Raw genomic sequence first — 61905 nt, 5'->3', positions numbered from 1 at the left:
GTTGAAGTCACTAAAAAGCTGAACACTAAAAGGAAGAAGTGGATAAAATTTCTTCCGGCGAATGAGGTGGTTGAAGTCAATAAAAAGCTGAACACTAAAAGGAAGAAGTGGATGAAATTTCTTAAGAAGTGGATGAAATTTTTTCCGACGAATAATGAGGTGGTTGAAGTCACTAAACAGCTGAACACTAAAAGGAAGAAGTGGATGAAATTTATTCCGACGAATAATGAGGTGGTTGAAGTCACTGAAAAGATGAACACTAAAAGGAAGAAGGGGATGAAATTTATTCCGACGAATAATGAGGTGATTGAAGTCACCGAAAAGCTGAACACTAAAAGGAAGAAGTAGATGAAATTTCTTCCGACGAATAATGAGGTGGTTGAAGTCACTAGAAAGCTGAACACTAAAAGGGAGAAGTGGATAAAAAATTTTCCGACGAATAATGAGGTGGTTGAAGTCACTAAAAACTGTATACTAAAAGGAAGAAGTGAATGAAGTTTCTTCCGACGAATAATACGGTGTTTGAAGTCACTAAAAAGATGAACAGTAAAAAGGAAGAAGTGGATGAAATTTCTTCCGACGAATAATGAGGTGTTTGAAGTCACAAAAAAGCTGAACAGTAAAAGGAAGAAGTGGATGAAATTTCTTCCGACGGATAATGAGGAATACTTGAAAATTTAATATATTAGGAATTGGGTAATTTAATGTTTGTTCTGTTCGTATTTATGAGACAATGTCCTCGTGGATTCGTTTTTTGTTAATTTTTTATATGTTATGCTCAGTTCGAGCCTGGCGGTAATTGAAGGCCATGACATTCTCGTTATATTCTTTTTAATTTTGATGTAATGTGCAAACAAATTACTATATATATATATATATATATATTCATATCTAGCTGTTTCTGCCGTATAATGGGTATGTTGCGCCACAATGGGTGGTTACGGCGAGGCATGTTTTGCAAATAGATATCTTGTTTTTCAAGACGCGTGAAGCTGATTTTGTTATAAAATCAATTTTTCCAATCAACAAACCTTTGTTTATAATATGTTTGTGGCCCACCTCAAAATGCCTCTGAGGCTTATCAGTGGCCCATGGCCCATTGGTTGAGAACCAGTGGTCTAACAGGACTTCGATTTGACTAATACATCATTATTCAAAGTCTTCGTGCGTGAACTGCTTGCAAAATTTATAAAAACAGATATTAAGTTCAAGGAATGAAATACGGAATCAAAAATTAATTATATTCGGGCACAATACCACGACAATCTATGTACATAGATGTGTGGTTAACTGCGCGATTATTATTAATTTTTGATACCTATTTTCGTATTTACAAAATACAACGGCGATCCATGGCGGCGACGTTCTGGACCTGCTGCGTATAAAAAATATTCGGTATTGGACTATTCGGTATTTGGTAAGAATATTCGAACTATTTGATTCGAAAAAAATATTCGATTTTGCCCACCCTTTTCTTGGCCGCCATAAGAGTATAAAAAACACGAAAAATTGAGAGTCATCGAGAAAGAGCTGCGTGTTTGTCTCTCTCAATTAAATTCCAGCCAGAATAAAATATTGAAACTTATCGAAACAGGCCCAGATATTACATTAAAATACCATTTCTGTTCCTAGCTCTGAATCGGAATATGTGTAACGTCTCTTCCAGCTGAAGTTGACAAGCTATTATTAATTTCATTAATTTATTTTATTCCGAAATGATCGATGTCTGTTAATTGCATAATATAGTTTATTTACAAAAATCTCATTTGGTGTTCCGTCACAATTTTAGAATAAAAAAAGTGTTCCGCGATACAAAAAAAGGTTGAAAATCACGGTGTACGAGGTTATGGATCAGGTTGTGCGACATCTTGGTGCGCGTACTTCAGTAGTACCAATATTTCAATTTCAACGGAGTTTAAATTAAATTTCAATCAAAATTAAATGTTTTCTAGAAGTCGGTATCTGATCGTTTATCAATTCATGTCAAAGCGTACCATAACTTAGTCGCAGAGAAGGTGTACTGTTGCATATTTTTAACAAAATTGCAACGAACTTTCGGGTATACGATCCGTTTAAATTTGCGTGTGATAGAAACTTAGGTCATTCAGTGGAATACTCAACTGACAGATTGAAGGAAATTAATTACCCACACAGCACGTCAGCATCTCGAGTGATGATCAGGGTGTGTTGCGCTGAACATGAAAATGAATGAAGGCAGATCAATAAAAGTAAATAACGAAAAATTCATTTACATTCCCGTCTGGCAATTGGTGTTATTTGGAGTGTTTGTTTTTCTTCGCTAAACGGCTCTCTTTCTTTCGAATCGCGTAAATCAGATTCGAAAAAATTTGAATCGATTCAATTCATAAATCTAAAACTGGCATGCCTACTCATCAGTCCGCTGTCAGGGTCTTCATCCAATCTCACTTCCGTCGGGATATGTTTTGGCTATTTAACTCTCCTAATTTTCGGTATTTTAGTGACTTCAACCGCCTCAAAATCGATAGGACAAAATATCATCTAACCCTAACGTACTTCTTCCTTATAGTGTTTAGCTTTTTAGTGACCTCAGCCACCTCACCACCCGGCGGAAGGAACTCCATCCACTTCTTTCTGTTAGTGTTCAGCTTTTCAGTGACCTCCGCCACCTCATTATTCGTCGGAAGAAATTTCATCCATTTCTTCCTTTTAGTGTTCAGCTTTTTAGTGACTTCACCCACCTCATTATTCGTCGAAAGAAATTTCATCAATTTCTTCCTTTTAGTGTTCAGCTTTTTAGTGACTTCACCCACCTCATTATTCGTCGGAAGATATTTCATCCACTTCTTCCTTTTAGTGTTCAGCTTTTTAGTGACTTCAACCACCTCATTATTCGTCGGAAGAAATTTAAACAATTTCTTCCTTTTGTGTTCAGCTTTTTAGTGACTCCAACCACCTCATTATTCGTCGGAAGAAATTTCATCCACTTCTTCCTTTTAGTGTTCAGCTTTTTAGTGACTTCAACCACCTCATTATTCGTCGGAAGAAATTTCATCAACTTCTCCCTTTTAGTGTTCAGCTTTTTAGTGACTTCAACTACCTCATTTTTCGTCAGAAGAAATTTCATCCACTCCTTCCATTTACCTCATAACTCATAACTTTTACCTACCTCATTATTCGTCGGAAGAAATTTCATCCACTTCTTCCTTTTAGTGTTCAGCTTTTTAGTGACTTCAACCACCTCATTATTCGTCGGAAGAAATTTAAACAATTTCTTCCTTTTGTGTTCAGCTTTTTAGTGACTTCAACCACCTCATTATTCGTCAGAAGAAATTTCATCCACTTCTTCCTTTTAGTGTTCAGCTTTTTAGTGACTTCAACCACCTCATTATTCGTCGGAAGAAATTTAAACAATTTCTTCCTTTTGTGTTCAGCCCTTTAGTGACTTCAACCACCTCATTATTCGTCGGAAGAAATTTCATCAACTTCTTCCTTTTAGTGTTCAGCTTTTTAGTGACTTCAACCACCTTATTATTCGTGGGAATAAATTTCATCCACTTCTTCCTTTTAGTGTTCAGCCTTTTAGTCTTTTTTAATTTTTCACTCTTGGGAACACTTCAACTTCCGTTTTTCCTCCACTTCATCCGTTTCTTCCTTCAGCCTTTTAGTGTTGTCCTGAAATATTTGATACTGGTGTACTTCGTTTTAGCCATCGTGTGCATATATTTGAATTTGATCATTGTATTTTTGTTTCAGCGTGAGATTGTAGCTAAACAAATCATTTGAGTATGTTTCCTCAAAACTTTTTTGAATGAGTGAGTCTGTTCCTTATTTGTTATTGTAAATCAGGGGTTGCTAACCAGTAACCAGTCACCGACCAAGGTCCGAATTGCGTACTTTATTACCGCGAAGAGACACATTACGAGCAAGAACACATGAAAAGCATATAGGCTAGTCTATATAATTATGAACCGTTCGAACCGTGAAATATATATATACAACTGAGTTTCGTGGATTGCGAACAACTGTTTGGTAAGTGAGACTTCGTTTTGAAACGTCGGATCCTGCAGTATTCTTAATGTGCTCTATAATTGCCATTAATAACTTTTCTTTGCGAATGGCAAAATATATTGACATGCAAAATTAACACTAATTTTTTTTCAATTCGTCATACCTGACAAAAGGCAATCAATGTGTGAGGGGTATGGCATTGAAAAGATTAAAATAGTGCAACACTTCATATTTATCGAGAATTGCAGTCTCTGTGAATAAAGATATCGGAATTTTATAAAAGTCTACACTACAGTACACGACATAGAACTGCAGAAATTGTCTTACATCAAAATCGGGCTTCCGTTGATAGAGAGTTTGATATTAGAAAGTCTATCGGATAAACAATTTCAAATTATTCAATGTCTTTTTATGAACAAAATTTTCTCAAAGAGTAGCCCGCTACCCTAATTTGAGGCTTTCACTGAATGTCGGCCCACCTCTTTGCAGATATACATATTAAACTGTATATAATTTTATCAGCTTTTGTCAAAAAATGTGCTAGACTGGCGTTTTGTCCAGTCTAGCTATTTCATTAATCATTTATTATTGATAGATTTTAGACATGAAATTGAGTGTAATTCTCTTTGCATTGGCTTTACTATCCCTGTATTCTGGGTGTGACGCTGTATGCACTCATGATGATGGAACACAATACAAGACAGGTGAAAGATCTGATACCGGATCACTCATGTGTTTCTGTAAAGAAAGCGGAAAATTTGGGTGTATGTCATTCAGTAAGTATGCTTCAGTAAATCTTTTTACAGTCCAATCAGGGCCGGATTCAGACCATGAGAGGCCCTAGGCTATTATATACATTTGTGAGGCCTCTTCATATTTTTGAGCTCAGAACTTTTCTCTAAACAGCATCACATGTCCTTGCTTAATGTTAAAAATATGGGTGCATTGATTAAACTCTTCGTTAATTTCATTCTCCCCATTCATGGGTGCAAATTTTTGATTAAAAAATCAAAATTTACTTAAGGCAGTTTTGCTTTTAATTTCGATTTCTTTGATCAAACAACTGTTACAATAATTGTAATGTTTATTTACGAGGACATAAGGAATAGTTACAGCCATCAAATAGAGTAAGACTGGGCTACAAAAAAAATTTTCTAGCTCCCGTCAACCCAAAAACATGCAAAAATTCATCAAAATTTATCTGTTCAAGTTTGTCACTCTCAATGCTCAGTGCAGACAACCTTTCTTGCGACATTGTCTAGTTTATTTTTTGATGCTTTTGAGCCATGAGAAAGAGGATTTAAATTTTAAAGGGTTTGAACTTGTCAAGTTTTTAAAAGAATTACAAACTTCGAAACCGAATTTCGAAGCCCTAGGCTGCAGCCTGCCTAGCCTATTGGTAAATCCGGCCCTGAGTTCAATGTATATTCCTGACAATCATAACATCGACTGGTCGCTGCTTATGCGTCGTTGAATAGTATAGCTCAAGGGTGTGCAACTTTTATTACAGGAGGGCCAGATTCAAGTAATTGGGTGAAGCCGCGGGCCGTACTTTTATTTAAGGTATATATAATTTCTAGTAGTTGAAGTTTTTGCTAGCTAGTTTTGCCAATATTACAGTGGCACTCGGGTACTGGTATAGGCTTTGCGACGCAAGGGAATTGGAATTGCTCGAACGTACCAGAATAACTAAGCCATAAAACTCGTTTTGCGGGCACACCGGAAATTCTCCGTATGCCGCACAATATTTCCTTGCTGGGCGCAGTTTGCACACCCCTGGTCTAGTTCAATGCCCCACATGTGCCCAGGATAATGACCATGTACAGTCGTCTTTAGTCTGATAAGGAAAGTATTCTAGATAAATATATCAACATTTTGAATGAATGAATAAATTACAAGAGAGCTACGCCCAAATATATGGACACGTCCGTTCGCAGTACAGTACGGTGTACCGTACCGTCAGATCACAATCTACAAATATATTCACACCAAGCGAAGCAGTACAGTAGGACACAAAATGGCGTCCGATGTCCGCAGTACGTTTGATGACGTCATAGCAAACAAAAACAAATCTCACAGAGCTAACAGAAATATTTAAAATGAATAAAAATAATAGCCTTCTGGGGAAAAATTTTATCTTCAACCACTGAAAATTTCAAAGCAATTGGTCCAGTATTCGAAGAGAAAAGCGGATTTTTAATATTTCCACTAGGTGTGTTATTCTGTGTCAAATAACAACAAGAACAAGAACAACATAATATTGAAACGATCGTTATGTCCACTACCTGTCCAATAATTAATTTTGCTCCAAGTTGAATTCGAAATACTGCAGACACTCCGGGAGAATTCGTACCAAGATGACGCAAAACCTGAGCAACCCTAACCCGGTACACATACTATGTCGGGAAGTGCGCCATATTGGTACAAATATTTCGGGAGCTCCAAATGGCGTGGCAGACGGCATTGATAAATCATTATTTTTCTTTAAGAATGTATTATAGATTTACTTCGTTACGTAGGAAAGAAAACGTTATTGAAATCAGCTAACCAAAGAGAACTTAGCGCAAAATTTTGATCCTGAATGCATATGCAGATGTACGTCTTTTTTTAAATTTCTCACAACAATGCCTCTCCTTTAAGATATTGTCCGATAGTCAAACACGAAAATCGACAAGGCTGATTCAGAGGTAATACATCGTTGAGGAACAAGAAAGTATACGCCGATTTTCAGCTAATATGATAATGAAATTTAAAATGTCTGATTTTGTGTCATGATATACGTATTACAGTTACTGAATTCAACGCCAGACCCAGCATAGAATTTGTTTTATATTTAATGAGTTTGAAGAGAATTAAGATATTCGTGAAAGGTTACTATCTCAAAAGTCATAGAAATTGTGTCGAGTTTATATAAAATTTGATCAAAATGTTACAATTCAGGCAGTCTATTCCTATCGCGATTGAAACACAGAGAGGGAGATTTTAATTGATTGGCCAAACCGAAAATACACATTTATACACCAGTATGAAGTTGCGAAGTATTTTACCCACAACTCCGAAGAGTTATAATCCAAATCTTTTGACAGACACTTCAATGGTACAATTTAAGCTAGTTGTTGTCGCTATGTCACTTCTTTCATAAGTGCAGTTCGATGTCAATAGAATAATAGAGAACTAGATACAGCAATAATATGGCAGTTTGTAATTTTCGGAAAGCATAAAATGAACTCGTTTGACTCTTTTAACCTCTTATATTATTATTTCGAGAAACACTAATCATTATAATAGTCTATAACACTATGGCGTTTTCCGAGGAATGTCTTGTATTTTAATTTTCAAAAACAAAATTACAATGTAGAGAAAAACGAGATTCAACAAATATATAAAATAAGAAAACCGCTATCTATTTAAATATAAATAACACGTTCTTATTCAAAATATCTGCAAAACAAAAGTTATTAATCATTTAAAACATATATAGGAGAGAGACATTTTGCTATCGAATAGGTAAAACAAATTTTGCGCCATTGACTAGATCTTATTTTAGGGGAGGGCTTATATTAAAATCATTTTCAAAATTCAGACTAGGGCTTATTTTCAGGCTAGGTCTTATTTTCGGGGGAAACACGGTAGTAAACAAACATGAGAGATATTGATCAAATTGACACCAAACCTGTATTTTTATGCTAATTTTATTTAATTGTGTGGCAAGTAACTCTGATGACCCCTAAATGTCGTATGTTGCCTCTCATGTACCAAAATCATCTATTTATTCATTATTTATATGTGTATGCATACCTGGTATCTTGCTTTGACAAAACGAAGTGAACTCTCTCTCACTCTCTCTTTTTTTGACTTGGTTTAATCGTAAATATATACTACTGCGGTTTAATTAACACACATACAAGAGAGCTATGCTCAAATACATGGACACGTTTGGAATAAATGAAAGTGATAGCATAAAAAATTTATCTTTCACCACTGAAAATTTGAGAGCAATTGGTCCAGTAATCAAAAAGGAAAGCGACTTTTTAAAAACGTGTCAAGGAACAAGAACAACAACAAGAAGAAGAGTGCCAGCATAAAATGCAAAACGATCGTTATGTCCACTGACGTGTCCAAAAAAGGAAGAATGCTCGTGTTATACATTGAGTACCAGTAGGTGGGGTCCAAAACCTCCAGTCCAGCGCAAAGTCCTTATATATATATTGGTCCAGAGGAAAGAAAACTTCAGAAAATTCCTTGCCAAGGATCGGCGGTTGGCGATGCTGGTGTCAGTGGTGTGTAGGATTTTCATATTTATCATTGTTTAATTGAACGTTATTGTAGTCAAAATTATGAAACTGTTTAATTACAAAAAAATGAGTCAATTTATTCTGATTCGGCACTAAAATCTCTATACGAAAATTCCGTTCGGCATTGGAATTTATTGGGCAAAAAAAGAAGATACTTTGATACGAAAGTTACTATATACCGGTACGGTACCTCGACGACGGACAACTGTTGGGAAGGAGTTGTTTTTGTAGACAAGTTGTCGGCCTCCCCCAATACTGCAATGAGTATTTTGAAATTCTGAAAGAATTGGATTTTTGGTAGATGTAAGATATGATTTTTTGTCTTAATTTATTATTAATAGTCAGATAGTGTCAAATATTCATCTGCAATTTGTCATTTTTTTTTTATAAATATTGTACTGGTACCGGTACCGGTAGGTAACTTCAAAAATTTAATAACCTTAACCAACTGGATAATATGTATTTGAATGAATTGGATAATACTTATGCTAAATTCATGAAATATACGATGGTGATGGGAATTATATTGGAGGGTAACATTTAATGGACTATACTATGATGGGGGCTCCCGAAGTATGCGAACCAAGATGGCAGACATCGGAATGTAATATAAATATGTAATAAATAAATATAAATATGTAAATCCTATAATATGTGTACTAGGTTAGGGTTAGGCCATAATTTTAGGTTTAAATACTACGGGAGGCTCTTGGCTAGTCTTCGAACTGATAATATGACTAAAATTAGGAAAATTGGAAAAAAAATTATCGCCTAACCCTAACCTGTTATCCATGTTACATTCCGATGTCCGCCATCTTGGTTCGCATACTTCGGGAGCACCCTATGATGAATATTATTGTTTTCTTGCTTTAATAACAAATATTAAAAAAAAATTTGGAAATGTCAAAATAGCGTCATCCTATTAGATGTGAAAATATAAGCTTACTCTAGTGAAAAAGGATAAGCAAGCGCTCATCAAATAGTAAAATCACTGATTTCGGAGCATTCTAAATCATAAAAATCTACAAGTCGACGTCTTTCTATTCCCATTGTTTGGGACATAACTGAACCAGGATGGTGATCTTGGACTTGGTGACGATTTTCTTCATGCGAATATTTAAAAAAAAACGTTCAGCTTAGCACACATGTAGCACGTTCACAACATGCTTATGTTTTGTATTTGCTTTTTTGAAGCAATTCGAATGTAGCCTTCTCATTTTTTACAAGCCTTTATTCCGCCATCGTCATTGCCACATCAGTGTAAATGTTATTTGTTGACAAAGGCCAAAATGAAGTCAACGCATTTACTGCACTTGTTGTTAATTTGGCCAGTGCTCAAAAATTTTTTGTATTATGCAATATTGTGTTCACGAATCATATTTTATGTTAACACTTCCTGTCTTATATTAAAAGTATCAATATACCACTTCATTTAAAAGTCCTTTCATAATGCTGAATATCAAAAGCTTGAGCACGTCAATTTTCCTAGTCCTAGCACAATATCATCATAATGATTTAGTTTCCTGCTAACCGTAAGAAAATTATTCAAACTACCGGTACTTTTTGCTAATATTATACTTTTTACATTTTCTGCTTTTGTGGAAAAGTTTTTGGTTATGTTTTTTCTGAATCTGAGGAGATATATATGAAGAAGATAGGTAAAATCAGTGTTTCCATATTCCCTTGTTCTTATCAATTTTTTACCAATATTTCCTGTTGCATGAAGTTGTGCTGCAATTATATTGCCCAGAACTTATCACTTTTGATAACTCATGTATGTCACATTATCTAAATGATTATATTTTTTATCTTATGCAGCTTGTTATACTAAAAATATGCCTACAGAAAGTGATTATGACAAATGTGCAGATATCCTGGTTCGTCTTCAGGAAGGTGTATTGAAGAAAAAGTCATTGTCGAAACATGCACCAGTTATACGTCAACTATTGAATCTTGTTGAAAGTCCAGCATTTCGTGAAATATCCAAATTACAGGAATCATTAAAAACACTCAGTCAAGAAGCAAATAAAGAGGGATTTGATGTTGAAAAACTCGCTTTTTCACCAGAGCATGGAGGATTAACTCTTGATGGAAAAAAAATTGAGCCTATGAAACAACCTGAAATTCAGGAAACAAAAAATGTTGCAGAATTCTTGGATCAAGCAGCTCAAGGACGAGAAACTGAATTAATTGAATTGGTTAAATCTGAAAATGAAGGTTTAGGTTTCAGTGTTGTTGGATTAAGATCAGAACACAGAGGAGATTTGGGAATATTTGTACAAGATATAAAACCTGGAGGTGTGGCTGATCGAGATGGTCGATTGAAAGAAAGTGATCAAATACTAGTAATCAACAATCAACCTCTGGCGCCCAATATTTCTCACCAGCAAGCTATCGGTATACTTCAAAGAGTTACAGGTGTAGTGGAATTGCTCATTGCTCGAGGAGGAATCCCACAATCACAAGAAGCTGCACAGTCTGATGCAAGTCCGCAGCTATCTCGATCATCATCTGTGGTTAGTTCAATGTCACAAGCATCTGGCGCTCTTCCTGACACACAATGGGCTGAAATTGAAACAATAGAACTTCGTAATGATGGTAGAGGACTGGGATTTGGTATTGTTGGTGGAAAAGCCACTGGTGGGGTCGCTGTAAAAACTATTGTTGATGGAGGTGTTGCAGATCGAGATGGTAGACTTCATTCGGGAGATCATATACTAAGAATTGGGGATACTGACTTGCGTTCAATGGGTTCTGAGCAGGCGGCAGCTGTTTTGCGACAATGTGGCACCATTGTTAGACTCGTGGTTGCTAGGGGTGCTTTGGATGGTGAAGATATATCAAACGTTGAAGAACAAGGGCTTGAAAATATACAAAGATCTCGTCGTTCCTCTAGTTCTACATCAGTAACTGTAAGCATTTCAGATGATGAATCTGAGGTTGGACCTCCCATCACTCGAGATATGGAGTATTTTGATGTTGAATTAATAAAAGATTCTAAAGGGCTTGGGATCACCATTGCTGGATTTGTTCAAGAGGAAGGAAGTGACAATGAAGATGAGGATTCTACAGGAATTTATGTGAAGAGCGTTTCAGCAGGATCTGCTGCAGATATTGATGGAAGAGTACATGCTGGTGATCAAATTGTTGCCGTGGATGGGCAGCGTCTCGACGGACCAAATATGTCCAGTGATGAAGCTGTTGAAATTCTAAGGTCTACTGGTGTTGTTGTCAGACTGACCATTGGTAGGCCAAGAGGTGTTCATGACACATCCAGATCCTCAAGTAGTGATAGTTTGCCAGAATTAAATGCACCTTCCATAAATAACTGGGATGAAATAGAAAAAGACATCAGCAAAACCATAACCCCAGCAGAGCTAGATAACATTAAAGCTCGTTGGCAATTAATCATGGGACCACAATATGACATTGTGATTGTGCAAATCAAAAAGTTCAGCAAAACAAGCGGTCTCGGAATAAGTTTAGAAGGCACTATTGATGATAGTGAGCAACCTCATCATTACATCAGATCGCTATTACCTGAAGGTCCTGTCGGACGAAGCCAAATGTTACAGCCTGGTGACGAACTCTTAGAAGTGAATAAATCTCGCATTCTGGGACTTCATCATATAGAAGTAGTCACTGTAATTAAAGAGCTACCTTTGGATGTGTGTATTGTTTGTGCCAGACCTCGCAGTAGGTTGAATATTCCACAGATGCGGGATTCTGTAATACTTGAAGAAAGGGAGGGACAGCTTTTTGAAAGAAAACCATCATTTGACAATCATGTCGAAATGATGGAAGACCAAGGAGATGAAAGTGTTTCCGATCATGAAGAGGATGCAACATATGATGAAACTCCCATTCCACAGCCAGTCTCACCTGTTCACAACATACAAGAATCTTCAGAAAATGAAGAATCCAGCAGCAGTAGCAGTAGTAGTGAATCTGAAAATGAAGAAAATATGATGGTACTTGTTCCGCCTCCAAAAAAGGTACAAGTTGTCCAAGAACTTGACCATGATATGGATAGTGCTTGGGAAGATGATATCACTGTCATTGAGTTAGACAAGGGGAATGAAAGTCTGGGTTTCAGTATATTGGATTTTCAAGATCCGGTGAACACTCAGCGTACTGCAATTCTCGTCAGATCAGTTGTTAAAGACGGAATTGCTGATCGTGATGGCCGTCTTCAACCTGGTGATAAATTGATGTTCGTAAATGATGTGCCGTTGAGAAATCACACCTTAGACACAGTAGTTGGCGTGCTAAAAAGTGTTGCACCTGGGATTGTTAGAATTGGGGTATCAAAACCGAAGCCTCTATTCCGAGTTCTGCAAGAAAGACAAGAAGAGATGAAACAAGAACACAAGGAAGAGATTCATGAAGAAGAATCGATCTCATCTGAAAATTACGAACAAGCAGAAGTGCAGCAACGATCTCCTTTATTTGTTGAACCTTTACCTCCACCGCCAGTAATCCAGCATATTGATGAACCATCTTCACCCAGCTCGACTTCAAGTGAAGAGCAAAACGTCGTCTCACAGTTTAGCTATGAACAGAAATTTCAATACCCAGAACCACAGCATCAAGAACGATTAGTAGGATATCCAGAAGAATTTGAAAGAATAGAGGAGCAAAATTTCTCACACGAGTCTCAACCATTTATGCTTCCCTCTCCACAACCTGAACCACAGCACATTCCTCCTTCAGATAGACTGTCTTCACATAGTGGTTCAGAGGTCAGGTCACCTAGCATCATTACTCAGTCATCTGCCGAAGAAAGAACAATGGAGGTGAAACAAATGCAGGTTTCAGGTATGACTGCGATTGCAGTTACAAGCAGTCTGGCATCCAGTCCACCACAAGGAAGTGCCAAGATATTTGAACCACTTCAATACCCTGACTCATCCAGAACACATCCCCCTCCACCATCTCCACCCCCTCCTCCTCCATCTTTTAAAATCACGCCTCCCATCCTAGCACCGCAAAAGCCAGCATATTCAGCTCCATCTTGGCAAGAGGCGGAAGAGTCTAGGAACATGCCTCTATCTGCGGAATTATACGAGAAAACAGTTCATATAAAGAAAGGTGGTGACGGACTCGGTATTACAGTCAGTCCAGACCGAGATGGAGACGGACTTACTGTTGGCTCCATAAATGCCGGTGGAGCGGTTCACAAATCACGTAGACCAAAACTTGGTGATATTATCAGGCGTATTAACAATGACTCTGCAGTGGGGCTTGGTGCGATGCAAGCACGCGCTTTAATCAGGAATCACACTATGTTCAGCTCTGATATAACGATCGTCTATATTCCAAAAGAATATATTAGTGCGTATAAAGAAGGTCTGCCTCCACCAAGAGTTGCCTCGCCTGTGTCTTCCATTCACACAGATGATGAACGGCCCAGTAGTGTAGCTTCCATCAAATCCAAATTTGAGCCTCCGAACGTGCAGAAAGAAGTTAAAAAACACAATTGGAAATTAGATGAGATAAATCATAAATATGGTCATGCAAATGGTGAATTACATTATATAGAGTTAGAAAAGGGCAACAGTGGACTTGGATTAAGTCTAGCAGGAAACAAAGAGAAATCTCAGCAAAGCATTTATGTTGTTGGAATCAATCCTAGTGGTGCCGCGGCTAAAGATGGACGTGTCAAAGTTGGTGATGAACTCCTTGAAATAAACGGCATACCTCTGTCGGGACCCAACACTCACCAAGTTGCTCTATCTGTTATCAAAGCCGCTGAATCAAAAATAGGAATTGTTTTATGCCGAAGTAATACATCTGTGACCCCATTGGAGCATGCAAAGAAAGAAAAGCTAGTTTCACCGGCATCCTCATCACATACATTAGAAAAAGAGCAAGCTCTTATTCCTGCACAGGCCATATCTCCTGAAAAAGTAAAGAGTCAAAGCACATCGTCTATTTCATCAGAGCATCGTTCAAAATCAAGATCATCAACTTCAAGCAGGAGTAGTAGAACTTCCTCTCGTAGTTCTGAAGTTTCAGCGCCACGTCCTCAAACAAGAGTGATCAAGCTAGTGAAGGATTTTCAAGGATTGGGTTTCGCAATATCTGAAACTTCTAGTGGTATTGTGGTGCAGTCAATCGCTGCTGATGGTACAGCTGATAGAGATGGACGATTAAAAAAGGGTGATTTTATCCTTGCCGTTGATGACAAATCACTTGAGGGAATGTCATATGAATCTGCCGTTAAAGTATTAAAGGATGCAAGAGGAACTGTAAAGTTGGTGGTTGCCTCGGAACCTGTAAAATCTGGCAAGCAACAATCTGGTAGAAACAGCAGTCAGCCAGATCCATTGATTTGCCCCATAGTCAATGGTCATGAAACATCAATTGAAATCATCAAGGGGAAATCCGGTTTAGGTGTTAGCATTGTTGGTGGAGCAGATTCCTTACTTGGTTCAATATTTGTTCACACAGTTTATGACGAAGGTGCTGCAGCGAAAGATGGAAGAATCTGGCCTGGAGATCGTATTTTAAGGGTAAATGATCATGATTTAAGATCTGCCACACATGATCAAGCTATTGAGGTGTTGAGAAATACACCAAGTCGAGTCATGCTGACTATTTTGAGAAATGACAACAATGATCCTCAAAAGCCAGACATTTATACTTTTGATGTTTTCTTGGAAAAACGACCAGATAGGGGTTTGGGTTTGAGTATCCTTGGCAAAGGTAATGATGGAGGTGTGTATGTAAGTAATATAGTACCTGGTGGGACAGCGGCAAATGAGGGCTCAATCCGACCTGGTGATCAACTCCTTGCTGTGAATGGACAAAATGTGCAAAAAGCAACACAAAATGATGTCGCTGCAATGCTGAAAAATGCTATTGGAAATATTCACTTCAAGTTAGGGAGGTCGCCTGATACTCCAACACCGACTAGTCCAAATCCTGTTTTTTCTCCTTCAGCAACTTCAGTCACTTCTCAATCGAGTAGAAAATCATCGCGTAATAATTCTGGGGCGAGTGGAAATGGATCAGCGAAAAGTGACGAACGCTTGGTCGAAATATGGAAAACACCAACACAACCTTTGGGAATCAGCATATCAGGAGGCGTTGGTTCCCCTCTTGGAAACGTTCCGATATTTGTTGCTATGGTGCAACCGACTGGTGCTGCGGCCAATAAACTGAAAGTCGGAGACAAAATATTGAGCATTAACGGCCAGTCAACCGTAAACAAAACACATGATGATGTAGTGAGAATGCTAAAAAGTGGAGATGATGCAATTGTTGTATTGAAAGTTCGGCAAGGAGGACAAGACATGCAAGCATTGGGAGAATATTTAGCTGATAACGCTAGCACTGTATCAAGCAGAGTTGTATCATCGTCTTTCGGTTCAAACGAAGCACTCTCACCCAGTATGGGGTCTGATATGAATTATAATGAATCAAGATGCATTGACATTAATCTGGACAGGGGTCCTGAAGGTCTTGGTTTCAGTATAGTTGGCGGCATTGGTTCCGTACATGGAGATCTGCCTATTTTTGTAAAGTCTGTGTTTGATGTAGGAGCCGCTGCTGTTGATGGAAGACTAAAAAGAGGAGACAGAATTATTGCAGTAAATGGTCAGAGTGTGGATGGATGTACTCATGAAGAAGCTGTTACAGTTCTAAAAAGAGCAAGAGGAAGAATTGTGCTGAGAGTGATGCCATCATAATTATCCAAATCCATGCCATCAGTACCTTGTGTATCTTCATATAAAACAATAATCATGACACCCAAATGTAATAATGCTATTTATCTATAAAAGTATATTGATTGATTATTCCTTAATGTAACAATATTAATGCATGTTGTGTGATAGTCGAGAAATCCTTCATTTGCTTTCTGATAAGTTTTGGATATCCAATATATTCTTAGTTGGAATAATTATGATGTCGAAATGGTTGACTAAAAGTCTAATGTAATTTCATACCTCCACTCCTAATGAGGCTTTGGGCAAGAAGCCACATAGATATATGGGACCAAAATCATTTTAATTCACCTGGGTAGTAGCGCAAAACTGACTAAACATGATATGATTCGTATTGTATTTTGCCACATTTCAGTTTGTTATGATCTCTTCTATATTTTGTTTGAGTAAGCTATCATTTTTCAGTCTATGTTGCCTTGTTGAAAATATTGCTTTTAAATTTAATTCTGTCATTTTGATATTTGTTTAACTTTTTATTTATCTAAGTGAATGGTACATAACTTTTGGTACTGTATTTCTCAAAATTTTCTGTATCACATGATCTGTAAAACCCATGTCTTTACCAATGTAGCATCTACACGTTGTCATATATTCATTTTTTCCCTTATTGTCATGGTACCTTTATTATTTTCTACTGTCCTGAATCTGTCATTGTATTGAAAATCCTAATCAAATTCTATTGGTGAATGAAATTTAATCATCGAGGGGCCAACTCCAGGAAACTTTTTAATCAATGTTAAAATTTTCTGTGCTGGGGACCAATTTGAATATATTAGTAATTGAGGCGACTACAATATACTGCATTGAATCATGGAATTTTATCTTGGTTGTACAGTGTTGTGTCCTGTAAATTGTTAATCATATATTGAAACTTTATTTTTCTATACTGCTTGCAACTTCATATATTATTGTGACCGGTGCTGCTTCATTTATTGAATGAGAGCTCTTTACTTTTTATGACAAACTTTATGCTATTTTTATTAACAAACATGTTTTATTAACTAATATGTTATGATCATATTTTAATGCATTATAAAGGTTCAACACTAATTTCTTGTCTACAAAATGTTAAACTTGGGTTGGGTAGCGGAAAGTTGATTAGAAAGACCTATACATGGGATTATACAGTATACATGAAAAAGTAAAGAGTCAAAGCACATCATCTATTTCATCAGAGCACCGTTAGAAATCAAGATCATCAACGTCAAGCAGGAGAGCGAGATTTAGAAAAACAAGCATTGCGACAGCGATAAAAATATACAGGAGTAGTAGAACTTCCTCTCGTAGTTCAGTAGTTTCAGCGACGCGGTCCTAAACCAAAGTGATCAAGCTAGTGAAGGATCTTCAATGTTTGGGATTTACTATTTCTGAAACTCCCAGTGGTGCAGTCAGCTGGTAGAGACGGACGAATAAAAAATGCGATTTCATCCTTGCCGTTGATGACAAATCACTTGAAAGGATGTCCTATGAATCTGTTACAAATGCGAGGGGAACAGTAAAGTTAGTGAATGCATCAGAACCCGTAAAATCTGTTGAAAGCAGCAGTCAGCCAGATCCATTGATTCGCCCCATAGTCAGTGGTCAAGAAACAACAATTGAAATTATCAAGGGCAAATCCGGTTTAGGTGTTAACATTATAGGTGGAACGGATTCGTTACTTGGTTCAATATTTGTCAACAGAGTTTATGATGGTACTGCGGAAACAGATGAAAGAATCCGGCCCGGAGATCGTATTTTGAGGGTGAACGATCACGATTTAAGATCTGCCACACATGATCAAGCTATTGAGGTGTTGAGAAATACACCAAGTCGTGTCATGTTAACTATTTTAAGGGAATGACAACAATGATCTTCGGAAGCCACATAATTGAGTACCATTGGCAAAGGTAGTGATAGCGGTGTATATGTAAGTGATACATTATTTGGTGGAACAGCGGCAAATGACGGCTCAACCAGTGAGCTATTATTTTTTAGTCTACGTTGCCTTATTGAAAATATTGCTTTTAAATTTGAATCTCGATATCGGTATAACTTTTATTTGTCAAGTCGTAGTAGTATATATTTACGGTCAAGGGAATGGTACATAACTTTTGGTACTGTATTTCTTAAAATTTTCTGTATTACACAATCTGTAAAACCTTTGTCTTTATTCACTAATGCAGCATCCAAGCATTGTTGCATATTCATTTTTTCTCTTTACAGTATTGTCATTATACTTTTCCTTTTTCTGCCGTCCTGAATATGTCATTGTATTGAAAATGCCAATTAACTTTTATTGGAGAATAAAGTTTAATCATCATGGGGCCATCAACTTTTTAATCGATGATAAAATGTTCTGTGTAAGAGACCAATTTGATTATATGGTAATTGAAGCAACTTCCACAATTTATCGCATTGAATCGTGGAATTTTATATTGGTTGTACTGTAAATTGTTAATCATATATTGAAACTTTATTTTTTTATACTGCTTGCAACTTCATATATTATTGTGACCGATGCTGCTTCATTTTTCGTCTTCAAAGTGGTAACCTTGGTGTGGCGGTGTTTAGTTAATTAGAAAGATATATACATGGGATTATACAGTATAGATATATATATGTATCAGCCGGGATCTGTGATAGAATGTGTACTTAATTCCCAGGTCATTAACGCCATTGGAAACAAAATCTTGACTTACTCTCTTGAAACGAATTACCAAATTAAAAAAATTCAACTCAAGCAAGCTTTGGAATAATGAAACAATTTTTACACTGCAAGCTTTGGCGTCACCAGGCTCTCAATTCGAGATGAATTTTGTGAATATCGTAGGTTTACAATCCACTCTTCAGTCTTGTAAGTTAAGCTTGTCGCGTGAGGGCGATGAGGATGCGCCGGCTTGCGAGATAATTCAGTCGCCCACGCCTGTCTGAAGTTGATCAAAGTGACTACAGTATAACTTTGAAGTTGATGACCTTGTGTGCGGATTACAGTACCGATACCGTACCAGGATACTGTGTCGAGGCTTATTTTAACATTAGTTTATTGCTGAAGAATACGAGCATCTGTTGATTCACGCAAATCAAAAGCGTTCAAATTTTTGAATTCAAACAAAGCTGTCTAGGGAAACCAGTAATACCAATGGGCAGATGGGAGAGAAACGGGGTCTCGTGTAGTTTCGTACCTAACGTACTTCTAGTGGGCGTAGCATAACAATTTTTTGATATGTCAATCCTAACCCCCATCTGATTACGCCATCCAAAAATTAAATCATTACGACATCACAATCACGTCATAGAGCTTGCCAAATATACGCACCGAAATGGCATTGGCGCCGACGATAAAGAACTGGGGTCTAGTATAGTTTAGTACCACAAGTACTTCCAGTGGGCGTAGCATAACGATTTTTGCATATTATGTTATTCCTCACCTGACTATGCCATCCAAAAATTACGTCACTACGACGTCACCATCACGTCATAGGGATTGCCAAAGTACCGTAAAACCGGCTAACTTCGGATGATTTCACTATATTTTGAACAATATCTCCGCCGCATGTTGTTCAACTGAAGCCAAATTTGGAATATAATACATTGTGGCTATTCTCGTCTTGATAAAGTCGGTTCCATATCCATCAAAGCCTTTTTTCATTGAAATTATTGTCTTTATTCGTCTATTCTAAAATTATCTAACTTCGGATGGCCACTTTTCTCTTTGCGTCAACTCGTCGTGAGAGAGAAATGTCTGCGTAAGCAATGACGCGTGACAACGTCGCTGAATAGACCTTACGCCGCCACGACCTGTCTTGCGTGTTGAATACTGACGTTTGTACGTGACGTTACTCTCGCCGCTTCGCGAAGCCTAACTATTTATTCTTGTGTCCTTTATTATAACTCGTATATATTTCACTAACTACTCCTAATTTATTGCAAAATGCTAGTTCGTTCTTTTATGATCGTTATTTTCAATGCAAGAAAAGGATTAACAAAACAAAAAAAACGGAAGAATTGAAAGTACCTAACACTGGTGTAGGTTGAAATTGAAATGCAATATGGAACAAGTAAAGAATGAACAAAAATTAGACAATTAAAAATAAACGGATGAATCGAATGAAACACTGGCAAAAGTAAAAATTGAAATCAAAAAGCAATATGGAACAAGTAAGGTATGAACAAAAATTCGACAGTTAAAAATAAACAGATGAATTGAAGGAAACGCTGGCAAAATCAAGAATTGTAATCATTTCCACATGGGTTAGACGGGTCTTTGCAACAGTTCTTGTGGAACCAATGTGTTTCGCTGCAGCTTTCGCAACCGACCCATTCCACCTCAATTTCCGTACTTCCATTTGGATCATTCCATAATCCACAAGCAGAGCAGGTTTCGTCTTGATTATCACTTTTCTGATTTTCTCAGAGCTCCCCGTTGATCGGCTCGGCAGAGGTTCCTGCCCGGTGTGACTTTCGATCCTCGCTTTCGTTTCACTTAATAAAGTCAAATGACAATAAACGGATAAAAACGGCAAAAAGAAACTTTGCCACTTTTTTTTCATTTTGCGCCTCACCTGTATGTGGTCCAACCTCCTGCTGTGTGCATGTATGTAGAGTTCTACGCTCACCTGTTAAAGATATTATTATCATCTGCCGACATATCTAATCTACAGACATATCTAATCATTATGATCGTATAGATACATGTTTCAGGCCTAACGTATTACCAATTGCTACGGTATCTATCGGTGTCGGAGGAAGTATGCAAAAACAAAAATCGACAAATTTCATATGCATTAAGCGTATGCATACCCATATTTTTAAATAAACAACATATGAATGAGACGATAGTGATGTTTTTGTAGGATTTAGTGACTAGGATCATGGATAAGCATAATTTTTAAATTTCACAAAACTGGGCGCCGCGATGTCTGGCGTTCAAATGTCGCAGCGAGTAACGCACGAGCTACGCAAAGTGACGTCGGCTACGAAGAGAGAGAACGGGATTTGCGTCGTTGACGTCACGCTGTACGTAATCATCAAAACGTCGATATTTTGATGTAATTTTTAAATCAAAATAATCGATTTCACTCGAATCTCGTACGACACCTTGTGATCACTGTATTTTTTTGTATACATTGTGTTCGCTCTCTAGCGCTTGGCGGTGATTTGACGAAGGTAGCGTCTGTAGAAGTCACGATTTGAGCCGCTCGAAAAAACGGTGTCATTTTTTTGGTAAAATATGATTTTTTGAATGATAAAAAATCAAATCGAGCGATTGGAGGCTACGGCAGATTCAGATATGTAAGGCCTTACTATAGAAACCGACAGAAGCGCAATACGACGAAATTTAGTTGAGATATGAATGATTGAAAATTTCATCCGAAGTTACAAGGCATCCGAAGTTAGCCGGTTTTACGGTATAATTGCGATCGCCCGAAATGGCATCTGCGCCGCCGATAAGAACTTGCTAAAGCCGACGATTTCTCTCCTATCGTGATCATTGCGACAAAAAACGAGAAAAATAGCTTGCTCGATTTCGGGTTATCGTCTGCGCGTTTTGGACGACCATCTGCATACTTCGGTGGCCTTATTACGCCACTGTGACGTCGGAATGACGTAATTTTTCGGTGACGTAGTCAGGTGGGGGTTAGGATTGACATATGCAAAAATTGTTGAGCCAGGCCAACTAGAAGTGGATGTGGTACTAAACTATACCAGACCCAAGAACTGACTGACGTTATCGGTCTCTCTCCTATTGGAATCGTTGCCACGAGAGAACTAACTGTTCGATTTCGGGTGCTCGTTTGCGCGTCTTGAATGGCAGTTCGTATAGTTTCAAAGGGCTCTATTACGTCACTGTGACGTCGTAATGCAGTAATGACGTAATTTTTGGATGGTGTAGTCAGGTGGGGGTTAGTATTGACAGGTGAAAAAATTGTCATGCTACGCCCACTAGAAGTATGTTAGGTAAGAAACTACATGAGACCCGAGAAACCAGAAACGCATACGTTAACAGCAATAAAAGATCTGTAGATACAGAGATACGGTACCGTACCCCCTGCTTGATTGCCAGGTACGGTACAGTACGGTACCTTAATAAACAATTTGCTATGGTATAGAAAACGAGGCTCTCTATTCGGGTATTTGTTGTTATTCACATTATCAAAGAAATAAAAATTATGCTTGTTCGTTGTGATCGAATATTTGAAGGCAAGTGAAGTAATTTGTAATTTTATTATTATTACTTCTTTAACCTAATCCTCCCGGTTTGACGCATGCACGACGTTTTGCAATGCTGTGTGTATACCATGAGGTCTGGAATGTTTGTTATGGTCTTGCTTGAAAGGAAATCTTATTCCCCACACAACGATATGAGAATGAACCTTATATGACATTTAGAAGTGATAAAATTTCGCTTACATATCACGCGTGTACTTCCCGCTGCGATATAAAAACGTCGCACAACAAGAAAATGATTCCATAAACCTTGGCGTTGCGCGCTAACCAATAACAAAAGCTAGTATGATAAGGTCTTATTTTGAAGGTCATTTTATATGCTACATAACATAGGAGAGTGGACATCTCACAACGTCAGGAAGTTATAAAAATATCGAGTCGTTTGATCGCAGCTGCCTCACCGAAAAAAAGTTAGGCGTTTTATCTCGCAAATTCTCCTTGTCTGACGATTATAAGCTTTTATGATTCATAATAAATGTTTTATTATGACTCACAAAAGCTTTCAACGCGATAAAGCACAAACAAACAACCGATCGATCTATCAAGCTTAGCCTGGCCTGATTCGATGTGGTGACTTCTCAAACGGAAAATTTCCAAAACGCTTGAACAACGCGCGCTATGGAAAAGCGTTTAGTATCATATGAAAGAGAAAACCAATGTGCAGTCAACTGTATAGTCACATTTCAGCTTTACAATAGCTTTAGACGTCCAACAGCTGATAGAATGAGAGAGTGTAAATATTTTTGTTATTTTTTGACGTTACGAGAGACCTCTTGAAAGAGGTGTTTTAGTTTACGGTCCTCCAGTGACATCTAGCGTATAGTACTCTAAAATACCTTTCCAATGGTATATAATTATTGTATATTGGGTAAATTTTGGGGGTCGTATGACATTAATAAAAATGTATTCAAAATTGGGCTCGATTGGGCGTCTGAAACAGGTTAAAGTATTTCAATATTATAATTAACAACAGTAAGGCGAACTTGAAAGTTCTGATGCATTAGATTCTGGATATTTTCCATATTAAAATTTTTACGGCCAAATGATCTATGATTTTATTCAGTGATTATGTTCAACCCAAGTAATATTGTAATAATATTTCGATACCTACTCTACAATCAAGCCTATGAATCAATATAAAATAGTATTTTATTTTTTACTCTATCTCACTACACAGCTACTTGACAATAATCTATATATAATAATATGGAAGGAAAAATTTTTGAAGCGTATCGTGCTCTTGGATTATACTCAACTCATATACCGCATTGTACAAGGTATCACCAGAGACAAAAAGAACATTACGTATTTGTAGCAGTTGGAAAAGTATTCCATTCATACAATTGTTCCAAGCTTGGTATAACTCAAGTCAGCAACGCCCATCCAGAAGACATTTCTTGCATTGCGGCTGATCGTTTTTTAGTTTATACTGGCTGTGGAAAAACAGTCAGAGCTTTTCAACATAATCGACAAGTGAAATATATATATGAAGGTCATAATGATGATGTTCATCTTCTGTTACCTTATTCGGAACATATCATATCAGTTGATAAATCAAGCACGGTAAAGATATGGCACATACAGTCACAAGAACTATTTACTGAAATGGAATTCAACAATAACTCATTTGAAATATCAACTATTCTACATCCAAGTACATATATGAACAAGGTTTTATTTGGATCAATTCAGGGAAAAATGCAATTGTGGAATATAAGAAAAAATGAAATGTTGTTTGAATTTTCTAATTCTGAAGACAGCTCATCTATAGTGTCTTTAGTTCAAGCTCCCGCAGTTGATGTTGTGGCAATAGGGCGTTCGAGTGGTAATATCATGCTGCATAATATTCGGGTAAATCAGGAAATTATGAAATTTCGACAAAGTGGTGGTCCTGTAATTGGTGTGGCCTTTCGTACTGATGGACCATCCACTATGGTTACTGCTAGTCCGCAAGGTAACATTGCTGTGTGGGATTTGGATGAAAAACGCTTGTTAGGCATGATGGAGCATTCTCATTCGACTGCTATTGCTGGCATGACATTTATTCATGGCCAGCCTTTGTTGCTAACTAACGCTTCGGACAACAGTATAAAAATGTGGGCTTTCGACCAGAGTGATGGAAAGGGGAGGCTACTTCGTCACAGAGATGGTCATTCAGCCCCACCCACGAAAATAAAATTTTATGGAGATAGCGGTGAAAATATTCTAACGGTTGGACTTGACTCGACCATGCGTTCTTTTTCTACAGTACATGAAGAAAAAAACAAAAGCTTAGGCCAAGCTTCGAGAAATAGATCTGCTGCAAAGAGGGTAGGAATCAGGCATGATGAAGGAAAACTATCACCAATCGTTGATTTTTGTTCTAAGACTGCCAAGGAGAGAGAATGGGATAATATTATTGCGTTTCATCATCGATATTCTCACGCAACAACATGGAATTATCAAAACTGTAGAATGGGATCATTCAAACTTCTTCATGAAAGATTTCAAAAAAATCAGCACAAAAAAAGTAATGATAAAAGCGATAATTCTATATCAAATGCACATTGCTTTGTGACTGCTGTTACAATGACTGAATGTGGAAATTTTTGTCTAATTGGTTATAATACTGGCGACCTTGATATTTATAATATTCAGTCTGGAATATACAGAGGCAGTTTTGCTGAGGGTGACAAGGAAAATAATGGAACAGCTCATGATAAATCTATCACTGGCCTTGTTGTTGATTTTCTTAACCAAATTGTCGTGTCAGCAGGCTTGGATCAGAATCTCAAGTTCTGGAAATTCAAGTCAAGGCAATTGCTGGATGTTATAAACTTACCTTCTCTCCCAGCCATACTGAATTTACAGGGTGGTAATTCAATGATTGCTGTTGCTCTTGACGATTTTTCCATCCATGTGTATGACCTAGATACAAGAAAACTTGTTAGACATTACCCTGGTTGTCAAGGTACCATTACAGATATGACGTGGAGCACTGACGGAAGATGGCTCTTATCATCAGCCATGGATTGTACTATCAAAACTTGGGAGTTACCGTCAGCACATTTGATAGATTGCTTTCTAGTTCATGCTGCCGCAGTTAGTTTAGCATTGTCACCAACTTCCGATCTTCTAGCAACTTGTCATGTAGATGATCTTGGAATTTATCTCTGGTCAAATCGTTCAATATTTACAAGAATATCTTTAAAACCACTGCCAATTGATTTCCATCCTTCAAATATTGTTGAATTACCCAAAACCGATGTCATGGATCAAGACCAAGAAAAAGATGCCGAACAACGATCAGATGAGATTGAAATTGTTGAAGACGAATCACAATTAGAAAACGGATCTTTCGAACCATTAGATGACAGTTTGGTAACTTTATCACTTTTCCCACAATCAAGATGGGCTAATTTGCTGTCTTTGGATGTCATAAAACAGAGGAATAAACCGAAAGAGCCACCAACTTTACCAAAATCTGCACCATTTTTTCTTCCTACCATAGCTGGACTTGAACCGACTTTTGATATTTCAGAAGAAAAGATAGAATCAAAGATCAACAAACGCTCTATACTTAATCCTTTGTCAGACATTGGTTTAGCATTATTAGATCAAAAATCAGAAACACCTTTTACAATAATGAATAAACTAAAAGAGTTAGGGCCATCAGCTATCGATATTGAAATACGTGGTTTGTCCCCAGATGGTGGTGGCTCAGTAGAGCTGATGTCTGCTTTCTTGTCATTTATTTCATCAATGCTGAGATCAAGGAGAGATTTTGAACTAGTTGAATCATATCTTGGATTGTTTATGAAGGTACACTCTGAGATGATATCCAGTGATTCTACACTATTGACATATCTAAGGGAGATTGAAATGGAACATAAAGCTGCATGGGACTGTCTAGGAAAAGACATTGATCAATGTGTTTGTCTTGCAAATTATGTCAAATCTTCCCTTATTTAGCAAGCAGTTTTTACTACCAATTTCAAATTTGAAGTTGAAATGATAGCAGACTGCATATATAAAAATATCCTTGTGCTATAAAAACTCAATACTTTGTATTATTGATGATTTGGTGCTTATATTCAAGCTTGGAAACACTATTGATTTTGTCATGATTCTCTGTGTTAGGTATTTTATTTTATGAAGAGTCCATGGTCCATACCAATCATGACTGCATTGAATTTTACAATGCAAAAAAATACATTTCGAAGAAAATCATGTGGGAATGGTATCTGTCTTTTTACTGCCTGCTTCGCTCTTATCACTGCCTGCCTCTATATCAGGACAAAAAATAGATACTTTTTGTGAGACTGTATCGTGGTATTGACAATTATTTCTCAGTTATCTAGCTGGTATATTTTGTAATACACTTAGCTTCAGTGAGGCAATTTTGTATCTCAATACTAGCATTTAGCAGTTCACCGAATTGCAACAATTTATTTCATTCTTCAATTTTGAATCATATAGGTTCAATTCATATGCTACATTGCATTTATTGAAATGGGAATTCAATATCAAATCAAATTAGATTGTGCTCTGATTAATAATAATTAACGCTGTCACACTATTGTAGACACATTGTGAGTTATTGGCGATATCTTTCCGTGCAAAGTTGGATTTTAAAAACTAAGTGCCTGATGAGACCTTCCAATTTTTTGTAGCAAAGATCGAGTAGGATTAATTATAATATAATGTAGAATGTAGTGCTCTGCGAGAAATTCGTTGTTGCTTTACCGTCATGGTCATGGAAAACAATAATATTTTGGAAAATATGGAATGTCATAAAAAATGCTGTTGTGCTGAAGAAAATGTTTCTAAGACACATAGTGTTGTAGGAAGATTTTTCACATTCTGTGCTTTACATTTGTTTGGATTTGACAGACATAACACTACGAGCTGTATAAAACGGAAACAAATGAAGTGAGTTAGTTTTCTTTTATGTATATTCAGATAAAAAATTACGAAATTTATCAAGATGTTAAGTACCAGGATATTTTGTCAGTAAATATTTCAATTTAAAAAAAAAAAATTAAATTGACATGGGAACTAATTGATACCATATAAACTGTATGAATGAAGTAAAAAAAACTTGAATAAGGACTGATTGAAATAACCTGGTTATTAAGATGTATTGAGAACTGATTTCATAACAAAATTTGATGTAAAAGGACGGAACGAACACCCTGTATATCTTTCAGAAAAGGCATTGTGTTGTCTCATATAAGATTTTGTGCTAAAATTTTTTTACTTATAACACTAAAAGGAATATGGTGTGAGATACCGGCTTTCTGAGATAGTCCACCAAGAGTACGACTGCATATAATGTCCAGCTTGTTTTCAATCTCATAATATGAAGTAATCTTGATCAAATTGTATAAATTCACAGAGAAGTGTCCCGAGATGCTTGGCTACAGTCGTTCGCTTTACTCAGATCTAAAGATGTTCCATCAAATCTGCAAGAAGTTTACCTCATTGTGGGATACAGACCGAATCCATCTTCATTTTCTTATTGCTTGAAAAGGTAATCCTAAAAAGGTTTGAAGAATTTCAGATTGAAATTGTCATTTTCAGGACGGTTTTCAATTGTTTGTATTCATTTAATCTTAATTACAACGGAAGCATGATATCACAATTAGTCATCTGCGAGTTTGAATGAGTAATTGTTTTGTTTGCATTCTTATTTAAACAAGGTTTGTCTTTTATGTTTGAATCATAATTTGATATAGTCAAAACTGTTGCTAAAATATAAATTTTATTTTTTTCTCTAAAATTTGTGTCAGAGCCTACTAAACTGTTTTCTCTATTGCAGCATTTTCTATCCAACCAATGAAATGATGAATTTCTGGACGCATTTTGTTGCTTTTGTCATTCTTGTCTATCGCTTTTATACAATATTTGCTTATAAACTTCAGGGGCCACTGAATGATCCACTGTATTATCCTGTATGGGTGTATTGTTTTGGTAAGAACCGTCCCACGTATTATCTTTATTTGAATTTATTATTATCTCTTCTGGTAAGGAATGGACTCATGAATCTTTCCATTTGTTCTGCAGTGTTATTGGTATTTTTACATTCATTCAAAAATGCTATGATATATGTATCGATTAATTGATCATCAAAAATATTAAGTTGGGACTGATGGTCTGTGGTTGTATTCTTGAAATCTTCTTTTAGAACCTTACGTGTTCCAGCAGTTCTTCTAGTCCCACAAACTCCCTGAGAAATTGACAAACTTGCCAAAATATTTCAGTTTAGTTTTTTTGAATAATAAGTAGCCCCTGTGAGGGAAAAGTGCAACTTATTATAAAAATCGAATATTAAAAAAAAATCTGTTTAATTAATGGATTTTAGGCAATTGATGTCCTTTTATGCTGTTCACCTAATATACTTGTATGTATTTTTCAATACAGGAATCTAAAACAAACCACAATAGCAAGGTTCATTTTTATTTTTCAGGGTTTTGTGGAATGCCATTTGGTAGCTGCCTTGCCCATCTTTTTAACTGTTATTCTCGAAATGTACGAGAAGCTTGCTGGTTTTGTGATTATGTTAGCATAACATTGAGCACATTTGCAAGCGCTATTGTATATCATCATTTTATTTGCCCATACACTTGTATCGGAGTATCCTATGGTAAGCTACTTTTTATATGACTTCATTCTTTATCTCTTGTGCTTGGAGACCTCAGCAAGTGTGTCTCTGATATGTCGTTCAAGAAAATTAGTTCAGAGTTCAGCTGAGCAAATATCTCACATGTCACAGCTGGGCTGGTGCCCCTTGAGTTGACTATTCTATACCTACATGACCTAATTAAAAAGGAAATACTAAATGTGGTAAGACCGGTAACCAAAGTGAAATTACCTCTTTCTCTTTCTTTCGTGGCGAACACTTGCTGGTTTACTCAAATTTTACCAAGTGCAATAATAACAATCTGTTGGTATGTTACAACCGTTGAAAATTTTATATTCAGATTATTACATTGAAGCCTTGGGAGTGGTAAGCATTTTAGGTCATGCAGCATGTTGTTATTCTCGTAGAATGACTTCAGGTATCCGGTATCTCTTCAGAAGCTTAGTTTTTGTTTTTCTTTATGTCGCAAGCACTCTGCCGTGTGCGTATTTGTGAGTATAGTTATATATTAAGTATATACGTAAGTCTAATTTCGCTAAATAAAATTCTGGTTACATCTGATGAACGTGTGTTTCAAGTCCGTGGGGCATAGAATATACAAAAATCTAATTGACCAATGCATTGAAAGCAGGGGTCAAGTCCCAAGGGGTTGTATGAGTGACTTGGTTCAGGTTGCTTCTCATGACAAGTACATCCGTGGAATCCAAAAAGTGCCAGGGTCAGTGTTTTGAAAATTGTTGAACCAAAATTATTTACAAGAATATAAATTACTCTCATTCTTCCCTTTACCCCTTGAAAATTCCTTCAATTGAATTCCTTCAACCTAACAAACTGACTTGTCTGTATGTACTGAGAACATAATGACATCGTGTTTGTGGTGGCCTATTTATGCAGTTAGAGAGCAATATGAATTTTTTTTCTGTGTAAAATATAAGTTGATTGGCATGGCTTATTTATTCATACATCCATTTTACAACTCCTAACTTATGACTCATTTTTGTTGCAGATATATCTTCAGGGCTGCGGAATCCCTTACTCTGATGAGTACATATGATGTACATGATGATAAGAGATGTGTGTTGGATTCAACTAATTTCATGCCAATGTTATCATTAGTCACTATATTTTGTTTCCTCACAATGTACTTCAATGTTTCCAAAGTTCCAGAAAAATATTTTCCAGGTAATTTAAGAGGAAACTTTGTTCGACAAACTATCAATACATGTGTACATACACAAATCTTTTTTATATGTTCACTGTAGCTATTTCTCTGAGGCTGAATCATTTTAAAAAAAGAAAAGGGTTTCTTAGTTTGTGTTCCGCAGTAATTAACCTATTTTCGTTCTCTTTACTTGATTTGGGTAAAAGAAAGACTCCTCCCAACTTTATGAGGTTTTTCCGATCCCACTTTGATTTTGAATACTTTCGTGGTTTTGCAGGAACCTTTGACATCATTGGCCATTCACACAACTGGATGCATATCTGCATTGGACTTGCATTTTATTTTCAAACATACCTTTTGGAAGGTCCATTGTTGGAAGCAGATGCTAGAAGAGCGACAAAGTATGTCTCTGTATATATATATATATTGTTGTTAGACTCAAAATCTGTTCTGGCTGTACTAGACAATTACCGTAATATTTTTTTGCTATATCAAGTTATTACAAATATATTTGGATAGATATTCATACAACTGATGCCTATTGTTTTGAATTTTCATGGTTGTTCTTTGGACCTTATTTGAGTTGAAATTTGCCTGTTATAGATCAGAATAGCTTGAGTAATGCAAGTTTTCCTATTAATCCGGTGGAACTGTTTTCACATATTTGTGATGTCTACAACCTTAATGCAGTGTTAATTTATTGTGTCTCAAACCAGATTATTCAACATATTATCATGTTCATCTTGTTATGACTATAAAGCTGATGCAATTGTTCTTACATAATTGTGAAGTCCATGACCTCACCTATAATTTTTGTGTCAGATTATTTTATATATTCCCTCCAAACTTTTTTCAGCACACTAACACCTGAGGATCTTCACATAACTTGGTGGAATACCATCGGGATTATGACAACTACTGCAGTGTGCTGTTTTGCTACATCATCTATCATGACATACAATCTACCATGTAGCAGTAAAAAAGAAACTACAGTGAATGGAAATTGCCGCTAAAACAAATTTTTTTACTATTTTTGTTTAACAAAAGCATTTTAAAAGCGTACTATTCGGTTCTAATTATTATATCATGATTTTGCTGTCATGCTGCTTGTTTTACCTTGCATTGACACCAAAAAATTAATTTATTTGTAGATAACTTTTTTACTTTGTGACTTGAAAATATTACCGTACTCGACGCTTAAATAAATTACTAAATATACAGGGCGTATCTATAAAACAAATTCGGATTAATTTTACACATCATTGAATTTTATATTCTTGAAATAATGATGTGATGTCTATTAATTTGGAACCTTGAAAAAAGATTCCAGTAAAAGTGGTTTTGCCTATCAGGTATCACTGTCTTACCTCTCAGGATAAATTTGAAATCGTACTTTTCGCATATGTCTCGAGTAGTCTGATGTATTCGTGTATTATGCAGTGATTGTAATATTTATTTTTATTTATTATTATTATCATAGAATTTAGTAATATCAATATTTAAATCAAAATGTGCTGTGACATTCTAATGCCTAATGCTGAAGTTTGAAAAAAAAAACTGTGATTAATAATTATTTTATTTGCTCCTATTAGTGAAGTCTTTTGAATGTGGTGCATGATTTGTCACATATCTATACTGAGTAGAAATTCATTGGTTTTGAGCTAGACATAGTCATAATACATTAAAATTAAGACGCACAGCACACACATGGTGATTGGATTGTTATGTTCTATTGTCTGACATTGCTTAAATATTTTACAAGTCAACAGTTTTGAAAAATATTATTGTGTTTTCACAATATTGTGTAGGGTGATGTCATACAATTTTTCTTATTAGACTGACATGATTGGTTTTAACATCTATGCTTGTGGAGCAACTTGTAGTTGAATTGAATGAATTAGCTGGGTATTTATGCTGTAATTGTTTTATTAATTATTTGTTACATTCAAATAAAGTCTATGCGTTGTTCAATGACTTAAACTAAAGTGAAAGGTATGGCGGAGTATGAAATGACCTATGGGTCGCAACATTGATGTCATCAATGGTCGCAACCAAAAGCTGGGTTGCCTAAAATTTCTTGGGTCGCTTACCGCGTATCACTTTCCTTTTTAACTTCCGTAGCATTGACTTATTAGCAAGATGCAAAAAAGTGACGTGACAATAGACGTTTTAGCAGCTGCTCAGACACTTTTGTCACTGGGACAGATTTTGAGACATGGTTGTTAGCATTGCCTCGATTTTGCGTTCTTTTCAGGGTTGTGTTTCGGAAATTTAAGTATGAATCAAATAACTCTTTGATCATTTTGTTTTCTCAGTAGTTTTAGTTTAATTGCAGTAATAAAAAGTTACCGTACTCTGGTCAAAGCTGTGAGAGACTGGGCTAAAATTTTCTACTGTTACTTTTGAATGACTGGTTGTTGAATGTTTTGAATCAAATTGATGGTTTGAACATGAAACACATAAAACAGTTTATAGGAGCCAGCTCGCAAGTCTACTCTTAAAACAAGCACCAAACATTTTGCAATGGTAAAAAAAAAGAATTTTCCAAAGGGTCAATGGAAGGGGAAAAACCCATATTACTAATTTCAGTTCCTGGTTAATTTTTTTGTGCTTATTTGATATTGAGGTGCTGCTCAATAGTAATTATCTACATGGGAAGTATCACAGCGTAACAACTTAGCAGCATTTATTTTGCGTAAGTGAATCTACGGGACGTTTCAAAACTGAAAGCAAGCAAGCTCAGCTTTCCAACTTTGAGGTAATTTAGGGGAAAATAAATGTTATGCAAAATGATGGTCTCTTGTAAGTCATTACTTTTGCGCCCATAAAAGTAAAACATGTCATTTGGTATTTTATAATATCCTTGGGTCGCGAGATTTTAGAAATCGATTTTTTAGAAAATTGGGTGGCTTGAAAAAAAGGCTGAGAAGGGGAATCACCACGGCTCTAGTGGGCGATGGTGGTATCTATTACATTTCCATAAAGTGCAAGACCGCGAATCATTGGTTGGTATGAACTGTGCATTACTTTGCTATTATATTTTGGGTAGCAATTTTGTCGGTATGATGCTAATGGGTATTTTTTTTATTTTAATAGCCAATGTTGACGTTAACCATATTAGTAAACTATAATCCAATGACTATGATTCATTGAGAGTACTCCTAAGCTTTGCTCAGTTGCCGCATTCAGTTTTTGCAATATTCTGTATGCATTGATGCAGATGGATTCTTCCAACTTGCATCGTTTGAATGATTGTATTGAAGTGGCTAGATCGCTGTCTAATCCCAGAAAAGTTGTGGAAGATGACACCTGCATGGAACGAATTCTAACTACGTTGGAAAAAATTTTAAAGTCTTATACCTCTGAAATATTGTTGCCAGAAATTGAAGATTTTCTAAGAAAACTTGAAGAGAATTGGGAATTAATAAAAATTGATGTTGTCAAATACTGCCCAGCGAGTATCAATTATTTGTTAAAACTGAATGCAATATTTCTTTCAAGTGTTTATTTAGATTCAAACTGCTGGAAGTCCTCAGTGAAATTTATCGCGGAATTTCCATTGCTATTTTTGTCTCCAGGATCAACAAATTGTAATAACTCGTTCTCTCCTTCAATTGGGTATTCTTGGATAAATTCTATAAGAATCTTAATTTCACCAAAGTATGGTTATAAGGAAGTATGTTCACAAATAAACATTGATCATGTAATTCATCTTTGTGAAGTTCCATCTATCTTTGTGCACAAAGAGGCATGTAAGTGCTTAGCTGAATTTGTGGTTTCACACTCAGCAGATAAACCATCTGCAATGGTGCAGCAATTTAAAACAAAGGTATATAATGCGATTACCAAAAGTTTGCCTGTGAATTCAACTCTGGAAATAATCACCAAAATGTTGTTAAACCATTATCATGCTGCTGTGATGTTTTTGTCATCTGAGCATTTTAATGAATATATTGACTCGCACAATGATCAAATACTAGAGTTATGTGTTTCCAGTAATGCCATGTTGTGCCATTTATTCCATGCTCTGTTCAATGAACATACAGATAATGAAATTCCGGATGTTACGGAAAATGTAATTTCATGTTCTACAGCATTTCAATATTCTGTAAATGCAATAGTTAGCAATCCCACAAAAAGTGTGGGTTGGAATATGTTGACCTCAGTCTTAATGCATTGTCCTTATTTGGAAAATGACAGTTTGATTTGTGGTAAGGCAATTATATCATATCCAATTGACATGCTTTTTGGAGATAAAAATGTCATTTTCAAAGACATTGGTATTTATAAAAAGTACACTGAAAAAGTGATGTCAATGCATGTAAATAGGACGAAAATGACAGCAATATTTCGCAATTCTCTGGAATCAATTTCAAAACTTTGGAAAACGAACAGTAAAGTTTATTCTGTTGAAATGATGGAACGACTGTTAAAAATGTTTGATTATATAGGCAATATGGAAAGCACCTATGCACTCAAAGATGACTCCTCAATCATTGCTGAAAATTGGAATATTATGGATGTTTTGATGAATTTAATGGTAGAGTGTTTTGATAAATTTGGGAGCAGCAACGTACAAAAGCAATTCAAAATTACTCTATTGTCTGTTATGGGGAATCGGAATGCCACTAACAGCGTTTGCTGCCTTTGTCAAAGACTCGTCATTAAAATTTTAAGCATAGGTGATGATATTCCTTTTCTGAACACATGCTTAGAAATTAAGAAGTTGAAATTACACGATCGAAGATGGGAAATCAGAGATTCAGCTTTGGAGTTTTTGTCTCAACTTTTGCTTCTAGAATCAAACAATATGACAATCAGTTCAAATTTGAAAAAGCATTATTTGGACGAAGTAATTTTACATCTTGTAAATGATTCCAACAGTTTTGTAAAAGCAACTGCATTGTTGCTATTAAAGGACATTTTAATTAAAACAAACCTTTTTGATGATTGTATTGATACTGTAGTTTTACCATCTCTGTTGAATATTTTGACTAATGAGAGAGAAGCTGCTCCTCGTCGTGCTGCAGTATTCGCTTTCTTGGAATGCCTCAAGAAAAAAGACTCTCTTGTTGAAAGCTTCCTGCATCTTTCATTTCGCAGGAAGAATATGAAAGGAGGAATTACAAGTAGAGAATTGTTAAACAAACTTGAACTTCAGAATAAAGACGAAACTCTGCATATAGAAGTATTGAATGCAGTGTTTCATTGCTTATATGGTGATTTAGATTGGGAGGTTAAATTCAATGCCATAGACATACTTGAATATTTCATACGATTTGTCAGTAGTAACATGCCATCAGTCACTAGGGTAGAAAGTGATGAAACATGTCAATACTTGAAAAAATTATTAGAATACATGTTTGAAGATTGTGATACTGTGGTAGGTGAAAAAGCTAAAAATCTATGTCATGAGTTATTTCCCCAATCATCCGAATTAAGTGAACAACATCACACTGCAACACCAGTTGATAAAGTGTGTTTGGCCGAACTTGATAGTTTATTGGAAGATGTTTTAGGTTCATTGAGACAAGAGCAACAGAAGCGTCTTACTCATGGATGTCATGGACCATCCATTGATAATGATCTTGAATATGATGATTCTGTGGTTTTAGATTGTTATTGATTGATAATCATTTAAAAATTTTCTGCGTGTTTTGCCTTAAAAAATAACATAGCCTTACCCACTATCAATTAGCATATAAGATTTGAATTGTATGAATCATTCTTATGGCGTTCAAATTTATGCCTCAATGCTAAACTGGGAATATTCTAGACCAGGGTTCTTCAAACTGGGGTCCCGACTCCGGACCTGCCCGGTGGGTCGCAGTGCCCATCGTTGTACGCTTCTTCTTTTTGCCTCCACTTATCGGATCTTAATTTGTGCTATTTATTACTAGTTCTTATTTGATTCCAGGTTATGTCTATTTAGTGTATTATGCTGACTAGATGTTTCTTTAGATCTTTGTATGTGGTATCCTTTGCGCAGTGTGCAACACTAGTTGTTTGTGGACCGAGGCAGAGTTTTCTACACTGGGGAAATTACAACTTGAAGAGAATCAATCCCATTTGCAAAAAAAAGATGTCAAATGAATCTTGTTCTGGAGTGAAATTGCTTGGACAGAAGGAGGCACAAGATATTGATAATGAGCTTTTTAACGACTATAAATTCAGTGTTGACCAGCTCATGGAATTAGCAGGATTGAGTTGTGCACATGCAATCACAAGAGCATATCCTATTACTGATGATAAAAAATCTTTGAATACATTGGTGATATGTGGACCTGGTAATAATGGAGGAGATGGATTAGTTTGTGCAAGACATTTGAAACTTTTTGGTTATGAACCAGTTATTTATTATCCTAAAAGGCCGAAGAAAACCTTGTTTGAAAATCTTGTGACTCAGTGTGAAAAGATGAATTTAGAATTTGTAGATTCTATGCAATCTATCGGCAATCTTGAAAAATATGATTTCATTGTAGATGGCATATTTGGCTTTAGTTTCAAACCTGGATCTGGGGTGAGGCCTCCGTTTGACGAGATCTTGAAAACTTTACATGAAACAAAAGTGCCTATTTGTAGTATTGATGTTCCATCTGGATGGGATGTTGAGCAAGGACCTGCTGCTATGGATCCCAACCTAACATTCGAAGCAGATTGTTTAATTTCGCTCACAGCACCTAAATTATGTGCAAAATTTTTTAAAGGCCGCCATCACTTTTTGGGAGGGCGATTCGTACCAGAGTCCTTGGAAAATAAATACTCGTTAAATTTGCCAAAATATCCTTCCACAGATTGCATACTGGACTTGAAATGTTCTCTTTAGTATGACCGAGAAACGGAATCAATTACCATATGCTTTTTAATATACTTTTCCAATATAATTTTTTTACTGCAATATCACTAATTACATCATATCAATTGTAAGTTGTTTGATTGCGCTACTGAATTTATGAATTTACAGCAGCTGGGTGTCCCAACAATTCATCTGATATGTTCGGATCATAATTTGGAGCAATGCTTCAAACAAGAACATACGTGGTATCCGATTTGGAATGTCGACTTCTGATTTCCTTAGGTTATACAGAAAATTGCTGGTAAACAAAGAAACCGTATTTTGGATCTTTTTTATTGAGAACTTATTTATTATATATTATTATTATATATATATTATAAATTATGACTTAGCAACGGCGATAAATCTCTAATATAACGATAAAACCAATAAAAAGTCGAGCTTCTTTCGCTTTGTCCTTTACCCTTTGGATGTGGGATACACCATACTAGGTATTGTGTTGTTAATTGCAAAATCGATATAACACGTGGTGTGGGAGAGATGGATGCAGCATTCTCACATCTACTATAATTGAGTTTGCATCGAAATTGAATTCCCGTTCAACGTCTAGCTCGAAGTATTTGTCCGATAGTAATTGCTTGTTGGACATTTACTGTGTCCAGCTTTATTGCCTTAGATACGGACTTGTGTAGTTGAGCAAATTCTAATCATGTTAATCAATTTCTCCAATTGAATAAACTGCCAATATTTATACACTTTGTTGTCAGGAAAATGGACATCAGCAGACAACACATGAGAGCGAGAATTTATTGTTTTTGTCAAACCAGAAAGCGACCATACACACATGTAAATATATATATATATGCAAAATATGAATTCAAATTTTTCGGTATATGACTGGGTGGTAACGATACGACCGATAAGGTCGTCAGAGTCTGTTACCACCTAATACTAATCGCCATGCTGATTTCGAAATATGAATAAAAAAAAATGAGAGCGAAGTATCAGAAAAGGTTGTGCTTGAAATAAAAATTGTACCGAAATTTGTTTGGAAGAAAGTTATGCTCAATACACAGTTGTATGAAGATTCAATTAGCGATTATTGGTTTAAATAATGCTATAGAGGTGAAAGTTTCTCATGAAATATTACTATTGTACATATGATTTGAACGGTCAAAGAGGACTGACTGTAAGTCATTTTTTAACAATTCTGGGTGTTGTATAACAACCAAACGGATGCACAATGAAACAAGAAGCAATAGGTCAAACTTCTCACTGATTTTTCTCAAACAACTGGACTAATTCCGCGAGCAGAATATTGCGAATGCCGTAACGGGATACAACGACTGTGTGAGTAGTGCTTTCATATTATTTTATTATCGTAGAACCGTTTATTTGAAATGGATGGAACTAAGAATTCAATAATCAACTTTCGCAGTTACTATATATATTTCAATTGTGTGCTGATCAAATATTTTCTCTTCTGGTTCGGGAGGATCGGGCAATAACTACACCTACATTTCCGATCTTTTTTCATTGTAGATTCGTTAATTTCAACAAATAGTATAATAAGCCAAGCCAAATTCATTTATTAGGATTACGCTGCTTATACATATTTATAAAAACGGAGATCTGACAGTTGTACTAATTTCGGCATTGTCTTGTATGTGTCCGCTGCCAAACGCCAAGAATGTCTCGATCTTAATTAATTTTCTGTTCTGGTATAAAATTCACGACAGATGGTTAGTGAACAAATCAGTGTTCAGTAATCAGCGCACGCGTTTTTGTTTCATACGATGGAAGCAAATGGGTAACGCCCCCCGCAAGTCTTTCCCAACAGCTAGGGTTTTGTTTTTCTTCAATTCTAAAAAACATCGTGTTTTAAAACAAGGGCTTGTTTTAAATCCACTTTTTTTTTAAATACCCCTTGCATCGCCGCGAAACTACGCCAAAACGTTGCATTCTGGCAGCTGCACACGCAGCCGAAATTATAATTTCAAAAATGTAAGTAAAAATTCTTATTTTGACTTTTACTTCTATTGCGTACATTTATCGCCACGTTAGTATCTCCACTAAAGTCGTAAGATTTTAACCGAAATGTTTATCCGAGATACCAGAGAGACGTTTTGAGTAAGAAAAATCATGAAACTTAGCTCACGAGCCTTCTACAAAAGCAATTAGATCAAGGGTTGTAAGACATTGTTACGGTTAAAAACAATTCTTTTTGAACAAATTGCTACCAATAGCCTTAGTCGCTAAGCCCTTGCCACACTGAGACAATAAGTTTTCAGAAAATAGTTTACTACAATACAAAACACGTTCAAAAATCATTATTTTGAATAGTAGATTAAGAATATATGTATATATAATATCAAGTAAGCCGAAGTCAGGCAAGAGCAGCAGTAGATCAGTAAATTGAATCAGCGTACTTGTTGGAAGCAGTTACAGTAAGTATCTACTAGGCAATCCCTGGCTGGTCACTCACTGTCTTTATTTTTTAATTGCTGATCTATAAATATTTTTGAAGAAAATCAGTTATTGTGGATTTTAAACACATATTTCGGTTGGTATACATGTTTATATCACAAATGTAAAACTTTGCTCTCTCAAAAATTGCCTTCATGATTTTATCCATCTTCGCTTTCATCACTGTCAATATCAACCTTAACTTGGAATTTACTTCGTACTTTCTTTTTCTTGTCCCCGGTTTTAGTTGTATCCAAAATTTGAAGATTGGCTAGTTCTATTTCCATGTTCTGCCTGGTTTTGAATGACTCAGATTGGGATGATTCCTGGTTCTTCGACTTTTCGTCAGTCTCACCATGACCAGTGGCTTCGGTTTTTATTGGTTCGTCTTTCACTTTTTCTTCGCGCAAAGACGGCAAAATCAAGTAATCCTCTTTCAGAAGGTTTTGAATAAAAGTGCTTTTAATTTTTTGCTTAGATTTTTTGATGTTCGTGGTATTTAACTTCGGCCCACGAGTGCTGTAGCCCAAATTCAACAACGTTTTATTCCGTGTTTCGTATGTATCGCGAGCCGTAATCATGTGCGTTTGTAAATCTGCCTCTTCATTCAATTCTCTTTGTGGATAGCCTCTCCTTGCTTGCGTTTTTCTCAACAATGTCAGGTACGTAAGACTGGACAGCAAAATAGAAATAACAGCAGCTGGAAGAATCACTCTACAGCAGCATAATCCCAGAGACACCATGCTAAACTATGGTTGTGTAATGATGCATTATTTGAGTCGAGTCACGAAAGCGCGAGACAAACCTTAGTCATCTTCTTCTCTTTGACCAATGTAGGCCGTTGTTTGTTTGTTGACACCATTCACGATCACACGATAGATGAAAAGGCTGATTGCACAATTCCATTAATTGCCCTGTTAATTACGCCTGATTGCAGAATTACGACATTTTATGGATGTCAATATAATACATTCGCAGACAATGAAGACTGGTGGAATAATTGACAAGTAAAATCCAACGCTGACAAGACGACCTATTCATACGGCGGACCACGACCTCTTATCTGGTAGCCAGTCCATATCGGGCATGGAAATAGTAAATCAATTAAGAGTCCTGCAGAATCGGGCCTTAACATTGTTTTGGGACATAAAGTTTTTTTTATTGTTTAGATATAATGTCGATGACATAAATAATGATACCCAGGTGGGTGTGGAGTATATAATGTTGAGCAATTGATGATGACGCACAGCCTGAATCATAACCTGGTACACATGCAATGTTCAGGATGTGCGCCATCTTGGTACGAATACTTCGGGAGCACCTTTTCGGTAAAAACAATTATTTCATAACTACATGGGTTAGTTTTGAATACATAGTAACATTGCATCTCCTTACAATGTCAGAAATTCAATTTTAGTAGACTAAATGGTAGTTTATTTCACTAATATAAGCCTAAATACATCGACAGCATCTAGCCACTTTTTTGCGCTCGTCAAACTACATTTGTGTTGCTGTGGGCATTTCGTTTTCCTGCTTAAAGCTTAGGGACCTGGGAAATATTTTATTAGTTGGAATGGATTGGAATATTCGACCTCGTCTTTCACTCCGAACAAGGCTATGTAAAACCATCCACTGGTATCTAACGATGTGTAACGTATTTTCTTTTGGAAGAACCGGAACCTTTCAGGTGCAGCATCGACTTTGGCCTAATTAATATATCCTTGTGGAGATAGAAGGTATGCGTATGCGAAACCGAGATTTGCACCTGTTATGCCAACATAGTTGAGTCAAACATTTTGATCACTAGTACATCACACACATTTACCTGCGTGCTTCGGTTGTACGTAGTAACGCGCACATTTTTGCGAACATGCATCAAATTCCACTTGTTTATTGAGCTATAGGTTTTTGACGAGCTTTTGTGTATGATTTCATTCCATAGAATTTGTATGCTGTTTTAAAGAATACTAGTTTCAGCTTTCTTATTCATTCAAACCGCGTGTTGGAAGTAAGTTTTGTAATACTGCGTGTTGGATTTCAAGTGGTTTATTTATATTCATCACTTGACATCCTTAAATCGGTGATGCCAGTAAATCTTTAATACAAAAAAATCAGTATCATCTGCAATAAAAACAGCAGCACCTACTCAAATGACAGCTGGGGGATGGATACTCATATTATCTGCTCCATCGCGTGCCTCTTACCAGTTTACATGAGTGCCTAGGCTCAGCCAGAGACAAAAAGTTTCGGACTGCGGTTGGCGTGACGAAATGTTTTTGAATATATATTCCACAATACGATTATTTGATGCATATTACTGAAAGTTACGCCTTATATGTCTCTTCCCATTGCACTATTCCTTTACTGATATTCAATAATATGACGCTCATCTGACATTGTTTTTCAAGTGTGTAGATAGGTATAATCCTTTCCACGCTGTTCAGATGGGAATGCGCGAATATATCTGAGAATCGCTAATATTGGTTTGCAATGCGATGAAATCCCATCTTGGCATTTCTGCCTCTCGCAATTGCTGCGTATATTTATTGGAGAAGTTCTGTGGCGTGGTTATCAAATGAAGAACACATGGGAGTATTTTTTCCACTTCTCTACTACTCTCAGACCTTGACATTTTGTCAAATCTTTTTTCCATTTAACCTTTTTTTTGAAACATCCCCAACAACCACAATTAATTCTGTCATTAAACTTCCAAAACACACAGATAAAATCATCAACAGATGCATATCACCAAGTCCTAAGTAGATATTGCTAAATTGTTCTTTATTTTACCATTTTTCATGTAATGCTTGTTGGTAAACCTGTTATCTATCGTTAATACAGCACATTTGACTATGTTGTAGTAGTGTAACTTTTTTGGCCTCACATTTTTGATATTTGTATTCAGATCTCTTGGCCTTGGGGCTCTGTCAAACAAAGTTACATATAAAATATTGGTTGTAAGTTGCAAAACATGATCATGTTGTTGGAATAACTCGGCATTTTATCACCCGTATATATATCATTCATTGTCGAGAATAATAAGGAAATCATAAAATCTAAAACCTGTTTTCGTGAAGTTTTTGTTGTAGCTGAATTCGAGGGAAAGCATGACAACAGGCAAGAGAAGCACGGTAGCCTCTTATAGTTTATGACAGGGTTTCCTGAAGGGGACCCCAGCCTCCTTGGAGGCCACTGATCGGTTATCTGGGAGCACGAACAAACAGATGGAAATGCGAATATATAATAACAATGTATTTTTATAGAAGAGAAGCAAATGTGTTGAAAGTCTGTGGTAGTTTGAAAAGCATTGGCATGGAACATAAGAATGAACTACATTCTTTCCCAGGGATATACTATAAAATGCAGCAATTTTCTCATTCTTGTTCTCGTGATAGCATTATCTTTCTTTCACTGCATCGTCGTGATCATCCCGCTGCATAACAATCCTTGCTAGCAAATAATTGACTGTTTTCCACCGGGTCTATATCCACTTGAACCACTGCCGGCTGCATTAGCGGGCTTGTATTGTTAATTGCAACAAGAGCGGGTATTTTGAAATAGTACTCTTTATTTTACGCGTATGTTTCAACAGTATTTCCATATATATGGGTCGCGAACCAAAGCTGGGTTCAAAAAATACCTAAAAGTTATTGATTTTTATTTCATAGTAAATTTGGTGCTTCCGTTGTTTGTGCACCAAGATGGCGCACAACATGAACATAGTATTGTAACAGGTTATGGTTCAGGTTGTGCGCCATTATGGTGCACAGATTTGATGAAAAACACTAATACAAATATCAAGCCGTAAAAAAAATTGCTCAAGGCTGCAAACTCCACACCCATGTAGAAATGATGGGCAATAACCCCAATAAGATGAATAATCACAAATAAAAAAAACTTTATGTCTGAAAACAAGGTTGGGCCGAAAAAGGCCCCTTATCTGCCGGACCAGTGTTCCCTCTAAGGTGTGCGCGTGTGCGCGCGCACACAGCTTTCAGAGGCTGCGCACACGCATAGATTTACTGCGCACAGACGTAATGTAACAATGTGCTCGGTTGGCAGGTTATAAGTTTTTTGTTGACCCACTTATTACCCGGTTAGAACTCCAAAATTTCTTTATTGGTTTTTGCACAAATGTTATTCATTTCCAAAAAAGTGCGCACACACCATAATTTCTGCGCACACATACTACAAAAAATTAGAGGGAACATTGTGCCGGACTATAAGCTTTCAGCATGATTAGAGGGGTTGTCTAGCTTTAGGAAATAGGTTGTGCATCAGAACAAGTGGAGCAGTCAAAATAATATGAATTGTCATATATATATTTTTCAGGACGTCGTGATGATCAATTTATAAGCTTACTAATTCGACATAAAATGTGTATACATCAACAAAACTTGCTGACTGATGGATCATCCGTGATGAATCTGAACTGACCCCAGTGATCAACAACATCAATTAAATTTCCTTGCCAATAATCCACGAATTCAAAAACCTCACCTGTACTCTACTTTTTTGTGTGGAAATCTCTCTCTTTCTCTCTCTCTCTCTCTCTCTCTCATAATAACCATATATTCCTGTAACCGATTTTCCTTCCTCGATATCATACTGCCTTCAGTAATTTTAATTATAACTACCGGTGATTAATGGTATTTGAAGTAATTTGGACTTTAACTTTGGCTAGTTTTGGTTTCAATTTGGTGAGTGAAGCAGGTCTAGCCCACCTCTTCATGCATCCAACTTGGCAATTCTATTTGGGCAATTTGGTATTAGATGACTCCAACTTCCGTGTTTCCCCAAAAATAAGACTTGGCCTGAATTTTAAAAATGATTTCAATATAAGCCCTCCCCTTGAGATGATTGAATAAATGATTGATAATCTATGTTTTGTAGTTATTTTGACTAAAACGTGTTATTTATAAGTTAATGGATATCGGTTTTCATATTTTGTATATTTGAAAATCTCGTAATTTTCTACTTTATAATTTTTTTTTGATAAATGGAAATATGAGAAATCCCCCGAAAATGAGTCCTAGTGTTATTTTTCGGAAGAAAATTTAAATAAGACTCGGTCTTATTTTCAAGAAAACACGGTATAATCAGCTTGACCCAATCTTTTGGGGAATGTTTTTTTTCCACAGTATATAACTCCTGTTGGCTAATTCGGTATCCAATTTGGCAATCCGCATAAAGTTATTAATATGGTGTTGCAAAATTTTTATTTATGCGTTTGCACATTTTTCTTTTTTACTGAGTAATTGATCTTATCATATCTCGGTGATTGTGTGTGTGTGCCTTAATAAGTTTTAATACTTTTGGGTGAGCGAACACGAACTACTTCTTTTATCAATACCTTTCCATCTAAAATCTGTACGTTTCAAACCTTACTTGAGGTTTTGTTTGATTTTCCGATCCTATGATCAGTTTTATTTATTTTGTTTTTATCAATTACTTATCGTCTAACTCTAATATGCTTATTAGGGAGTCGAAATAAACTTAGAACCCATCAAATCCCGCAATATACCGGTACAAATCCGCTAATCCACGGAAAGTCGTTATCGTTGAAGTCACATCGCAAGCGTGTTGTTTGCACTTCAACGGAATGTTCCACAACCAGGATAGGGAATCTGTATAATGATTTCCAATGCTAATTTATTACATTTTCAAAAATCTTCATTCATATTTTTTCATCGTTTTTATCATCTTAATTCTAGAGCCGAAGTAAAAGTGTTATTATAATGACAATTTTCTAGGATAGGAAAATTTATTGGTTTGTGCCCAAAAAACAATATATTCACCATGTGGAATTTCTCAAGCCCATAACCCGCATGTTAACTTCAAATTAAGACATTACACAGAACTGTTACATGTTATCCATGTATTCCACTTTAAAATCAAACATTTTACAACACATAACACACACTCATAAACAACACCTAATGTAAGAGAAGATGAAAATTAAACAATTCATAAAACAAGGTAAGAGTAATTTAAAAGTACCTGGTTGCTGGGATGAATTTTGGTCACAAACTAGTCAAGCTAAGTTATTTATCATAAATAGTGAAGTTATATATCATGCATAGAAAATCGTCCACTATACTTTTTTCAACCGAAACTTGTGATGATACACAATGAATATAATATATTATAACATGAAATGATCATAGTGCATAATTAAATATCAGGATGTGTTACCTTGTGTGAGGTAGCGGAAAATTTAGCCCAAAAGGTATACTGTGTACCAGTGGTCAACAACCTGATACTGGCACAACAAAATTATCTTTAAAGTGTAGCAAGGTATATTATCATGGCAAACCTAATGAGGATTTGTCTAAGCAATTTACATATACCCGGGTTAAAACTACTGTTATATACAGCTGTGAATGCTAAAATATATTCAAGCAAGATACTCCGAAAATACAATGCCATTTCCACTTGATAACTATGGGGACCAGCTTCAGAAAGGGAGAATGAATGAAAAATTTCTTGTCATGGTTTTCAACCGTCAAACTATGGCTATGACAAAGCATTTTGCAAATTTTCTACATTTACAGAAGATTCGAGAAATTGAAATATACTACAGATTTAATTACTAGAAAATTTTCATTAAGAAAATGTAGAAAACAACTTAGGGTAGTTTTAAATAAAGAATCATCCAAAACCTCAATTCACTATATATAGAGAAAGTTGATATTGTCACTGTCCTTTACCAAATCCAAAGATTCCCCGCTAACACATATGGATGGCAGTCTGATAATATCACATTCAAAATACCAAGCGATATAATTTTAGCAAGATGACGGTCAATGTTAAATTACCAAACAAATATCTCCATATAAACAATCATACTTCGGAAATCAGCCAATGACTGTAATATTTGCTAACTACGAACAACAATGGTATTCATTTTTCGGACCTCCTGAAGTATGCGCACCAAGATGGCGCACCACCTGAACTCAGGTTGTGTACCAGGTTAGGGTTCAGGTTGAGCGACATCTTGGTGCACAGACTTCAGGAGAACCCATTTTTCAACTAAATATAATCAGCCAATTAGAATAATATTCTCACGAATATTAAGAATGTTTTAGCTTTTAGTACCAAAACTCATAAAAAACAAGAGCAAGAAAAAAACAAAGGTTCTTCACATAAAAATATTCTAAACAAAATCAGAGTAGTGTATACTTATAAATTGCCTATTTCATTTTACTGAATGCATATACCGGTATATGTTGATTTATTGCTTACAAGTAAAATGCTAAAGTGAAAAATATAGCAAAGGCCAAGGTGTCAGTGACGCCTATAAATACTGATGTATTTGCATAAGAAATGGCAATTTGAATATGCAACAATACTGAAGTTCATATTACCATATAGGAATATGTATAACATGAAAAAGGTCGGTTGCTTTACAACAGCTACTCCAACCAAGTAAAAGAATAATTATAAAGTCAATTAATTAAAGTTAAGTAATTAAAACTGCTGCTATTTGAATCTAAAATCATACAAAGCGTTAATTCTCCAAGGCAGGCTAGGTGCACAGGTTCCAAGATAGATTCAAAATTTAAATTCTTCTGAGCCGTGAATTTTCGTCTTCAGAATCAGAACTGAAGCTTTTTGCTGACACAGGCGAAGATGACAATGCACTTTTTTCTGACACAACTGATGATGATATACTAACAGAACGAGGCATGATTGTATCATGAGCAATAGTTAAACTTTTGCTAACAGAAGAACTTCGACTAGCTGGTTTGGCACTGGCACTCGAACCAGTCCTGGATCTTTCTCGCTTTTTATGGCCGTGTTTGGTGTGAAGTTGTCTGTATTTGAAATAAAAAGTATGTGTCACGAAGATCTAATAGGTACTGCTAAGAGCTTGAAGTAGGGTAGAGACAGAGTCTGGCATTTATTTATTGACATTCAAGTCAGAACAGAAGTCGTATTTAAAAACTATCCAGAGTTGAAGTAAAGATGAAGTTCCTTAATTAAGGTTAGAAATTTCAGACGTTTGATAATCACAATTGAAGTTAAAATGTTTGACAGAAACAGAAAAAGTATTTAATTCATACTTCAAATTCTCAGCATAAAATTGAAGACGCCAAAGTTTTTTCGGTCAAAATAAATTTTTTTTTTCAAAATAGAGAGATGGAGTTAAAATTTCCTTCAACCTGGGGCAGGTATCAAATTTTCTGTCAACCAAGGGGTGTCGAAGTGGGGCGTGAATATCCCACTACATAGCACTACCCTGCACAAAAGTATTTTGATATTGATATTTTCCAAATGTTTTGTTATGAACTTAAGGCTTTTACACACCTGTGCACTAGTTTATAATACATTCCTGAACTTTTCATAAGTTCTGCATGATTCCCCTGTTCCACGACTTCACCTTTATCGATGACCACAATTTTATCTGCAGATTCAACAGTACTAAGTCTGAATAAGAGAACATGTATCAATCAATGGATAAAAATGTCTACACGTTCATACATCTTGTGCTTATCATCTTGTATGTAATGAGAGGCTTGGTTTGCCCAATAAGGTTCTGTATCTTTTGTACATAGCTGTTTTGTTAGCTGTATATAAGTGGCTTGTTGCATGCAAACGGTGGATCATCTCACATATTTTTTTATGGAGATATTTCTACGGCATATATTCTGAACCAAGGCTTCGCACGAGCCCCAACTGCTAGGTAAGGAGCTAGGTTGGCGGTATGCATCAACTGAATGAACTGAATCAATTTATTACATCTTGGAACGGTTGGTGGGCATGGGATTTGAGAGATTTTAACCTGTGATGCCATAATAGTTAACCACAAGGCCCATTATGAATCGTAGAACCCCAGCGGGTTATTTAGAAAACATGCATCATTGTACACAATACCTAATTTTGATCGACCGTTCCAACTTCACTAATCTACCTACACATTGATCATAGTAGAGACAGTGAATTTCACCATACCTGTGAGCTATAACAATAACTGTTCTATCTTTCATTGTTTCTTGCAATGCTTGTTGAACCTTTCAAAGAAATAGCATAAATAAACAATAATAAGAAAAATGGACACCACTGTTTTTTTAATGCTGAAAGGCAAAGCATACACAAAAATAGGATCCTTGGTAAAAATAAGTTAATAAATTAAAAATAATTGAATATTATTTCTTAATAGAACATCTTTTTATTTCAAACCCACTCCACAATATTTTTTATATAAAAAAAGGGTAAAAGTGTGGTTGATAGAGTTCAAAACTGAATAGATTTTAGCTTGTGGCAAGTGGAAGGTTCACACCACAATCAGATATAAGTAACTACTAACAAAAGTCACTATTTCTAACAACAGACAAGATATAGTACCAATTCCATACCAAATATTCACTCTCCGTATCTAAAGCACTTGTTGCTTCATCAAGAATTAAGATTCTTGGATTCCTAATCAATGCACGAGCTATCGCAACTCTTTGTTTTTGACCTCCTGATAATTGGGTCCCTTTTTCACCAGTTTCTAAAAATATTAAATAACACATTTCAATGATAAATAGGAATAACGATCCTTTTCCATGAAATAGCAAGTATATGAACTTATGATCTAACTCCATTATACAAAACAAGATGGAAATGTAAAGATAGAGATAATTACAATTGTACAATCAAAATTCATCAACTGAAATGACATTTTTTTGTCAAACAATTTGTCATATTCTATGTAAAAGTATGATTTTTATAGGGATGAAGTGACTTTGGGTGTTGTGAAATTCTTGCTATCGTTGTTGGGAAAGAATCACTGTTCCCTGCAAATAATAAACCAATCCCAAATTTTTCAGTACTTGAAGGAAGAAATCACTAGAAGGCTGTTACATTTTTTTCAAATTTTCTATAGATCCTATAAAACCCCAAAATTTTGCCATTTTTATATTGTGGAGAATTTTTGTTTCATGGCTTGATAGCCTCCGTGTTGCTTGTCTGCTGATCTTTTTAGAAAACTCTGCAATGTTTGCTGGCCTTCCGATACCAGCAGCTTCACCTTAGTGGTCATATGAGGTGTACTTTTAGTGCCAAAATATATTACCCACGAAGGCTATTCGAAACAAAATATATGGCAAAAGGAAGAGTCTTAGGATGTTCAACTCGGTATTTCAATATCCTTAACTAAACCAACTTAAGTCAGAGAAAAGCAATGCAGCCATTTTGCGACGCGAAACAGTTACCTGTCTGATATTGTTCAGTCAATTCAGTAATAAATGAATGAGCATTTGCTTTTCTAGCTGCTGCAACAACATCCTCCATTGCATATTCACTATCATCCATCCCATATGCAATATTTTCTTTTATAGAACGAGCATATAACACAGGTTCTTGACCCACCAATGATATCTATAGATCATTAAATAAAAATGCCAAATTATTCAGAGAATTTATCGAGGCAGCAATACAAATTGTATATATGAATCAGGCACATTATTGTTTCCTGCGAAGGAAGCGGGCACCATTTCCAGCATATTCAATTCTATATGTTATAACTCTATTACCCGAATGATAAATACAAGTAGGAAACAAGTGAGAAATCATACAAGATTAATTATCACCTAACTCAAATTACCGGAAATATTAACAAGGGAAGATATGTTGTGGTCACTTTTAATTGGACATGGTAACCTACGACAATAATGTGCCCATTAGAGTAACAGAAACACAAATTGAAGGTTTTACCCAAAAGGGTGGAACTTGAAAAAAAAAACTTTTTAGGGAAATGAGTAAAAATATATTTTTGATTTTTCAACTCCTGTCCCCTTTCTTCAAATACGATGGTGAACATTGCTTCAAATAAGAGTAGGCTACCTATTTCGTTTGTGATTATTTCAATTTTTCAAATGAAACTTTTAAATTTTAACAATCGTCCAGTTGTATTGAAACGCTCAAAAAATGTTCATATTTTAAAGAAAAAGTATCTTTTATAAAAATCATACGCCAAAATCGAGCTTTTTTTCTGCTAAACAAATGATAGAATGAAGCATGAAGTGTTGCCTGAACACATATTATTTAACCCACCCTTTATTAAATCTTAACTTTAATTAGGTAATACTCACAAAAAAAGAACAATTTTATCATACCTTTTGATGTAGGTACTTGTGACAATACTTTTCAACAGGATTTCCATCAATTTTGATAGATCCCGACACACATTCATAGAAATGTTGAAGTAAGTTGACACAAGACGATTTCCCTCCACCACTTGGCCCAACTAATGCAGTCACTTGACCAGGAGGAGCAATGAAAGATACTTTCTGAAAAAAAAAAAAACGAACTGGTTAAGAAAGATTTCATACCAGGCTACATATTGGCTACGGCCTACGAGATGACAATATTGCTATCGATATGGGTAAGAGTATTGTTGTTTTAAATATCCAATTATGCAAAAAAAAAAGAGTATGAGTAACACAAGTCAAGTATCCTTCAAATATTGAACAAATATAGGGAGCAGGGTTTCTATACATAGCGAGGGAGGAATAAAGAGAATTAAAACAGACAAAGAGAGGATGTTTAAAAAAAATCTGAACCACTGGATTGGGGAGCCTGTTAGAGCAATTACTTATCCTTCTTCCATGCTTAGCGGTGGCGAGCTTTATAGGTAAAAATACAAGGTTGCTGTAGCGAAAGTGAAGATGAAGAGTTTTGATTTAGGAGTCTTGTGTACACTAACGCAAATGTATTTCTTTACTTTCTGTAATATTTAGTCAGACGAAACAGAACAGAAATATATGCGTCACCGTACAGCAAGACTCTCAAATCGCAGAAAAATGATGAGAATCGGCATCAAATCAAATCCAATCGGCATCAAATCATAATTGCAAGGAGACTAATATGCATAAATGGTAAATATGCAAATCAGACAAAGGCAAGGGTGCCAAAATCAAGCAGTTGCCAAAAAGTTGAACTTAAATGTAATGATTATATTATGCATAGATGTAACATTGAATTTAATAGTTGGTGAAAATGATGCGCTAACTGGATGTCTGAATATATATATATATTTATATAAAGTTCTTAGTGTAAAATTTCTAACAGGGATTTTTCCACTTTTGTACAAGGGTACTAGACTTTGTGCTGATAAAATTTGTATAAAAAAATTGCCAAGTCTTTTTACCTTTAAAACCGGTTGCTTTGGTCTTGATGGATACGCAAAAGTAACATCATCAAATGAAACTTGTCCTTCAAATTGTTCAGGCTTATGTTCTCCAGATTTCAATTCTATTTCTGGTTCACGATCAATCAGTTTAAAAACTTTTTCTGCAGCTCCTAACGCTTGCATGAGACCTAAAAATTATTCAGTTATTTTATTTATTGCATTTTTCTCCTTTCAACACCTTTAAAGTTTTAAACAATTTCATTTCAAAAATAAAATTTCATATCTGAAACAAGTGCATGCAAAACAAGTTAGCATATGTTAAAATGAATGAGATATGGAAATAATCATGCAGAGTAACAATACATAAAGAAAAGATATTGATGCAAAAGGCCTAATCAGCATTTATATGAATAGACTACAAATATTTATGACCATTATAATCCATATGTAGGCCATGATATGCGTAACATTTTGCACACTGGTGGCGCAAAGAAGTTTGTTAGACACACACAAGTATTTTAATAAATAAAATGAATTCAGATATATGCTTCATAGCTTGTAACAATGCCATGCTACGTGTACAGATATAGATGAAAGTAGGTATAAATTATTATGAACTTCATTTCCATTATCAAATGGATATTACTGAATTGTGCATTCTGTGAAATTGGATCATATTTTATGATGTGAAATTTTGTATCTATTTGTATATATTATTTTCACTGTTAATAATGAAATCTATTACTTCATAAAATCGAGCCATAAACTAGGAATTGAAAGGTAAAATGACGCAAATCCTAAATTCTTCAATGTTATAGCATTGGAAATTGGAATGAATCAGAATTGCATTACCAGTATATATTTATGATGAAATTAAAAATTTTATGCATTCTGTAAAAAACTTCCAACCTATATATATATAAATGTTATTAATTTTACTGGTAATAATGCAATATATTACTTCATGAAATAACTCCATAAACACGTCATTTAGGTATTTTAATTCCCATATTATCCTGAACAAGGCTATGTATAAGTTATTTTTTACACATAATTTATTCCTAAGTTAAAAAATCAAACTAAATCAAGTAGAATATATAATAGTAAGGCTAATGAAACAAACTTTGTTGAAAAGTCTAAATTTCACCAAATATTCAAAAGAGATTAGAACATCGAAGAGACATTATAGATAGAAGTAAATGATATTGGGTGTTATGTTAGTGATTATTATGTAAATCCAAGCAAGATTGGAATAAAATGACAAGATGCATGAAATTAACGAGTATAGCAATCAATAATGAGGTTATGCAAGGGTATGAGCAAACAAAGTTACATAAAGATGAAATAGTGCACTGACAAAAATATCTGCATGACAAAATTAAATAATACACATGACACATGTAATGGAGTATCTACAGTAACACCAAGAAATGCCAAATGAGAATCAGAATTAATCATAATATCAATGGAAACATGAAACTTATATGACCTAACTTGAAATTAGGATAACAACGTAAAAAGGTGGTATGATATTATTTATTCATTATATTTTCTGAAACTAGCAATGTCTGTAATATTTGATACTGTTCTGAAAGCGTTGATTTGCCAATTGTTGTCTTTTTTGATGCATATTATATTATTAGAACTTGCAAGAGAGGACATTTATAATCAATAGTCAGTCATTATCGATGAAAAAAATGCAGACTGACATACTAAATGCTTATGTTATTAATTAAACTGCTGGATGTCATGTGACATACAAATTACAAAATATGCAGCAGGTACTGAATATTCAAAAGCGTTAGCGAGTCACCATAAAATTAGGGGTATAAAAGAATGTTTATATATTTAGACCACATTTTTCAAATGTACTGAGAGTCTGAGCTCAGCACAGTTTATATGTGTCACAGCATCTTGAATCTAGTGATTTTGTGATGCATTAATTGCATGGAGACAGTAATGTTAGTAATTCGTAATGAAGTAAAATTAGTACACATTCAATTTCTTTTATGAAAAAATTATTTTTGCACCGAAGCCATGCATTTGAAGATGGTGAATTTTGGTGACTTTTGTACCTGTGTAAACACTTCCTACATTTGACATACAATCACCAAGCGTTATTTGGTAAAGTATGAATGCGATCAGGTTTTCACTTTTCATGAGATGATTCAAAACAAGATGGCCACCATACCATAAAGTTCCAGTGACGAGCGCAAGTGTTGTGATCTGGTAATTAATGAAAATTCATTTTTAGGGAAATTTTCCTACCTGTATAGACACTTCCTATTTCCATCATAGAACCACCGAGCGTAATTTGATAAAGAATGAACGAGATCAGGTTTTCACTTTTCATTAGATGGCCTAAGACAAGATGGCCGCCATACCACAATGTCAAGGTGACCAGCGCAAGAACTTCAATCTGGCAATGGGTAATAATTATTATTAGAAGTTAATGGCAGTTTTATAACAAACAAGAGAGCTATGCACAAATATATGGACACGTTAGACCAATGCGAATCAGTCTTTACCGGTACCTTTGACGCTACCGGTACCCTCAAAAAAGTTCTGAATTTCCAGTAGCAGAATTTTGCAGAATCAAAACGTACAGCCAGTCATGACACTGACTAAAATCCGTGTTCCCATGGATAAAAAATAATACAGCAAAATCTTAGACGAAATATCAAATTTCATAGAATTCACGCAAAATTTTGAAATAAATAAAAGTAATAGCCTTCTAGCGAAGAAATTAATCTTTAACCACTGAAAATTTCAAAGCAATTGGTCCAGTATTCGAAGAGAAAAGTGATTTTTTAAAAACGTGTCAAAGAACAAGAACAACAACAACAACATGATATTGAAACGATCGTTATGGCCACTAAACGTGTCCAATTAAATAATTAAAAACTAAAGGTGCAAGCAAAAATAAAGCATACAGCAAATCGACATGCTACTGAAAGTTTTGGGATAATCAACCTGTATAAACTTCCCCTAACTCTTCCATTATCTGACCCAATTCCTCTTGGTAAAACATAATTGAAATGAAGTGTTCTGCTGAGAGGATGTTATTGAATAGCAGGTGTCCACCATACCACAATGTTACAACAAAAAAAATCCATTCAAAGGTCTATAAAGATGGAATTCATTAAGAATTATATTAGAGGGGTTTCATATGTCTTGACTGGGTACTGCTGTAGTGCATGTACCAGATTAGGGTTAGGCAATAATTTTATTACGATTTTCCTTATTTTTGTTCTATTACGAGTTCGGGGACTGTCTGTGTTAGCCAAGTGAATATAGGAATATAATATTGCCAATAGGTTTCAGTCCCTTTAGGCTTTCACACAACTTGATGTAAAGTAGGCAAACAAAATTAGTTACCTACATATTGGTACACACACTTCTGGAGCGCCCTCAACTATATATCCACCACACATACAAGCATTTTAACAACCAACAAGGACTCAATTCTTGCCATTTTAGTGTATAGTGGAATCAAGGATGTCCAAAACAAGTTAAATATGATAAATTGTTGATTTCAGGAAGAATTTTACCCATCTTTATCATCATAAAAGATATGACGGTCAGACAAAAACACACTTCATCATAAAACTTTTGAATATTGAAACATTTTTGAAATGAATCAAAAGAGAATGTTTATCTAATCAGTTTCGTGTTGACCATTTGCAAACTTCAATTTTTATAGATATACAAAGATTTGTCCAAATTTCTCTGTTGAGAACTTCAAATGTATATAGGGATATATATAAATGTGTGATGCATTACAAGCACCCGAATATGGCAAATCAGCCAATGAACCAATATCTGATAAAACTGCAAAATCATCAAACAGATGGCCATCACACTCACATAAAATTAGCACAGTCATTGTCAAGATACAAACTTAGTGGTGCAATGATCTTTACTAATATAAGAAAAGTCTAATAAGGTGAGATATATTAAAACAAACCTCTGTCGACCACATGAAACCAGCATAAGCAATAGCTTGCTTTTTCTGAACCTTGTAAACTGAAAGCATTTTCTCCTCATAACGGCTGTTTTCACCAGATTCGTTTGCAAAACTTCGAACAGTTCGCATGGAGGATACAACCTCTTCTGCAACTTCATTTGCCGATGCGTATGCATCTTGTACTTGTGTTTGTAATTTCTGAAAATAATCATGAATGAACATTGTATAATGTTGATGAAGTTAGTGACATTGCAAAATATGCTAGAAACACAAGACCATTATTTTTTTCCATAAATATGAACCACCATAATTTTTCACATCACATCTCTTTTTCAAAATTCTTATGCAACTATAAATAAAAATCTTAGAAGCTCAAATTTTTTTTGAACTGATATTTGGTATTCTTACACAGAAATTATAAACAAATAATACTACTTAATAAATAGGTAATGGCTTTGTATATATTTTAAATTTTCTGATGTGCCTCTAAAAAAGGCTCAGCACATGCAACTTCGGAGGGTTTGGAAACACCATAATTATTTATTTTCAGAATAACTTAGTCAATGTATTGGTTGAGGTAGTGGAGTTATGCAAAATAGGCTTTCAGAGGTTCAAACAAAAGATATAAAACCACAGACAAATAGACAAATTAGGGAATGCAAACGTTTATTTTAAACCATTGAAATGCATCTATTTCAACAAATATAGTAGTGTATAATGCTATGTATGTTTCTTTACTCATTTAAAGTACCTTGTAATAATTCCCATATAACTTTGAAACACCAAGAACCAGTGGCAAACCCATGAATGTGACAACAGTAAGTCGCCAAGATAATGAAAACATAAAAACACAAGTTCCGACAGCTTTTACAACACTTCGTAAGAATATATTACAATTAAGTCCAATCATGTCACTCATTGTACTCGTATCAGAAGTCAAGCGTGACAGCATATCACCTGTGTAATAAGAATTAGATATGCTTTTATGTAACAGTATGACTCGACAGTTGCAAACAATACCAATATATAACTTCATATTATTCATATAGGGTGGGTTGAGTTCTATTGTATCTACGGCATTTTACACCTTTTTTGTGAAGAGTATAGACATAAGACTCGAATACCACAAAAAAGGGCACATTTCTCCAAGTAGACCTATATATGGGCTGGATTACTGTGCTTACCAAAAAACTTTTATATTAAAATTTTTATTCCATTTTACTTTTGAGTTAGTGTGAGCGACTTTGCTTTGAGCAAATTTTTTTATAAAAATATACATTGAATAAGATTAAATGCTCTTCCAAGATTTGGCTAATAGTGAGCACAACACAAATATATGTCACAAGCCATGGTAACTCAAATTTATTTTAGCTCAAATATATTTTAGTTCAATTAGCAAAGTAAAAAATAAAATAAAAACTTTCATAGGTCATTTTTGAATAAAACATATTCATATACCAGTTTTAGTTGTGTCGAAAAATCCAATTTCCTGTTTTGTCAGTGATTCAAACAAATGATTCCGGATCCTCATATTGAATCTGGCAATTGCCAATGACATAAGTCCACCTCGAGAACCAGCACATATAGATGCAGCAATTGTAATTAAAGACATTATAATGATATTCTTTGTGAATTTTTGCGTATCTTGATCAATGGCAATACCTGTGTAAATAAAAATTGATTTCTGCCGGTTAGTGCTGGTATCACGAACATCTCTTTCTTGGTAGAAGAGATTTTACTTTACTGATAGACAAATTGCAATAATAACTAGAACCAAGAGGCGATGCAAAATAAAAACGGTAATGAAAAATAATGAAAAGACAGTTCTGGAGGTAAACTTCTGTGTCCGGAAAATCGCCACATAGTAAAAATCGCCGCAAGAGCATAGTGCTGTGAAACAAGTATTTGTGATAAAAACAGTTCGATTTATAGGATGCTTGGAATATTTTAGGTTTAGGGTATGCTTTAAAATAATGAATCTTTTTTAAACAAAAAAGGTACCGGTACTTAAAAAACCTACGGTAACTGTTTTTATTCCGAATACTTGTTTTACAGCAAAATGCTCTTGTGCTGATATTTCCTACGAGGTGAAATTTCCTGTGGCGAGATATCCTAGAACCGTAAACTACAAAGCCAGATTAAATATTGCAATTCCATTGCTACCGGTAATTGTTTATTTTTGAGCAATTGAGAATAATTGCACGACCCAGTGGTGATAGTCTCTAAATCAGTTTTATGTTGGCCCAGTGGATAAAACGTTAGAATAAATTGGGGAGGCAGTGCCAATTGTTTCCAACAATAATAGTGCATTACCTAGCAGCGACAGCTTGTACAGAGCCTTGGACAAAGCAAAAGCAAAATACACCAAGCAAAGCAATATACAAAGAAAATTTTCAACATTTTATTTTAGGTTAGACTCATTAAAATCAGCTATACAGAAAAAAATGGAATAGAAAATTTTCCTTGGTCATACGGTTGTATATTGAAAACATATCTACCTGATATAACTCTCCCAGTAAAAAGTGGAATAAAAGTTTCAGCCAATGCTGCACCAAGTAAGAATACAATCGCAGTGAAGATAAGATGCACATCTTTTTTTGAGTACGATAACATTTTCGTAATTGTGACTTTGCTTACAAGTTCTTTAAAACTTTTTTTCTTTTCTTTTTCATCTTTATCTTTCTTATTATCATCTGCATCATTATCCTCGTTATCACTATATCCAGATGTTGAAGTATCGCTGGAACTTGGCCCTTGCTGTTCTGATTCATTGGTAGGCAAGTTGATAGCACTTTTGAGCAATGGAGTATTTTCATCAGCTTCAGAAACGTTTGTATCATTGGCATCAACTTCAATTGTGTTTGGTATATGTTTAGACAACTTTCCGAATAAAATAATGGTTATACCGAATGCAAGAATTGACCATCCAAATATAATCCAAAACCACATTGTACCATAACCATTCAAGAAATCCTGCGTTTCTGAATACACCAGCAGTTTCGCAAAAATATACAAAACTATTGCAATTGAAATGCTGAAAACATAGTTTCCAGCTGCCTCAATTTTGTTCGCTCCTTCAGTAGGATTTCGAATTATTCCAATGAGTGCTCCGATAAGTAGAGAACTGCGTACAACTGCAAAAATAATAAAATCCAATCCAGTTGTTGCAACAGATTTATCTCTCAATTGTTGGAGAAGCAAATCCCAGTCATTTCCATGAGCAAGTATGACACTCGTGGCGGCAAGATCAACCAATGAAAATACCCCAGTCAATAACAATACTCCTAATCCCATTGTGGTATGCGATGCTCAGATATTTTAATGAATGAAGTTATGTCCAAACTATATTGAAATATGTAGCCGTTTAAACTGTTAATGAAATTTAAAATATTATAGTTAAGTACATTGAAGGATTCTTGATGAAATTTCACTACTTTAATGTCATTTCCACTCTTTTATGAATAGGAATCAGTAAAGCACTGACGATTGGTAGGCCTAGTTGTTTTATTTCAAACAGGCCATATAAGTTCTCAAACCCCAGTGATTCTTTTATTGGGTCCACTTTGACAATTTCATCCCGGACAAAAAGCAAAAAAAGTCAAACTCTAAAAATGCTTTCACTCCTTGTAGGAATTTTGCTTCATGTTTTCTGAAAGAGTGAATATGTTTCCCCCTGCGGCAGGCTATTAGTATGATATTAATTTGACCCACTGACTTGTCACCAAGAAGGTGATATATAAAAGAACAAAAATTGTGCACAGTCAGTGTTGGGCAAAAGTCTAAAAACCTTGAGTAGTTGGTCAAGTTGAGTCGCGGACATTTGGTATATTGAGTCAAGTCGAAGTTTTAACAAATTTTACAGTTTGAGTCCTTAGTCATATGTTAGTCAAGTCATAGTAGATTTCAGTAATAACAATGCAATTGACACTAAGACTTGAAACACAGCCTATTATTGTTATGCATTTATGGTTGAACATATTGCTGTAGTAATTTTGGGTTTACTAGACTAGTATGATCAGTATATCAAACCGACACAATTTTCCAATCTGAATATTCCTGTTTTAACAGTTTACTACAATACAATCGTCTTGTTTAAATTTACAAGCTTCATGCTGCACGTGTATACATGCAGGCATGCCTGACTGAATGATTGACCCATGAAATTTCAGAATTATTACAATCTTATCTTACAATTCGGGATCTGCCGTACCAAGTCATCTATCTGCATATCTACCTTGCTAACATATGTCACTCAAATTTATTATAAATTGAACAACATGTTTTCCATTGATAGTCTAATGTCGGGAATGTGAAACGCCACATGCACGGCCGACAGATTACGCTACGAACGAGTTCTACATATTGCACCATGATCAGGAAACACTTACCGTATGTAAATATTCGCCAGCGTTGGGAGATTCTCATTTCTCAACTCGCGTTGTGGCGCGTCGCGCTAAACGTTTGGAATACGCTCACCGCTGCACCTCTGATTACCCTGCGTGAGTTCGCAGGTTCGAATCCCATGGGGGAGAATTATGTGTGAAAAGATTGCTGGACTCCTCGCGGCAGTATTGTGGCTCATGTGACCGCTGGTCGGTTACTGCTCCTCTACCCTCAAGTTAATGCATCTGAAACAAGTGCTGGTATCTGTGGGCCACCCTCTATTGTCGTTTAATATAACTTCATTTAATTAATCGTGCATGGTAATGGTTCAATGGTAAATTAAGTCGTCGAATCGGGTTTCTTCTCCCCCGGGATAAATATGTAAATCCTATCCTATCAAATTTGAATTCTAATATTTGTGACTTCAGCGTGACTCACGTTTTTTTGTTTTTGTTTTGACGCTGGCATATCTACATTCACACTAAATAGTCTATCAACAAAAAGATGACCCGAAATAATTTAACGTAAATATCTTTTCAGTAATTCAGCAAACTAACTAACGCGCACTAACTGAGGTTTTGCTGAATGGGTGTGATAATCAAAATAAACATTGTATTTAGCGTAACTAAAGGCAACAGGCAACAGGCAAAATAAATCACTCATTTCCAGTGAAAATTCGGGTGTTGACACAGCATTCCCGGTAAATAATATTAAATTCGGCGGTGATCACAGTAAACATGACAGAACATTGATATTATGCCACAAGTATCACCGACAAAAGCGTAGCCAGCAGACGAAATTTATTTTATTTGAGGCAAAAAAAATTTTCTTCAAGACGAAGCCTATTCCAGCCTTCCGCCCCGAAAAAGCCAGGTACAAGCAGCAACTGATATCTAATGATATAACGAATATGTTTCCCACAGACTTATTCCGTTGTCGAAGTTATACAAGTAGGGTTTTGTTTGTTATCAATTCTAAAAAAACATCGGCTTTTAAAACAAGGGCTTGTTTTACATAAATTTTTTTCTGTATTTTTTATTGAAATACCCCTTGCATCGCCGCTAAACTACGCCAAAACGTTGCGTTCTGGCAGCTGCATACGCTGCTGGAATTATACTTTCAAAAATGTAAGTAAAAATTCTTGTTTTGACTTTTATTTCCCTTGCGTACATTTATCGCCACGGTGGTATCTACACCAAAGTCATAAGATTTTAAGATAGTATTTCAAGACTGAACTACAGCTTGAGAAGGTGTGTGTCGATATTTGTGGCGTTTCGGAGGATTTATTGCTAATAAGAAGCGCTTGGAAAGTTTTTACGTCCATTTTCCTTCAACCTATTTAATGCAAAAAAATTAAATCGTACAGCCATTTTGAACAATACAGGCAAAAAAACTTGATTTAAAACAATTGTTTTAAAACAATTCTTTTTGAACAAATCCCTATATACAAGCGTACAATTTCATCTATCTCGGTTGGTTCCTATTAATAAACCAATTTTATTTTGGTCGCTCTAGCTAGCATAAAACTAAACAGCAACATATGGAGAAAGGAATGTTAGACCAATAGAGCAAAATGGTGCTGAAAACGACGAACGAGCGTGTGTGTAACTATAAATGCCGCAATGTCGCTACGCCTATGATCTCATGTACCGCAGATAAAAGGGGATTTTCGGAGAAGCATCTCGTTCGAGCTGCGACTAAGTGGAATGAATATATATATGTTACAATCAGGTCAATCAATAAGATGATCGTTAATTTGATTGATTATTTCAGCGCATTAGGAATATACTCGTAAAATAAGATGCTAATCTATACACAGGATAGGATTTTCATATTTATAATATATAAGTGGGAAGAGTTAACCATGGGTCCATGGGAAGTCTTCCCTAGGTTGTCAGTCCATGTGGAGTATGGGAATAAGTCAATGTAGCAGCTATCTGCGTTAGGTCCGAATCCTGTATAGGGAATGATTATGCGCGATAATATAACTGGGTCGCCGGGGGTAATTAACGCTGGGCCCGAGAGGGGAAAGGTATTAGACTTTCACACTCTCGATGGGTACAACATCACTCTCATACGATGACCAATTGCTTTGGCTGGGAGATCCCTCCTGAATTTTGCTAGTAAACCCCACTGTTACCATGTGATCGTTTTATTTTCCCACATGTT

The 61905-nt window shown here is 35.6% G+C and overlaps 6 protein-coding genes across 8 annotated transcripts; 5 read left to right on the top strand and 1 right to left on the bottom strand.

Moving 5' to 3' along the window:
* Positions 1 to 10084: 10084 nt before the first annotated feature.
* LOC120343386 (multiple PDZ domain protein-like) lies at positions 10085 to 17065 on the top strand. Its single transcript, XM_039412546.2, has one exon. It carries the CDS (start codon positions 10121 to 10123, stop codon positions 15977 to 15979), a length of 5859 nt encoding a protein of 1952 aa, XP_039268480.2. The 5' UTR covers positions 10085 to 10120; the 3' UTR covers positions 15980 to 17065.
* Positions 17066 to 17200: 135 nt separating this feature from the next.
* LOC144421087 (multiple PDZ domain protein-like) lies at positions 17201 to 19160 on the top strand. The gene has a single exon (XM_078111303.1). It carries the CDS (start codon positions 17475 to 17477, stop codon positions 17853 to 17855), a length of 381 nt encoding a protein of 126 aa, XP_077967429.1. The 5' UTR covers positions 17201 to 17474; the 3' UTR covers positions 17856 to 19160.
* A 4251-nt stretch (positions 19161 to 23411) lies between these two features.
* LOC120342182 (WD repeat-containing protein 36-like) lies at positions 23412 to 26173 on the top strand. Its single transcript, XM_039410900.2, has one exon. The coding sequence runs from the start codon at positions 23429 to 23431 to the stop codon at positions 26171 to 26173; it is 2745 nt and encodes a 914-aa protein (XP_039266834.2). The 5' UTR covers positions 23412 to 23428.
* A 657-nt stretch (positions 26174 to 26830) lies between these two features.
* LOC120342183 (membrane progestin receptor gamma-like) lies at positions 26831 to 31985 on the top strand. Its single transcript, XM_039410901.2, has 8 exons — positions 26831 to 27133; positions 27600 to 27734; positions 28023 to 28174; positions 28671 to 28847; positions 29185 to 29335; positions 29851 to 30026; positions 30284 to 30407; positions 30863 to 31985. Exons 1-8 carry the CDS (start codon positions 26952 to 26954, stop codon positions 31017 to 31019), a joined length of 1254 nt encoding a protein of 417 aa, XP_039266835.2. The 5' UTR covers positions 26831 to 26951; the 3' UTR covers positions 31020 to 31985.
* A 3773-nt stretch (positions 31986 to 35758) lies between these two features.
* LOC120343080 (NAD(P)H-hydrate epimerase-like) lies at positions 35759 to 37553 on the top strand. Its single transcript, XM_039412162.2, has one exon. It carries the CDS (start codon positions 35945 to 35947, stop codon positions 36830 to 36832), a length of 888 nt encoding a protein of 295 aa, XP_039268096.2. The 5' UTR covers positions 35759 to 35944; the 3' UTR covers positions 36833 to 37553.
* Positions 37554 to 45131: 7578 nt separating this feature from the next.
* On the bottom strand, positions 45132 to 58718 carry LOC120343077 (ABC-type oligopeptide transporter ABCB9-like). 3 transcript variants are annotated; one of them, XM_078110651.1, is made up of 12 exons: positions 57852 to 58718; positions 56812 to 57015; positions 56105 to 56310; positions 55354 to 55551; positions 54360 to 54510; positions 51405 to 51574; positions 50371 to 50544; positions 49468 to 49633; positions 48628 to 48764; positions 48224 to 48282; positions 47579 to 47698; positions 45132 to 47085 (listed from the first exon to the last, which is right to left on the bottom strand). In XM_078110651.1, the coding sequence occupies exons 1-12, from the start codon at positions 58645 to 58647 to the stop codon at positions 46830 to 46832; spliced, it is 2637 nt and encodes an 878-aa protein (XP_077966777.1). In that variant the 5' UTR covers positions 58648 to 58718; the 3' UTR covers positions 45132 to 46829. The 3 variants fall into 3 exon arrangements, with proteins under 3 accessions (XP_077966777.1, XP_077966776.1, XP_077966778.1); XM_078110650.1 differs by lacking the exon at positions 54360 to 54510 and adding an exon at positions 53655 to 53805; XM_078110652.1 differs by lacking the exon at positions 54360 to 54510 and adding an exon at positions 53462 to 53612.
* Positions 58719 to 61905: the final 3187 nt, after the last annotated feature.

The sequence above is a fragment of the Styela clava genome, chromosome 3, assembly GCF_964204865.1.
Source record: "Styela clava chromosome 3, kaStyClav1.hap1.2, whole genome shotgun sequence".
NCBI lineage: Eukaryota > Metazoa > Chordata > Ascidiacea > Stolidobranchia > Styelidae > Styela > Styela clava.
Note: the sequence above shows the minus strand (reverse complement) of the source record. Positions and strands in the feature narration are given on the sequence as shown.

What these genes read in the sequence shown, in the direction of transcription:
- LOC120343386 (XM_039412546.2), top strand. Translation starts at nt 10,121, where the DNA reads ATGCCTACAGAAAGTGATTATGACAAATGTGCAGATATCCTGGTTCGT.
- LOC120343080 (XM_039412162.2), top strand. Translation starts at nt 35,945, where the DNA reads ATGCTGACTAGATGTTTCTTTAGATCTTTGTATGTGGTATCCTTTGCG.
- LOC120342183 (XM_039410901.2), top strand. Translation starts at nt 26,952, where the DNA reads ATGGTCATGGAAAACAATAATATTTTGGAAAATATGGAATGTCATAAA. An exon ending in ATAAAACGGAAACAAATGAA is followed by an intron (nt 27,134 to 27,599) that starts GTGAGTTAGTTT and finishes ATAAATTCACAG; the next exon opens with AGAAGTGTCCCGAGATGCTT. An exon ending in TCCAGAAAAATATTTTCCAG is followed by an intron (nt 30,027 to 30,283) that starts GTAATTTAAGAG and finishes GTGGTTTTGCAG; the next exon opens with GAACCTTTGACATCATTGGC.
- LOC120342182 (XM_039410900.2), top strand. Translation starts at nt 23,429, where the DNA reads ATGGAAGGAAAAATTTTTGAAGCGTATCGTGCTCTTGGATTATACTCA.
- LOC144421087 (XM_078111303.1), top strand. Translation starts at nt 17,475, where the DNA reads ATGTCCTATGAATCTGTTACAAATGCGAGGGGAACAGTAAAGTTAGTG.
- LOC120343077 (XM_078110651.1), bottom strand. Translation starts at nt 58,647, where the DNA reads ATGGGATTAGGAGTATTGTTATTGACTGGGGTATTTTCATTGGTTGAT. An exon ending in TACTGGGAGAGTTATATCAG is followed by an intron (nt 57,016 to 57,851) that starts GTAGATATGTTT and finishes TTATTTACACAG; the next exon opens with GTATTGCCATTGATCAAGAT. An exon ending in GTTAGGGGAAGTTTATACAG is followed by an intron (nt 51,575 to 54,359) that starts GTTGATTATCCC and finishes AATAATTTTTAG; the next exon opens with GTCTCATGCAAGCGTTAGGA.